We start from the raw sequence: 64,668 nt of genomic DNA on the forward strand, positions 1-64,668 counted from the left end.
AGAATGTTCGTCGCTCGTGCTTCATCGCCAGTTATGTCGGTTACTCCTTGGCCCTCGGATTCTTCATGCTCGAGGACTAAGTGGGCACAATTCACCGCACGGACGTCGTCAGCTACGTCGGTGCTCGGACCTCGCTGCCTATGCCGAGGACTCCTCGGTGCTCGGACCTCATCGCCTACACCGAGGACTCCTTGATGCTCGGACATCGCCACATACGTCGAGGACTCCTCGGTGCTCGGACCTTGCCGCCGACGCCGGGGACTCCTCGCTTCTCGCTGCTCGGTCATCGCCAGCGACACCGGGGACTCCTCGCTCCTCGGTGCTCAGTCATCGCCAGTGACGCCGGGGACTCCTCGCTCCTTAGTGCTCGGTCATCGCCAGTGACGCCGGGGACTCCTCGCTCCACGGTGCTCGGTCATCGCCAGCGACGCCGAGGACTCCTCGCTCCACGGTGCTCGGTCATCGCCAGCGACGCCGAGGACTCCTCGGTGCTCAGACATCGCCGCCTACGCCGGGGACTCCTCGGTGCTCGGACCTTGCCGCCAACGCCAGGGACTCCTCGGTGCTCAGTCATCGCCAGTGACGCCGGGGACTCCTCGCTCCTCAGTGCTCGGTCATCGCCAGTGACGCCGGGGACTCCTCACTCCTCGGTGCTCGGTCATCGCCAGCGACGCCGGGGACTCCTCGCTCCACGGTGCTCGGTCATCACCAGCGACGCCGAGGACTCCTCGGTGCTCGAACATCGCCGCCTACACCGGGGACTCCTCGGTGCTCGGACCTTGCCGCCGACGCCAGGGACTCCTTGCTTCTCGGTGCTCGGTCATCGCCAGCGACGCTGGGGACTCCTCGCTCCTCGGTGCTCAGTCATCACCAGCGACGTCGGGGACTCCTCGCTCCTCGGTGCTCGGTCATCGCCAGCGACGCCGGGGACTCCTCGCTCCTCGGTGCTCGGTCATCGCCAGCGACGCTAGGGACTCCTCGCTCCTCGGTGCTCGGTTATCGCCAGCGACGCCAGGTACTCCTCGCTCCTCGGTGCTCGGTCATCGCTAGCGACGCCGGGGACTCCTCGCTCCTCGGTGCTCGGTCATCGCCAGCGACGTCGGGGACTCCTCGCTCCTCGGTGCTCGGTCATCGCCAGCGACACCGGGGTCTTCTCCCTCCTCGGTGCTCAGACATCGCCGCCTACATTGGGGACTCCTCACTCCTCAGTGCTCGGTCATCGCTAGCGACGCCCGGGACTCCTCGCTCCTCGGTGCTCGGTCATCGCCAGCTACGCCGGGGACTCCTCGCTCCTCGATGCTTGGTTATCGCCAGCGACGCCGGGGACTCCTCACTCCTTAGTGCTTGGACATCGCCGCCTACGCTAGGGACTCCTCGCTCCTCGGTGCTCGGTCATCGCTGCCTACGCCGGGGACTCCTCGCTCCTTGGTGCTCGGTCATCGCCAGCGATGTCGGGGACTCCTCGCTCCTTGGTGCTCAGTCATCGCTAGTGACGCCGGGGACTCCTCGGTGCTCGGTCATCGCCGCCAACACCAGAGACTCCTCGCTCCTCGGTGCTCGGTCATCGCCGCCTACACTAGGGACTCCTCGCTCCTCGGTGCTCGGACATCGCCGCCTACGCCGGGGACTCCTCAGTGCTCAGACATCGCCGCCTACGCCGGGGACTCCTCGGTGCTCGGACCTTGCCGCCTACGCTGGGTACACCTCGCTCCTCGGTGCTCGGTCATTGCCAGCGACGCCGGGGACTCCTCGCTCCTCGATGCTCGGTCATCGCCAGCAACGCTGGGGTCTTCTCACTCCTCGGTGCTCAGACATCGCCGCCTACGCTGGGGACTCCTCGCTCCTCGTGCTTGGTCATCGCAAGCGACGCCGGGGACTCCTCACTCCTCGGTGCTCGGTCATCGCCAGTGACGCCTAGGACTCCTCGGTCCTTGGTGCTTGGTTATCGCCAGCGACGCCGGGGGCTCCTCGCTCCTCGGTGCTCGGACATCGCCGCCTACGCCGGGGACATCGCCGCCTACGCCGGGGACTCCTCGGTGCTCGAACATCGCTGCCTACGCCGGGGACTCCTTGGTGCTCGGACCTTGTCGCCTACGCTAGGTACTCCTCGCTCCTCGATGCTCGGTCATCGCTAGCGACGCCGGGGACTCCTCACTCCTCGGTGCTCGGTCATCGCCAGCGACGCCGGGGTCTTCTCACTCCTCGGTGCTTGGACATCGCCGCCTATGCCGAGGACTCCTCGCTCCTCAGTGCTCGGTCATCGCCAGCGACGCTGGGGACTCCTCGCTCCTCGGTGCTCGGTCATCGCTAGCGACGTCGGGGACTCCTCGCTCCTCGGTGCTCGGTTATCGCCAGCGACACCGGGGACTCATCGCTCCTCGGTGCTCGGTCATCGCCAGCGACACTGGGGACTCCTCGCTCCTCGGTGCTCGGTCATCGCCAGCGACGCTGGGGACTCCTCGCTCCTTGGTGCTCGGTCATCGCCAGCGATGTCGGGGACTCCTCGCTCCTTGGTGCTCAGTCATCGCTAGCGACGCCGGGGACTCCTCGGTGCTCGGTCATCGCCGCCGACACCAGAGAATCCTCGCTCCTCGGTGCTCGGTCATCGCCGCCTACACTAGGGACTCCTCGCTCCTCGGTGCTCGGACATCGCCGCCTACGCCGGGGACTCCTCAGTGCTCAGACATCGCCGCCCACGCCGGGGACTCCTCGGTGCTCGGACCTTGCCGCCTACGCTGGGTACACCTCGCTCCTCAGTGCTCGGTCATTGCCAACGACGCCGAGGACTCCTCGCTCCTCGATGCTCGGTCATCGCCAGCGACGCCGGGGTCTTCTCACTCCTCGGTGCTCACACATCGCCGCCTACGCTGGGGACTCCTCGCTCCTCGTGCTTGGTCATCGCAAGCGACGCCGGGGACTCCTCACTCCTCGGTGCTCGGTCATCGCCAGTGACGCCTAGGACTCCTCGGTCCATGGTGCTCGGTTATCGCCAGCGACGCCGGGGGCTCCTCGCTCCTCGGTGCTCAAACATCGCTGCCTACGCCGGGGACATCGCCGCCTACGCCGGGGACTCCTCGATGCTCGGACATCGCTGCCTACACCGGGGACTCCTTGGTGCTCGGACCTTATCACCTACGCTATGTACTCCTCGCTCCTCGGTGCTCGGTCATCGCCAGCGACGCCGGGGACTCCTCACTCCTCGGTGCTCGGTCATCGCCAGCGACGCCGGGGTCTTCTCACTCCTCGGTGCTCGGACATCGCCGCCTATGCCGGGGACTCCTCGCTCCTTAGTGCTCGGTCATCGCCAGCGACGCTGGGGACTCCTCGCTCCTCGATGCTCGGTCATCGCTAGCGACGTCGGGGACTCCTCGCTCCTCGGTGCTCGGTTATCGCCAGCGACGCCGGGGACTCCTCGCTCCTCGGTGCTCGGTCATCGCCAGCGACGCTGGGGACTCCTCGCTCCTCGGTGCTCGGTCATCGCCAGCAACGCTGGGGACTCCTCGCTCCTCGGTGCTCGGTCATTGCCGCCGACGCCGGAGACTCCTCGGTGCTCGGTCATTGCCGCCTACGCCGGGGACTCCTCGCCCCTCGGTGCTCGGTCATCGCCAGTGATGCCGGGGACTCCTCGCTCCTCGATGCTCGGACATCGCCAGCGACGCCGGGGACTCCTCGCTCCTCGGTGATCCCTTGGTGGTCGGATCTTGCTACGTCTCATCGGTACACTAACAAGCTACTCCATGCTGTTTGGATCAGGGTCCTGATCTTGGGCATCACGTCTAGGGTCTTGATACGTGCATGTCAGATGACATCGGCAAGCTTTCAGACTTCTTTTCCTTTGACCCTGCTACAAGATTCATTCTTCATCTTCCAGCAGGCTCGGGGACTAAGTGGGCACACTCCAACTCAGGAAGGTGCTTAGTGGCTTAGTGCTTTGCATATTGCCGGCATAAATTTCCTGATAGCGTTTTTTTGCATGGATTCATTACTGTCCAAAAGTCACCTTTCCATTTTTTTTGCATGGATTCATTATTGTTGTCCAAAAGTCACCCTTCCATCCATGGACCATGGATGATGTGCATCACAAGGTCGATAGTGCGAAGGCTCACTGCTCAATTAGACTATATGGTGGGGCCACGGGAAGCAAAGCTGTGTACACTATATATATTGGACTTATTCATAAAGTTTGCCTGCATGATGATTGCAAGCACCATTTGCATATGGCAAACACCAGTTCAGTAAAACATTGTGATCAAAAGCAGTGTCAATTCTATCGGTGCAAACTACAAAGTCATCAATCAGAAAATTCAAACCATTTTAGCGTGAAGCACGTGTTTTGGCTAATGGACCGTTAAATAGGTGCATGAAGGTTTTGCGGCTGTTTTTTGCATGATTAGCAACCCAACTAAATGCACTAATTAAGTCAAGAAGGGCAATGCATTTTAAGTTTTATTTGTTTGCAAGGCTGGGAGCATCCTGTTGTGGCTAGATTGGTAAATCACTAGAAATGCATATATATAAACTTATGTTGAAGTTATTTTTTTCCTTTTTTTAAGAAATGGGATTGCCCCGGTTAGATATGTATACAGACTTTTTGTTAAAAAAGACAGGTTATATACAAGTAAAAAGGATGAAAATAAGAGAGAAAGACAAGAATATTGTAGAAATTCTAGCTAGATGAAATAACTCTAATTTGCTCGAAGCATAAACATGGCAAAAGTTAGCAAGGATGCATATGCACAACTGATTTGCAATTTGTGGGGGTATGGCCCCCAAGACATGGGCCGCACCATCAGAGGTGGCCCGGCCCACAAGATCAAGGCGTGCACGGCGCTGCTCGACGTGCACCGCAAGACATTGAATAGTACCAAATAAGCTACCTTACTTGTAACCCTACATCCTCCTGAGTATATAAGGAGAGGTAGGGGTCCCCTAGCAGAGGAGGATCTATCAGATCTCATTTACACACAGCAATACAATCAGACGCAGGACGTAGGTATTACGCCTTCACGGCAGCCAAACCTGGATAAAACCTCGTGTCTGTCTTGCATCACCATCTCGTTCGTAGCTTGCGCACCTGTCTGCCGATAATCTACTACCTTGAGCATACCCCTAGGTAGACTGCCGACCATATTTCGTCGACACAATTGAGATTTTTTTTCAAGCCTAAAAGGGCAAGACTAAGTATGGCTTGAATCCATATGTTGATGACTAGACATATTGATAAATAAGTACCACTGGCGACTGCATGTGCAAGCGGGCGCCACCCTGCCCGCTCACCTTCCTCCCCCACCTTTTTCCTCCTTCGTGCGAGCTCGTCCATGCTCCCGCCCCTGCCTTCCTCGATTGCCGCCCCTGTCCAACGATTCCCTCACCGCAGGAGTTAGGGAAGAAGAGAGGGAGAGTCGAAGAGATGGAGCGATGAAGAACCTATCGCCACCTCCGTCTTCTTCTTCGTCAGCGCAAAGCATTAGTACACAAGGGTTAATTTGTTACTGCAAAAGGAAATACCTACACATTAAGTCACAGATGTGTGCCAAACTGCCAACCATGCGAGGGAAGGAGATTCCCAGCATAGGCCAAGGTTTGCGGGCCTAAGGCTAGTCGGTGGCTCTGCTTTTGTACAATGCATAATTCAATGTAAAATTCTAATAAATTAATATAAATACATTAAAATGCAAATCATAATAACCATGTATATTTTGGCTTTGTCAAAATGGTGAAGTACAACAATTTTGAACAATACTTTCATGGTTTATTGGTAGTAAAGCCATTTTTAGGTAACCACAAATTTTATGGTAATTCAAGGAGTAATTGCAATAATAAGTCATCAAACCATAGTCTTCCTTTAAAAAAAAATAATAAGTTATCAAACAAGAAAGTCATCAACTACAAAGTTGAAGACCTCATCAAGATCTACAAGTTTACTTTTGGTCCATTCTCCATATGAGTTCGTCTGAACAATTCAAAAATTTGAATTTCAAAATATGACAACTTCAAACAGAATTTTGGGATAGAAAATAATTTCAAACGAAAAAGTCATCAACAACAAAGTTGCAGAACTCATCAAGATCTACAACTTTTGTTTTAGTCATTTCCCCATCCTACTTTGTTTTAATAATTCAAAATTTGAATGTCAAAATATGAGAACTTCGAACAGATTTTGGGACAGTAAATAATTTCAAATGAAAAAGTTGTGCACAACAAAATTGTAGAACTCATCGAGATCTACAACTTTTGTTTTCGTCATTTCTCCATCCAACTTTGTTTCAACAAAGTAGATTATACATCCTTCACAAATAGAAATATATCTCACCTAGTCACATAACTATGTGTGAGATGTATCCATTTGTGAACATTGTGCAGTATCATTTTGTAAAAATCCTTTGAATTTTTTATGCAACAATTATACACCAAAACCATGTTGCCACGCAAGTTTATAGATTTTTCTAACCAAGTTTGAATATTATTACATTTATTCTATAGCAATTCAACAAATAATTACAATAATAACTAAATTTGTCAGATTTTTTTTAAATTTATAGAACAACATATTTTTGGTCCGTAAGCACTGCATAAATTTTGAAGTACTTTTAATAACATGGGACTATACATCCTTAACAAATAGATACTCTCACTTAGCCACACAACCACGTGAGAGATCTATCCATTTATGAACAACATGCAGTAAATGATTTGACATGAAAAAGTCATCAACAACAAAGTTGTAGAACCCATCCATCCATACATCTTTTATATTGGCCATTTCTCTATATGACTTTTTTTGAACAATACAAAATTTGAATTTCAATATGAGAAATTCAAACCAAATTTTGGGATAATAAATGATTTCAAATGAAAACATTGTCAACTACAAAGTTGTAGAACTCATCGATATCTATAACTTTTGTATTGGTCATTTCTCTATCCGACTTTGTTTGAATAATTCAAAATTTAAATTTCAAAATAGGAGAAAGGTGAACCAAATTTTGGGATAGTAAACGGTTTCAGATGGAGAAGATGTAAACTAAAAATTTATAGACCTCATTGAGATGTACAAATTTGATTCTGGTCATTTTTTCTTCTGAGTTAGTTTGAACAATTCATAAATTAGAATTTTAAATTATGCGAAATTCAAGCATAATTTTGGTATAGTAATTGATTTCAAATGGGAAAGTCATCAACAACAAACTTTTAGAACTCGTCAAGATCGCAAGTTTAGTTTTGGTCATTTTTTCATTCTAGTCTATTAGAACCTTCATAATGTGCTTTTATCTATTTACTTGATAATGGAAAAAATGTAATGGGTCTAGGATTAGAAAGGGCCAAGAAAGGGAATAAGCCTAGAATTGAGCCCAACAATTAAAAAAATAAATTTTAGTATATGAGAACTTCAGATTAAATTTAAGAGAAAAAAAGTTAAGTGAAAAAGTCACCAAATAAAATGTTGTAGACCTCATCGAGCTCCACAACTTTGGTTTTGGTCATTTCCCCATCCGACGTTGTTTGAACAATTTGAAATTTGAATTTCAATATATGAGAACTTCAAATAGTACTCTAGGATAGTTAAACATTTCAAACGAAAAAGTCATCAACAACAAACTGGTAGAACTCATCGAGATCTACAACTTTTATTTTAGCCATTTCTCCATGAAACTTTGTTGTAATAATTCAAAATTTGAATTTCAAAATATGAGAACACCAAAAAGAATTTTGGGATAATAAATGATTTCAAACGAAAAAGTCGTCAACAACAAAATCGTAGAACTAATCAATATCAACAATTTTTGTTTTGGTCATTTCTCCATCAGACTCTATTTGAACAATTCAAAATTTGAATTTCAAAATATGAGAACTTCAAAAAGAATTTTAGGATAGTAAGTTTTTTCAAATAGAAAAGTCGTCAATAACGAAGTTGTAGAACTCATTAAGATCTACAACTTTTGTTTGGGTCATTTTTACATCCGTCTTTGTTTGAACAATTAAAATTTTGAATTGAGAAATATAAGAACTTTGAACAAAATTTTGGGAGATTAATGATTTCAAATAAAAAAGTCATCAACAACAAAGTTGTAGAACTTATCCGTAACTACATCTTTGGTTTGGATCATTTCTTTACCAAGTTTGTTTGAGTAAAAGTTATAATAGTTCTATATTTTATCACTATCAACCATTGTCATTGATCTATCATCACAAAGCCCATGCTGAGTATACTATGACGATGTTTATGATAGAAACACAACTTGGTCATAAACAGCTACCATCCTATGAACAATCGTCACAAATAGCCTCTGTTTGTGACAAATAGGTGCTCTGTCATCTGACAGTCATCATAGAAGTCCAGATTTCTTGTAGAACCTGCCGCCACCTCCAGAACCCTAGCCACCACCATCTTCTTCTTCGTCGATGCGGGCACGGTTAGGCGCGAGCGAGTGGTGTGCGGGTGAATATGGTGGACGTGATCGGACGGTCGGGCATGGGCAAATGCATTGTGTGTGCTGCATCTCTAGGGCGCACGAGCCCAAAAAGTAGCATTCGCGTTGATAAATATAATTTTACTAGAAAATATTTGCCAAATCAAAAATAAATGCATACCAATTCTTATCTTTTGTGCATCACAAAAAAAGCCCCCCATCTAATGTTGCGAAGAGGCTCATCTGTTGCGGCTAGAGGAATCCATCTGAAGACAATAGCTTTGTTGGGCGTAGGGAAAGGGATGTCGTAGCCATATGTAGGAGAGGGGACATCACCACTAATGTGGGGAAGGAAGCCACCGCTAGTTATAGGGGAAGGGACACCACCACCATGTGTTGGAGACATGAGTCACTGCTAGGTGCAGGGGAGGCGGTGTTGTTGTGGCCGATGCGGGGAAGGCAATCATCATTACCACTTGGTGTTGGGGAAGGGCCGCTGTCAGTGGGCAGTCACTAACAATCATTTCTAACCGCCAATTTAAGTCCAAAACGGGAGAAATAAATAAACTTTTGACACATGTGCCTTTACTATTGACCTAGTTCCACTTGTATTGGAGAAAACATTTTTTGTAGGTCACAAATTCAAATACAAGTGGAAAATAAACAAAACCAAGCAAAAAGGTGCATACAGAAAGTGTAAAGCAGAAATGCGCAAAGGAGAATAAGAAGAGAAGCCCACCTAAACAACTTACCTGGGCAGAATACCACATTGGACAGGGTCTAGGCCCATCCAGAAACTAACCAGGCGAAGGCGGTCGTGAGGCGGGCCCACCAGGGTGCGGGCACACCCTAGGTGCAGCCGCACCCCCACCGCCTCTACTTCGGCCCTACTCTTCTACGGTGGTTGCATGCCGCCATGCTACAGGCGGTTCTCGATGCTTACCAAAAATACCTACAACAAACCAACCAAGAATTAGTATAAATAGGAGGGTAGTGCTCACCTCACAACACACAACATCATTTGGAGCTATCACCTCACCTCTCTCAACTTGTACTCTCTTAGTTTTAGTAGTAGTATTTGGAGCTAGCAAATCTATCAAGGAGGGCTTGGCTCCTTGGAAGAAGAGTGACATCTTGGTATGAATAATACTATGAAGAGTTCTTCCAAAGTCTTGCTCTCATATTATTTATATAGTTGTGCTATAGAACTAGAGTATAGTTGTCCTGTTATAACCATGATATATGAACTAGCATATAGTTTGTGTGTCATGATCTTAACATGTTCAACTTCATGCTTAATCATTCATATGATTTGTATGAGTAGAAGTAGAGCTAGGGTTGGGGTGATGGTTCATCGTTCCTTCGGGTTTGCCCATATTCTTGCTTGTCGATCCGTAGGGTCAGAGTCCTAGGGGGATATGGGTAGTTTCCTTGCATACGGGCATGGTGCTCGGGTACACTGGGAACCTTCAGATATGACTGGTGCCTTCGCGGTTGAGGGGTAGGCGGCAGGTGGTGATAGCCCTATCCATCCTTTGTAATCACCCACATTCGGGTATTGTGTAGGAGTCTTAAAGTTTCTCACGCTTGCTTGGCAGACTAGTGCTCGGAGATCTCCCCATCCATCTTACACTTAGTTCTAACTCTAGTCATGTAACTTGTATGATCATTATCTGTTCTTTGAAAGGCTATATTAGAACATGTCGTCTCCGCTTAGGAACATTCTTTTATTCTTTGTTTTCCTTTTATCCTTGAGTTTGGCCCTAGATGTGTGTCCACTATCCATGAAATACCATTTTTACCCCTATCATGAACTATGGTCCACTATGCAAGTATGTAATCTTAATCATATCCATGCTAGACTCTTTATACCTTGCCCTCCTTTGAGAAAATATAAATAACAATGCCCTGAATACTTCCGAGTGAAATGCTACAACGATAGATCTGTGCGCTTGTGGATATTCTCTGTAATCGTTAAGAACTATCGTAGTTGGTGTTTCTTGGTGGTGTTACTAAGATTAACTCAATCTTAATAATGGTGTTAAGAAATACTAACAAGCATTTCTGGCACCGTTACCAGCGATGGACTTAAAACCTCCTCACTTGGTGATTGCGCTAAGAAACACCAACAAGCATTTCTGACGCCGTTGCCAGGGAGGGCATAGGTTTAAGAATCTAGTAGGACATGATCATGAGCACATACATGTAAGGGTAGCCATAGTTTATGTAGGCTGATTCTGCTTGTTTTCTTCCTGTTGTGGATGAAAACATGATAGTGTATGAGTGGTTTTGATCTGCCGAACAACTACACCGATAATCCAGAGGCACTCCTAAGGAAGAATAGGTCTCGTATCGCTTCTTCTTCTGCTACTCTGCCGACAGTCAAACCAGTCACCCCTGTACCATCTACTACTACCGTCATGGCCAAGTCACTCCACAACTACTCCACCCCCGCTGTTGCCAATGTGCCCATTGGGCCCGCTGTCAACACAGGCACTAGAAACTTTGAGCTCTGAACTGGCCTAATCACGATGGTGCAGGCAAACCAATTATGTGGTTTGCCAAGCAGGGACTCGAACGCACACCTACAACACTTCCTAGAGCTGTGCGACACCATCGTCATTAAAGACATTGCACAAGCTAGCATCAGGTTCTGTCTGTTTCCCTTCTCCCTCGTGGGAAAGGTGAAACAATGGTTCTATAAAGAGAAGGAAGCTGTCAACACATGGGACAAATGTTCCCCGGTGTTCCTCGCAAAGTTTTTCCCCATGGGTAAAACCAATGCCTTGAGGGGAAAATTTTCAAACTTCCAGCAATCTTCACTAGAATCCATCCCCGAGGCATGGGAGAGGCTCTAGGATTACATCCAAGCTTGCCCGCACCACGAAATGGAGGACTGGCTCATGCTCTAGAACTTCTACGAGGGGCTCACGCCCATGTCAAAGGGGCACATAAATGTCATTGCTGGAGGGGTGTTCCTTTCCCTCACTGTCGCTAATGCAACGACACTCATCGAGAAGATGGTGGCAAACCAGAGCTGGGGAGAGGAATGAAAACAACAAAAAGGCATGCATACCGTGAAAGAGACGGATATGCTTGCTGCAAAAATAGATCTGTTACTTTCGAGACTGAATGAGAGGGCCCATGAGAAGGAAGCTATGAAGGCCACCGTTTAGGCCATAGAATCGCAAATGACTTGCGAAGTCTGTGGTGAGGTCCGACATTCGGGGAACAACTGCCCCGAAACCCGTGAAGACGCCGCATACATCAACAACGGTTCCGACAAGGTAACAATAACGGGTGGAATAATCAGTCCCGCCCGCAAGGAGGTAATTCAAACTTCAACTCCAATTATAATTCAAATCAACCTTCCTTGAAAGACTTGGTCTTAGGCCAAGCAAAAATAAATGAAAATATCTCTAAAAATCTTTCATATAATGATAAAATGTTCAAAAATATAAATTCAAAACTTGAAAATTTATCCTCCTCTGTGAAAAATCAATTAAGTTTTAATAAAATGATTGAAACACAAATTGCTCAAATTACCGCCGCTATACCTGTCAACCATTCGGGGAAAATCCCGAGGCAACCAGAGAATTATCCCGAATTTGTTCATGCAGCTGCAGAGGTATAAAGGAGGAGAAGTCTTGTCAATGGACTATAAATGTTGAGCCCTTGCCAAAGGTAAATCGATAGTTATCCTTTAAAAATTCAAAATTTTAAAATTTTTAAAATTCAAATTTTAAAATTTGCTTCAAAATAAACTTTTTAGAAAAATAAAATAAAAATCATTTTATGATAATATAGATTTTTCTGTTATCATTTCTTATTTTTAATATATTTATGAAAATTCAAAATATAATAAAAGTTTTGTGGAAAATCAAATTTGGGAGCAAAATTTCGAAACAGAGGAGAACACCAACGGTCTTGAGTTCAAAATGGTCGTTGGGAGCTACTGACCAAAGGGGGGCAGCAGCAGGCCCACCGCAGGTGTGGGCACACCAGGGGTGTGCTCGCACCCTTCAGGTGGCCGTTGGCCTGCGCCTTCGCCAATGGCTCCTAGCCGTTGCCCTCTGCCTCCTTCAGCTGGTGCTTCGCTCTATAAAAGCTGAGAGCCTGGGGTTGAGCTCTCCTCACCCTCACACTCTCCATTTTCACTTCCTCTCACACTCTCTTGCTCCATCACTTGCCAAAATATTTTTCCACAAAGCTCAAGAGCAAGGAAACTCTAGAAAATTCCTAAGCTCATCACCACCAAGCCAAGCTCACGGTTTGTTCGATTTGTTTTCACTAACGTAACCCCATTTGTCAGTTTTGTTGGTGTCTTTTTTCCGCCATGGGCAAGTTCAGGAGGAAGCTCGCCGGCGCTTTTGAGAAGGCCGTGGGAGTGAGCTCAAGTCGCTCCCACGGAAGCTCAAGTGTGCGCTACACTGAGCCCAAAGAGAGCTCGATGCATGAAGACGAAGAAACGGTGCCAACGGAAGAGGAAGAGCAAGAGCAAGAACAACCGATGGAGGAAGGCGATGATGATCCGCACCTTGATTTGGAGGGAGACTGGGAGATACAAGCGTACAACCTCATCAAGAACCGTGAGTTCATCCACATACCGGCATATGACACCGACCTCCTCCAAAAGATAGGTATGGACACCTGAATTCACCACCATCTAGAAAGCCGTTGGATGGGAGAATGTTGCTCCCATCGACGAGCTTGATTCTCGCCTTTTAACAATTCAATTCTTATGCTCTTTGCAAGAAGTTGAGGGTGGGATTACTTTCCGTCTTTTTGAGAAAGAATACTATCTTACATGGAGAAATCTTAGCTCTCACTTAGGCTTTAGTACAAAATGCTCAATTGACTTGGATCATGCTCTTAGTGGTTTTCATCGTCATGAATTTTGGAGAATGATTTCTAGTCAAAACGTAGTTGTCAAGTTTCAACCTCAAAATATGAATATTCATCATCCTACTTTGATATTCATGCATTGGTGGATTGCCATGACTTTGTTTGCTAAGCAAGACATAAGATTTGTTTATCATGCCGAATTGCAAATTCTCTATGCCATGCTTAAAAAGATTAAAATTGCTCCTATGAAAAAAATGTTTAGACATTGGTTAGAAACATTCAAGGCTTCTACATCTATCTCTTGCACATCCCTTGTGACTCGTATTGCTGTCAATTTTGGTGCATTGGATGGACAAAATGTGACATACATCTCTACTCCATGCATTGATATTGATGAGCACTACTTGATGCAAGGCCACCATTTGAAATATGATGATGTAGGGAACCTTGTATTTTTCTTTCTAGGATATACAAATGAGATCCCGCTCCCTAACCCTAGGATTCTCTTTGTATAAATCCCCGTCACTCACCTTCACTCTTGTCGAACAAGAGGAAGCACACAGGAGTTCTATTTCTCGTAGGGGAACAAGAAGCAGGGCTAGGGATGAAGCTAGCATCTCTCAACAACCACCGACATCGACACCGACATCACTCGTCTGACTCCGAGGGGCTACCACCACCCGTCCGTCCACGACAGTCTACTTCGGACCGCCGGGAGTTGGGCGACATCAACACTCGCCTTGGAGGATTGGAAATCCGCATAGGTGAAATTCAAAATACACTTAACACTCATGTGCAGGATACAAGATAGTGGCACCTACAGTAGCAGCAACAGTTCGCAGACATCAACGCATTGCTGAGACAACAACAGGAAGTGCAGGCGGCCTACTGGCGGTCCATGGGATCCAATTCTAGACCATAGGCCTAGAGCTAGCTTGGGGGAGGACCCCTGCAGAGGTACCTTGTATCTTTTTCGCATTTTTAAGTTTTCACATTTATTTATTATTTATTAGCATTTAAAAAAATCTAAAAAAAGTTAAAAATACCAAAAAAATGAAATATGATAAAAACACAAAAAAAATATTTATTCTACTCTCATATGTGTTTGAAGAATGTTTAGTTTCTCCTAAGTTGAAATGATGAATAGTTGCTCTATGTATAATTCATCTATGCCTAGGTTATAACTTAGTATTCCCTAAAATTTAAGTTTGTTGGCTAAAAATGTCACATCCTAAAAACTTGAAAACTTGTGGGTTTGTAAATGCATACTCCTTTTCTAAGTTGTTGCGAGTTATGATATGATACAAATAGAATTTGCTATGACTTTGTTCTAAGAGAAACTTGACATATGAAGATTTCATTTTCAAAAATGCTAAAATTCAAAGTTCCCCAGTGATTATGAATACCTACCAAGGCCATATGACATAATATTTAAATTCAAACCTTAGTCATATGCTACTTGTTATTGCATTGAGCTTTGTCAAATTGTTGTGTCCCTTGTTGAGATTCTTGTCATGCACCCATGATCAAGACACACGTACACCCACAAATAAATTGTTGACTCTTACACTGAGAGTTATGCAAAAACATACTTTTTCCGTCCACCAAATAATTACTCCATTCGTTTATCATGCAGTCTCTCTCTCAAAAATTTCATATACCAAAAAGAATCGTACGGGCTATGCTAAAAAAAGAAAGAAAAGAAAGAATATATATATATATATATCCATGCCAAAAGGCACGAGAGAAAAAAAAATGCATGTCCAAAGAGCATAAAGAAAATAAAACAAAAAGAAAGAAAGAAATAGCCCATACTTTCAAATAAAGGCATTCATCCAAAAAAGAGAGATTCATGATCCAAAGGAGTACAAAAATATTTAGAATTAGGAAGTTACCAAAAATTCCACGTACTTGCACGTCCTTGATCAAAGTGTATGACTTGCATCTCCCTGAGGTCCGGTTTTTGACTTAGCAAAATATGTGATGCAAGTATGCCCCACTTTCATACCTACAACTCCACTCAAAAGCCTTAGTGGTAGGATATGAAAAAGAAGGCAAAATATCAAATGCCTTGGTGTGGTTTCATACACATTGAGCAATCAAGAGAATCATTTGAGGAACTTACTTTTGTTTTATAAAATTTATAAAACCTCCGGATAGATGGTTAATCAAATAATGAATGATTGGTGATTCTGTTATAACCGTTCTATCTTGCAACCGCCCAAGAACTTGGAAAAGCTATGTCCCATAGGCATCAAGGTAAAGGGTGGATAAAATACCAACTTATTTGAATTGTGGAAGAATACTTTGTTATAGACATGACACTTGTGAATTGCATCAGCATAGTAGCAACTCCTGATCAACAACCAAGTACTAAGCTATTTGCTCGGGACGAGCAAAGGTTAAGCTTGGAGGATTTATTGGCGGTCTCTAACGATCATTTCTAACCACCAATTTAAGTCCAAAACGGGAGAAATAAATAAACTTTTGACACATATGTTTTCACTATTGACCTAGTTCTACTTGTATTGGAGAAATCATGTTTTACAGGTCTCAAATTCAAATACAAGTGGAAAATAAACAAAACCAAGCAAAAAGGCGCATCCAGGCGAAGGCCGTCGCGAGGCGGGCCCACCAGGGTGCGGGCGCACCCTGGGTGTGGCTGCACCCCCACCGCCTCCGCTCGGTCCCACTCTTCTACAGCGGTTGCATGCCGCCATGCTACGGTGGTTCCCGGTGGTTACCAAAAATACCTGCAGCAAGCCGACCAAGAATTAGTATAAATAGGAGGGTAGTGCTCACCTCACAACACACAACATCATAGGAGCAAGCACTCGACAAGCTGTAGCAGGTCTGGAAAGAAACAATGTTGAACTGAAATGAAGCCAAAAAAATTAAGAAGAAAATAAATTTCAGATGAGCACGAATTGCAGGTAGCCTGTTACTGCTCTTCAGAAACAACACCAGGTAGCTTGTTATTGCTCTTCAGAAACAACAAAGAACAACACTTCCAGGGTATTACCAAAAACAATCAAATTAAAACCTAAAGAACTGGGATTCAGAACCAAAATTTTGGGGAAAAGTTTGGGGACAAACCGAAATTGGGAGGGGAATTGCTTTGACCCGGATTGCTTTCAGATCTTTAGAAATAGGCCCTTCCATGTTCAAATATATGCATGCCTAGATAGGAGGGTCATGCCCAGTTCAGTACTACGATACTTCTATCGGCAGCAATGCAAGCAGCTAGCAGCAATCGATCTGGTGCAGCTCGATCTAGACTTCAAGTTCAGAGAAAATCAGTACATGACATAGTATATATGTGCAATCAAATGCAGGCGACATCGTTCACACAGGGAGCAGCGGACGGGGATGGAAGCCTAGGAAGGGGACCTGCTGTTACACAGGGAGCAGCGGACGGGGATGGAAACCAGGGAAGGGGACCTGCTGTTCGAGCTCGTGGGATACGGGAGAGGGAAGGGAATAGAACGAGTACCTGCTCAGGGACGCTCCTGTTTGAGCTCGTAGGCTGCGGGTGAGGGGACGACGGCTGCGACAACTGGCCGTGGGTGGGGACGATGGCTGCAGCGGCTCCGGCGAGTATGGCAACACCGCCCAGCGCACAGCGGGGATGGCAGCGAGGACGGCGGCCGTGACGGCGAGGACGGCGGCCCCTGTAAGCTCGCGCGCGGTGGTGGCGTGAAGAGGCCGCGAGACGAGATACGCACGACTGCTAGTGAGATGCGGCTGCTGGGGTGGGTTTGGTTGGAGATAGGGCTTTGGTTGATACACTGACCGGTGTGTTTTTAGCAACCAATCGTTTGACTCTATGATGTGCTGTACTAGTAAAAATAGACCGATGATCTGTTACAAATTTATAGCGACCGATTGTTGGACGTTAATATTACGTTTTAGCGACCATTGTCCGATGCTACAGATTGGCTATGGTATAGTGAAATACCTGCACCAAACCGACCAAGAATTAGTATAAATAGGAGGGTAGTGCTCACCTCACAACACACAACATCATTTGGAGCTATCACCTCACCTCTCTCTACTTGTACTCTCTTAGTTTTAGTAGTAGTATTTGGAGCTAGCAAATCTATCAAGGAGGGCTTGGCTCCTTGAAAGAAGAGTGACATCTTGGTATGAATAATACTATAAAGAGTTCTTCTAAAGTCTTGCTCTCATATTATTTATATAGTTGTGCTATAGAACGAGAGTATAGTTGTCCTGTTATAATCATGATATATGAACTAGCATATAGTTTGTGTGTCATGATCTTAACATGTTCAACTTCATGCTTAATCATTCATATGATTTGTATGAGTAGAAGTAGAGCTAGGGTTGGGGAGACGGTTCGTCGTTCCTTCGGGTTTGCCCATATTCTTGCATGTCAATCCTTAGGGTCGGAGTCCCGGAGGGATATGGGTAGTTTCTTTGTACACGGGTGTGGTGCTCGGGTACACGGGAACCTTCGGATATGACGGTGCCCCACGGTTGAGGGGTAGGCGGCAGGTGGTGACAGCCCTGTCCGTCCTTTGTAATCCCCCACGTTCGGGTACTATATAGGAGTCTTAAAGTCTCTCACGCTTGCTGGCAGATCAGTGCTCGGAGATCTCCCGGTCCATCTTACACTTAGTTCTAACTCTAGTCATGTAACTTGTATGATCCATATCTGTTCTTTGCACGGCTATATTAGAACATGCTTGCTCCGCTTAGAAACATTCTTTTATTCTTTCTTTTCCTTTTATCCTTGAGGTTGGCCCAGATGTGTGTCCACTATCCATGAAATACCATTTTTACCCCTATCATGAACTATGGTCCACTATGCAAGTATGTAATCTTAATCATATCCATGCTAGATTTTTTATACCATGCTCTCCTTTGGGAAAATATAAATAACGATACCCTGAATACTTACAGGTGAAATGCTACAACGATAGATCCGTGCGCTTGCGGATATTCTCTATAATCGTTAAGAACTATCATAGTTGGTGTTTTTTGGCGGCGTTACTAAGATTAACTCAATCTTAGTAATGGTGTTAAGAAATACTAACAAGCATTTCTGGCGCCGTTGCCAGTGATGGACTTAAAACCTCCTCACTTGGTGATTGCGCTAAGAAATGCCAACATCGTCATGTGCGGATTTGCTGCCACCAGGCGTAGGGAAGGCAATGTGATGTCACCGATGTGGGGAAGGAAGCCGTCTCCACCGGTGGGGGGGAGGGGGACCATAGCGAATCTGCCTTGCTCTAGTAACGAAGCCGCCGCCACCACCACTATGTGATCTGGGTGGAAGGAGAGTGCAAAAGGGAGAAATGAGAGATAGCTAGGGTCATGGGTATTTATTTATGCAAGGTTTCATTATAGGGCACACACTTACGGTTTTGGTGTGTCTTTTCACAAGGGCGATAGTGTGAAGTCTTGCTGCTCTCTTGGTCTATATTATGGGTATTTATTTATGTGAGGTGTCGTTATATGGCACACACTTGAGGTTTTGGTGTGTCTTTTTACAATTGTTGGTGGTACACACTCATTCCTGCTCAAAAGTCGCCCTTCCATTTTATTGCTGTCCAAAATTCACCCTTCCATCCATGGACCATGGATGACATCCGTATATCACAAGGTCGATAGTCTGAAGCCACGCTACGCCATTGGAATCTATGGTGCAGTCACAGGAAGCGAAGATGTGGACCATTATAGACTATGGGTGTGTTTGGTTGTCTGGGCTGCTATTGGCAACATAGGCTTGTTTGGTTGCTTGCTCTGCTCCACCAGGCTTGGACACCTGAGATTGTTCATCCTTTCTTGGTCCCTAGCTATCATTGGGCCATAGCAGATCCCTCTCCTGTAGGCTGACTTGCGCCTAAATCTAACAAAAAGCTAGGCACTGATGACTACAACCAGGGCTGCTCCTCTTATAATAAGCCGACGATGACTAAGTGTCAGATCCATAACACTAAACAAGACATGGGGGTAATAATTAGTATGGCAGCTGGTGCATAAGTATGAATAAACCATAATCAGGAATATAAACAAGGACCGGCTGCGAAATTCAAGATGCGCCTCCCAGATCCACAAACATCATCGACCATTCCCATGGACTCAGCAATAAAATCAAGCACATATCGCAGAGGACAAGAACAAACAACAAATGCTAGTAATGGAAGTGCATTGCTCAACAGATCCAGTCATAATCACCACTAGAAAAGGCAAGAATACAGCTGGATCTGAAAAAAGAACGATTTGCCGTATGAGGAGGAGCAAATGGAAAGAGTTCTGGGCCACGTCCTCTGTTCTGAACCACAGCGTCTCACCTATGAGCACTTGGGGAGGGGCGACGAGCTTCTCTGACGGGCTCCCTTCTGGGAACCCCAGCGGCAGCTGAGACGACACAAGGAGAAAGCGAGCAGACAAGAGCGAGGGAGCAGCAGTGAGTGAGCGAGTTGTGAATGGGTAGGTAATCCTAACGGGTGGACGTTGTGGGGGGTATGACCTCGGATACCCACGGCAGACCACATGCGCTACGCCCTCAGGGGGCGGCCCAGCCCACAAGACAAAGCCTTGCGGGGCACGACTCTGGTCGACGTCTTCTGCAAGGCATCTGGAAGATATCCTGAAGATACTACGAGATCTGTTAGGATATGTATGATCTCAAGATTCCTGTAATCAGTTATTACTTTCTGGTTATCTCTCATATCTAATCGACTTATAACCCTGCTCCCCGGACTATATAAGGCGGGCAGGGACCCCCTCCAAACTCACGCAATATCATACGATAGCTAATACTAATCAACAGACCACAGGAGTAGGGTATTACGTCATACTGATGGCCTGAACCTGTCTAACTCGTGTGTCTCTGTTGCCTTCTTGTTCTTGATCTCACGCTCCCCTGCCGATCAATGTACCTTCATGGGATACCCCTCGGAGGACCGCCGACGATATTTTGTCGATAGTTGGCGCGCCAGGTAGGGGTGTGCGTGCTGTTTCCTTGTCGAACAAGATGGTTTTTTCCATAGGCTCTTCGTCCCTTCCGTAGCCCGGCCAGATCTTCATGGTCGGATCCATCTCGTGGGTCATCAACGTTGACTGGAGTCAGGAGAGCTCCTCGAGTCGGTGCAGATCGGTTCTACGCCGATCACCCTCGCACCCGCAACTATAGATCCAATCTTAGAACTACTTCTGAGGTCGCCTTCATCAATGACCCGCCGCCCGCTTCCTCGCTACCAGAGGAGGCAGGTCAACAATGACGATATGATCGAATCCATCGATTGGGTCAGGTCTGAAGCTCGTCGATTGCCTCTCCGTCGCCGAATTAGCCCTAGGACACTTTGGTTCAGCGTCGACCACCCTCCGATCCAAATCTATTCGGAGGCTACTCGGAAAATTCCAGGAGTTGCGGCTCTGCCCTTTGGGCTCACCAACGTCGTCGCTACTTACCAAGATGCCCTGAGGGGAAAAATTCACCGACCAGGTGGGAGACGCCCATCCTGCTCGCTGACCAGCTCGCCGTCCAGCCTCCGCCAATCATCAACATGCTACACATAGGCCGGTGCCCCAGGGCGTCCCTCTAGACCATCCCAGAGGAAAATCCGCGCTCCGAGTCTCAGGGCTCTACGGAGACCCTCGCTGAAACCTTCACCGAGCAACTCCTCCCACCCTTTTGGGGTGGCACGATCTTCAACGTCGGCGTCGACAGCCCTCCTTGGAATGGCAAAACCGAGGAGGAACGTGTCGCTCATGAGAACCAAAACATCAACCGCGCACAGCTCCGAGAAAACGAGGTAGCTGTTGCGAGGACTGAGGCTGCTCGAAATAATCGGCTCGACTCACAAGGAAGGCCACTCCCACTCCACCGCGACCTCGATGAAGAGTTTCTCTGCATTGACGGCCATGACGTCTTCAAGACTCCAAGCGCCAATCTAGCAGTAGCCGCCAACAAGCTCGCCCGCCTCCCGTAGATGCCCGAGCTCGCCAAGGTCACCGCCATGCTTAAAGCGGCACACTATTAGGTTAACGAGATTCACGAGGATCAGAGACCTTCATGCTCCACGAGCATGATTCGCCGATCAGCTGTGCCAAGATCCAATCGCCACCCTAGTCAAAATCATTTCGCCGACCAGTCACTGCCTCTCCAAGGGGGAGCTTGGGGACACCGCATCAAACACCATCGCCAACACGACCAGGAGGTCGAATAGGACGCTCAAGTGCACCTCAGTAACCTCTGGGATGCACGACGGCATATCGAGCAACGTCGCTTCGGTCGCCATGAAGATGAAGTACGCCGCCACCAGGAGTACGAGCAGGAGTACGGAAACCTAGACTCAGCTCTCAAGTAAATCAACGCTGGCAATGCTACAGCCGACGCTGACCACAACCCCGAAGGGCCCCTAGCGTTTACAAGGGCGCTCCGAACACTTTAATGGCCCCATGGTTTCAAAATCACTAGGGTCGAGCCCTACGAGGGAAGGATGAATCCAACACAGTGGCTATAGGCTTACGCCACCGCTGTCCACGTCGCCGGAGGAGACACCAGTGTCATGGCGAACTATCTCCTCGTCATGCTCACGCCACCTGCCATGAGCTGGTTTACTAGCCTTGTCCCGGAATCCATCAGATCCTAGGAAGAGCTAAAAAAGTCTTCACTGACAACTATATGGCTACGTGTACTCGGCCGAGCACCAAGCATGATCTCAACCGCATCAACCAGAAACCGTCCGAGCTCCTCCGCAGCTACATTCGACGCTTTTTTGAGATGAGGAATTCTATTCCCTAACATCACAGGAAGCTGAGGTCATCACCGCCTTCACCCAAGGACTCCACCATCGCGAGCTTCGCTCCAAGTTCAACCGCAAGCCTCCTACAGGCATTGGCGAGATGATCACTACTGCCAACCAGTACGCCGACACCGAGGAAGCCGAGGTGCGCTTCAACGAGGATGCGGGCACCCATCGCCCACCTCGCCGCTATGACGACCGCCCCGACGACCGACTGCCACAATGACCGCCGCTTCGACAACCGTAGTTACCATTGTGACAGTGGTCGTGATTGAATAGAAGGACCAAAGCCTAGCCAAAATCACCGCCGCCGGCTAGACCACATCATCGCCGCCGTCAGTCAACCTCACGCCAAGCACAACTACGACGAATAGTACCAAAAAATCCTCGATGGCTCGTGCCCTCTTCACAAGAATGCCAAACACAAGATGAAGAATTGCCTTGGCTTGGCTAAGGAGTTTCAGGACAAAAAGCTAGAAGACGATGCCAATGACGGAGCCAGAGATCGCCAACCACCCGGGGGCAACAACAATGCCTTCCAGGACCACAACAAGGTGGTCGCCACCATCTTCGGGGGCCTCGCCTCCACCGAGAGCAGAAGAGAACGGAAGCTCACCACATGGTGGTGCTCTCCGTCACTACAGACGATGCCACTGCCAACCCCAGTTATCGCCCATGGTCCGAGGTACCCATCACCTTCAGTAGGGCCAACCAGTGGGCGGACATCCCCTACACAGGGTGTTTCCCCCTCGTCCTTGATGCAACCATTCAGAAGGTGCTCATTGATGGTGGGAGCGCTCTAAATCTCCTCTTCGTCGGAGCCCTAAAGGAGCTAGGCCTTAGGTTATCAGATCTCATACCCTCTGACTCCTCCTTTTGGGGTGTGGTACCTGGCAGGGCCTCCAAATCGCTTGGAGAGATCACCCTACCAGTACAGTTCGGCACAGCAAGCAATTACCGCGTCGAACACATCAACTTCTATGTCGCCGACTTCAACACCACCTACCACGCCATACTTGGTCGGCCAGCTTCGGCCAAGTTCATGGCCATACCGCATTATGCATATCTGGTGCTGAAGATGCCTTCACCTACAAGAGTTCTGGCCCTGTGGGCCAACCTCTCCATCGCCTATGCCTATGAGATAGAGAGTCTCGCTCTCACCGAAGCCACCAACCTCTCCATCCAGATGGCCAGCGTGGTCACCGAAGCCAAGACGTTGCCCATCGAAGACATGGAGATCCCAGAGCTAGAGCCCTGCCCGTGCCTCCGCCAAGTCCAAGGAAATAAAAGAGGTCGACCTCGGCCTCGACGACCCCTCCAAGACCATGAAGATTGGGGCTCACCTCGGCCCCAAATAGGAAAGCGCGCTTGTCTCCTTCCTATGTGCCAACGTCGACATGTTTGCTTGAAAACATGCAGACATGCCGGGGTACCACGGGAGAAGATCGAGCACTCCTTAAATGTCTCGCCGACCGCCAAACCGATCAAGCAGAAACTCCGCCGATTCGTGCCAAACAAGAAGGAGGCTATTAGGGTAGAAATAAAATGGCTCTTAGCTACCAGATTTATAAAAGAAGTGTATCATCAAGTGGGCTATCGAGCTCGGCACTTACTCAATTGAATTTAAAAGCAAACCTACGATCAAGTCTCAGGCGCTTGCTGACTTCATCGCTGAGTGGACCAAGATCCAAGAGCCCATCACCGCCACCTGCCCCGAGCACTGGATGATGTACTTCAATGGTGCCCTTAACATCAACGGTGCTAGTGCGGGCATCTTGTTCATTACGCCGACCAAGGATAAGCTCTGATATGTTCTCCGGATAAACTTTCCGGCCTCCAACAACGCCGCTGAATATGAAGCATGTCTCCACGGACTCCGTATAGCCGTTGAGCTTGGCGTCAAACGCCTCATGGTATACGGGGAATCCATGCTGGTCATCAACCAGCTTAACAAAGATTAGCCTTGCTGTAGCGAGAAGATGGATGCATATTGCGCCGAAATCAGGAAAGTTGAAGGAAAATTTTATGGCATTGAGTACCACCGCGTGGTATGCAACCAAAATTAGCTCGCCGACCATTTATCCAAGTTGGGCTCTTCTCATGCCATGATCCCACCAGGGGTCTTTGTTCAAGATCTCCTGGCGCCGTCCATTAAGGAAGATAAGGAAATTAAGGAAGTTCCCCCCGCCGAGCAGTTGGTACTATCGGTACCTTCACCGACCGCCGATTGGAGGGAACAATTCATCAAGTACCTCACCAGCGCCGAAGTACCCGCCAACAAGACTGAAATTGAACGCCTAATTCATCATAGCAAGCATTACATGCTGGTAGACGGCAATTTGATGAGGAAAAGTGCCAAGGAAGGGATACTACAGAAATGCATCACCCAAGAAGACGGAGTGAAGCTACTTCTCGAAATTCACTCTAGTTCCTGCGGCAACCACGCGGCCTCAAGAACACTGGTCGACAAGGCCTTTCGAGCTAGTTTCTACTGGCCCACAGCCATCTCCGATGCAGAAGACCTCGTACAATGTTGTGAAGGATGCCAATTTTTTGCCAAACAAATACACGTGCCGACACAAGAGCTACAAACCATCCCAGCATCCTGGCCCTTCGCATGCTAGGGATTGGATATGATTGGGCCTTTCAAGCCAGCACCAGGTGGTTTCTGGTACGTATACATTGCCATTGATAAGTTCTCCAAGTGGATTGAGTATAAACCGCTCATCTCGGCTACTGCAAAAAAAGCAGTCGAGCTCTTCGAAGATATCATCCACACATTCGGTCTCCCGAACAGCATCATCACTGGCCTCAGAACTACATTTACTAGCCATCACTTTTGGGACTTCTGTGAAGACCCTTGCATCTCCATCAAATACGTCTCTGTTGCTCACCCTAGAGCCAATGTCCAGGTCGAATGGGCGAATGGCATGATCCTTGATGCCTTCAAAAAGAGACTATATTAGAAAGAAGAAAGGCACCTAGGCAGATGGCTCAATGAGCTACTAGTTGTAGTCTAGGGACTGCATACTCAAGCTAGTCGTAGCACCGGTGTGTCTCCATACTTCTTGGTTTACGGCTCAGAAGCCATACTACTAGCGGACATTGCCTTTCGAGCACCGAGGGTGGAAAACTATGATGAAGAGCAGGCCACAGCTGTTCGGACAGAAGACATCGACAGGGCCGAGGAAGAACACCTAATCACCTGTATCCGCACAGCCAAATATCTAGAAGGCTTGCGGAGGTACTACAACCACAATGTCAAAGTTCATTCATTTGCTATCGGCGACCTCGTTCTCCGTAGAAAACAAAAAACCGAAGGGATGCACAAGCTCTCCTCCCCTTGGGAAGGGCCTTATGTCGTCAAAGAGGTCACCCTGACTAGGGTCTTATCGCCTGTGTGACTTAGAAGGAATCGATGTTTCCAACTCGTGGCACATCGAGCACCTCATACGTTTCTATCCTTGAAACACCCTAGATATGTACTATCCACTTTATGATGAACAAAGTTTTGATCTCCATAAATTGTCTCCACTTTTTCTCCATTATGGTTTAATCTCCACTTGTGGTTGCTGAGCTCCATGCTCCTCCATTGCGAACTCCAATACGAAATCGCCATAACTGCGTCGACCACGTTTCTCCAAATCTCCAACGTTATCGCCGATGGGTTTTTTATCCAATATCGCCAAACGATTTCTCCTATTCGTCGACATATTTTCGCCTAAAATCACCAAATAAGTTTTCTCCAAGTCGCCGAACACTTTGCTCCAAATCTCCAAGATATTTCGCTGATTAGCAAGCAGCATACTTTCTTTTCTGTTCTCTTCGGAGAAGACCCAGTCTCCAATCCCTCCCTACACGTGCTACGGGCTCCATGCTCTGCATTATGGGTGGTCGGCTGTGGTTCCTTGGTCACGTCTATTCATCCTACACATCCACGGGCTCCACGCTCGACATTATGGACTACGGGCTAGCCAAGGCCGAGAGCCCAGAATAGAACTAATTGCTCGGACACCGCTTATACTATCTATATCTCCAAGTTATTTCGATAACCACCAAGGAGCACATGTTCCGCTCTTTTCTTTATGGAAAAGACCCAGTCTCTGATCTCTCCCTACATGTGCCATGGGCTCCGTGCTCTGCGTTATGGGTGGTCGGCTACGGTTCCTTGGTCACGTCTGTTCCTCCTACACGTGCACGGGCTCTGTGCTCGACGTCATGGACTATGGGCTAGCTAAGGCCATGGGGGCCAGTAGCGAACTAACTGCTTGGACTCTACTTATACTCCATATAAATACCTTATGGTCGCTACTACGAAGATTTTTTGCCAAAATACAATCTAACTGCATACACATGCACTTTATAACATTTATCATGTATATAAGTGTTTTTTGCGCTTTTGCGCGTTCTAACTACACTGTCTAGAAATTACAGATGATATCCACCAAGCAGATCATTGTGCTCCGCCGTTGCTGTCCGTCTCACCGAATAGGTCTATATCGCCGGCCAACTTCTTCATCGAGTCTTCTACCTGATCCTCTAGCTGCTGGGTCTCCACATCGCTCAGCCCTTCGGTGAACCCACCGCCTATCGCCTAAAGGTCGATAGCCAGATAATGGGACTGAACCACTGCAAGGACATGAGTAGCGACGGACAGTACGGCATCGCGGTTGAAGCTCTTGAAGTTCTCCCATGCTATCTTGCACCTCTAGATGATGGTGTCTGAACGTTGTCGCCTACCATCGAGGTGAATACCCGGTTCCATGTCGAGGCAGTCAAGCACCGGCTTAATTGCGGTGACTACAGCGTCGAAGTTATCCCTTTGGGTCCTGGCCTCCTGCATCAGCACATCAAACTGTGTCTTGGCTTTATGACGGTAGCCTACAAGCATTACAATGTTCCATCATATAAGGAAACAACTTCAACAGTAATTCCGACCAGGAGGTATTCACCTTTTAGCTCATCGGCTAGTTTGTCTACTCGCTCAGACTCCTTTGCCTTCTCCTGTCGAAGTTGTTCGATAGCTTGGCGCAGTTGGCCGAGCTCTGCATCTTGCTCTACAAGTGCAATAGTTACCACTAAAAATATGGTTGTTCAACAATACCAAGTGCATTCGCTGATATACTCTACCTGCTTTCTGCTCGGATACACTTCTGAGCTCCTCGGATTTCTGTTCCAACTACTCAGAGGCACTTCTCAGTTGTCCGAAGACAGCAGCCAGCTGCTCGGACTAGCTCTATAGCTGCTTGGACGTCATCGCTAGCCACTCGGACAGGACCCCCCTCTGGTATTCTAGGTCCCACACGTTGAACTTTGCTAGATCTTGTTCACGCCGGGCCCTCTAGATGTTTCTCTCTAAGAGGTTCACCGCCTCTTTGAGTTTTTCATTCTCCTCGGCAAGGGGCTCCATCCTCTTTATCAGCTGACGGCGCTGCTCGGCAGTCCGCGTTATCTCCTGTAAATGCACAATGACAATGTCAAAATCCAATTCCCAACATCAAAAAGGAGCATTCTAGACGTAGTACTAACCTTGATCTACTTCATCACCCCAGCAAGGGCGGTTTCTAGTCTCCTGAACTCCCTGGTGGTGTCCTCCTCTTTGATAATTACTATGTCATTGCCGTGCTTTTGGAGGATTCAGACAGCTTGGGGTCGAGGCTCCTCACGCTCGATATCCTCCACCTCGTCCTCCTCTGCTGCAGCCGGAGGCACCACCTAGGGACTCGGTGACTAGATAGCGGGTCCAACCATTCCCTGCGATGCCTCGGGGAGCATCGTCTTCTCCTTCGGCACCTCAAGATTCTCCGCCCTAGATTCCAGCGTGATGCTGGTAACTACAACTTCTACTCTAGAGGACCCAGTGGCGCCTGCCATTGCAAGGGTGCTCTCGCCGACTCATTCACCATCGATGACAACTGTTCACCACCGTCAAGTCCGCCAACGGGGGCAATTAGCTCCCCCGCGTGCTGATGAGTACCCGAGGACTCTAGGATGGGGTCCACTGGCATTCCCTCCATCCCGGAGCTAGCCTTTGGCTGCTCGTCAGTCTGGATGGGCGGGATTGGATCCGTCATATGGTTTGCTCTGCATCAAGTCAGCTCGTCAGTCACCATAAAAGTTAAGAAACTCCAGCAAAGTAACTCCAAGACAAGGATACTTACGGTTCGGTCTGTCGGTTCAATTTCTTGAACCAGCGGTGCCTGCCCAAGCCCCTAGGCATAGGAGTGGGGTCGACTCCCGTGCTCTGCGGGGGATGTCTCGGCTCCTCCACAGTCGACCTCTTTTCTATCTGTGGCTCTAGGGCCCTCTCCACCTGCTGCTCCGGGTTTGCCTTCGCCTATTGCTCGGGGACTCCCGTCGCTTGCCTCGTAGGGACTCCTGTCGTCTACTATGTGGGAACTTCCCTCGTCCACTACTCAGGGACTTCCCTCGTCTGTGGCTCAGGGACTTCTTCGCATGCCCTTGATTGATTCCCCATGAGAGTGCTGCACGGAGGCTCCTTCATTCTCGGTGGAGGATCCGTCGGAACTTCATCGTCATCCGACTAGTCGAACACAACGATCCTCTGTGTTTGACTGGTCTGATCATCGCCAAGCGAGATGCCGCCCGGTTTGATGGAAGCAGAACCCGCTGTCTTCCTCCTCTTTTGGGCCGGCTCGTCTGCTGTTGCCCTCTTCCCCTGGGTTTTCTTCGACACCAAGGGAGAACTCTCCGTCCGACCAACATCCGTGCCTCCAAAGTCCGACAAGACGCCGATGGCACTTCCTTCAGGTTGGGTTGCTGGTAGTGCATCCATAGCGGGTGGCCAATTGCCCTTCGGTACACTTGAAAAGTACACTGCCCTATCCTATGAATGGATCTTCGCATAGGTAAATCAGTCTGCTGCTCGGCAATGAAGAAGGATAAAATGCATCAGGAATACACAACTGAGATATTTACATGAGGAGGTAGATTTTTGCAGTTAAAGGGCCTCGTATACCCTGACATGTTGAAAGAGGAAAATAGGGCGAATAGTTCTGCAGCCCGCTCTTCACAAACGTTCCTTGACAGTATCTCTGGCCTATCCTGGGTAACGTCGGTTTCCCCCTTGAACTCGAAGGCTGGATGCGCTCTCTCCTTATAGGGCTGCATGTGGTGTACTATAAAGCTAGCCGCTACCAATCCACCGTTGGTTCTCACGCCCTTTATCAAGGCAAGAAGTTCCTTCACTTGCTCCATGTCAGCACTATTCGGCGTTTCCGACCAGCTCCTCTGGTTCTCCGAGATGTGGTTGGCGTCGCAGCGGATGGTTGGGTGGCTCTGTTTCATGTAGAACCACCTGGCGTTCCACCCCTTCAATGATGTGTTCAGCAGCACAGTAAGGTACTCGCCCGCCATCCCATCGCATAGTTGAAGGTACACCCCATCGACCACTTTGGAACCATCGCCGCCTCTCTTTTTTAGCTAGAATAGGTAACGGAAGAGATTGAAATGGGGGAGGATTTTGAGATATGCCTCATAGAAATGGATGAAGATTGAGATGTGCAGAATGGTATTGGGATGGAGGTTGCACAGACTGACCACCCAAAGCTCCAACAGATCCCTCAGGAATGGGTGAACAGGAAATCCCAACCCGTGCCAGAAATAATCCTCGAATACCACCAGTTCATCGGTATGAGGTGTTGGGAAGGACTCACCGAGGGCCGGCCACCATCCGGCGGTAGCACGGTCAGGAAGAACGCCAGCCTCCACCAATCTGTTAAGTTCCGCCTCTCCCATTCGTGATGGCACCCACTCATCGTCCCGTTGGGCGCCGGCGCTCACCTTCTTGGGGTTTGTTTTCTTCGATTTGGTAGCTCCTTTCTTCGGCGCCATCTCTACGATGTGATTGGGGTTTGGCGGCGGAAGTAAATGTGGAAGCGAATCTAGAAACTCGAGGATTGAGGATGAAGACGGACTGGCAAAGTGGCAAAGGTACAAATATGGGATGCGGCGACGCAGTTATAAAGCACTTTCCCCACCCTATCGCATTTGAGGTATTTTGGGAAACCGTGCCCGTAGTTTGTGCCCTTTCGAATTCTCCGATGCGGATTAATGGGCCACAGCCTGGTCTTTCATGTAACTGCAACCCATGTTGCTCATTTATCGCCACCGTTGGTTGTTACTCGCCGAATAATCGCCGACTTCTCCATCATTTATTGAGGCTCAGTAACCGTTACTGTATAGTCATTTCTCCAGTTCTTTCTCCATGGTTGGATTCCTCCGATACCTCCGCTTGTAGCTTGGGGACTGGTTGCCTGGTCGACTGGTCTTTCACTATTTCTTTGTTTCTGACCCTAGCACCACGTGACTCCATCACCTACTGTCAGGCTCAGGGACTAAGTGGGCACACTTCATCTTGCAGTGAATGTGCTTTTTGGGTCTACGCCCGGGGACTGGCTGTCTGCTCGTCTGGTCCTCTATTCTTCTACTTTGGACCCTGGCACCAAATGACTACGTCATCTACTGTTAGGCTCGGAGACTAAGTGGGCACACTTCACCTCACGGTGAATGTGCTTGCTTTTTTCTGGAAGACTCCGTGCCTCTCGAAGCTAAACAAGACTAATTCTTTCTCTCGTGGTCGGACTCTAAGCGGGCACACTTGGTCCACTGTGAAGAAATTTTTGATTCTGATCTTGAGCTCCATACACCCTTATGGCAAGCTGTGTTTGGGTTATGCTACTCGGCTATGGTTCGTGTTGCTTGGTAACAGCACACGCTGCTCGGCAACTGCTCACAACTGCTTGGCAACTCATCCCTGTGGTCGAACCATGAGTTCGACTGCTCGGCTTTGTTCGCACCTGCTCAGACAAGCTCAAGACGGTGTTGCACAACAGGTACAAGGTGCTCGGGGACTAGTTGTGGGGGGTATGACCCTGAATACCCACGGCAGACCACATGGGCTACGCCCTCAGGGGCGGCCCAGCCCACAAGACAAAGCCTTGCGGGGCACCACTCTAGTCGGTGCCTTCTGCAAGGCATCTGGAAGATATCCTGAAGATACTACGAGATCCGTTAGGATATGTATGATCTCAAGATTCCTGTAATCAGTTATTACTTTTCGGTTATCTCTCAAATCTAACCGACTTGTAACCCTCCTCCCCGGACTATATAAGGCGGGCAGGGACCCCCCTCCAAACTCACGCAATATCATACGATAACTAATACAAACCAACAGACCACAGGAGTAGGGTATTACGTCATACTGACGGCTTGAACCTGTCTAACTCGTGTGTCTCTGTTGCCTTCTTGTTCTTGATCTCACGCTCCCCTGCCGATCAATCTACCTTCGTCGGATACCCCACGGAAGACTGCCGATAATATTCTGTCGACAGACGTGGAAGCGGATTTTTATTTGGTGCATTGTGCAAGGCAATGAGGCCCACCCTGCGCGGCTAGGCCAAGCCTAGCTCCGCGTAAACGACCGCCGCCCCACGTTTCCAAGAAGCCTGGCTAACACCCCCTCATGGGCTTTTTGGAGGCTGGCTAGCAGGGCCTTACAGAAAACCAAATAGGCCAAGGTTGTATTGTGCAAGCTTGGCCAGGGGAGGTCAGGGAATCAAACACACCCTATATATATATATATATATATATATATATATATATATATAGGGAGAGGCTATTCAATAGCCGGCTACAAAATAAGTTATTCTGTAGCCACCTCCATTTACTATAATTTTATATACTAATTTACCGTAATGTCAATACATATTTACGATAGTTGGGTTACTATAACACATAGGGATATTTACCATAACATTATATTAAACCACTTAGTAAGGAGTTACTATAATCTCGTAAATTAACATAGTAATTATCGTAACTCAAAGTGGCTACAGAATAAGTTATTCTGTAGCCAGCTACAGGATAGTAGTTCTATATATATATATATATATATATATATATATATATATATATATATATATATATATATATATATATATATATATATATTGGAATCATTCATAAAGTTTGCCTGCATGATGATTAAAAGAACCATATGCATTTGACAAACACCTTCAGTAAAAATTGTGATCAAAAGCAGTGCCAATCCAATCAGTGCAAACTACAAAGTCATGAATCAGAAAATTCAAACCATTTTAGTGAAGCACATGTTTTGGCCAATGGACCATGTCCACACACACATAATGTGTTTGGTGTTAATATAAACTCTTAGTCATTAAATATGTGCATGAAGGATTTACAGGCGGTTCTTTGCATGATTAGCAACACAACTAAATGCATTAAGTCAAGTAGGGCAATGGAGTTTTATTTGTCTGCAAGGCTGGGAGCATACTGTGGTGGCCAGATTGGTAAATCACTATAAATGGATACATAAATTTACGTGGAAGATATTTTTTTCTTTTTTTAAGAAACAGGATTGCCCCGGTTATGTATGCATACAGACATTTGTTAAAAAAGACTGGTTATATACAAGTAAAAAGGATGAAAATAAGAGAGAAAGACAAGAATATTGTAGAAATTCCTGCTAGATGAAATAACTCTATTTTGCTCGAAGCATAAACATGGCAAAAGTTAGGATGCATATGCACAGCTGATTTGCAATTGAGATTTTTTTTCAAGCCTAAAAGGGCTAGACTAAGTATTGCTTGAATCCATATATTGATGACTACACAATCGATAAATATAATTTTACTAGAAAATAATGGCCAAATCAATGATAAATGCATACATATTCTTATCGTTTGTGCATCATGAAGAAGCCCCCATCTGATGTCGAGAGGAGGCTCATCTGTTGCGCCTGGAGGAGCTCATCTGAAGGGAACATCATTGTTGGGTGTAGGGTAAGGGATGTCACCGCCATGTGTAGTAGAGGGGACATCGCCACCAGGTACGGGGAAGGCGATGTCGCTATCGCCGATGTGGGGAAGGAAGCCGCCGCCGCCACCGCTGGTTATAGGGGAAGGGACGCCACCGCCATATGTAGGAGAGGGGAAGGGACGCCACCGCTTGGTGCAGGGAAGGCAGTGTTGTTTTTGCCGATGTGGGGAAGGTAGTCTTCACCGCCGCTTGGTGTAGAGGAAGGGACGCCGCCGCCGGGTGTAGGAGAGGGGACGCTGCCGGCAGGTGCAGGGAAGGCGATGCCAATGTCGGTGATGTGGGGAAGGAAACCGCGCCGGCGCCCCTAGTTATAGGGGAAGGAATAAGCCATATGCAAGAATGTATTGTCTATATCTCTATATAATGTCCTGGCTCATATCATAGTTTCTCCGAGGTGTCTTGGGATCTTATCCTAGACGTTTAGTGCTTCTAGACTTTTAGTGCTAGTGCTCGTTGACAAGCAGGCTCATTGAAATAGTAAATCAAACATTAGCTTATTAGTAACAATGCAGAACTGTGAAGTCATGGTATGGCATTCAGTTATGTGTTACACAGCAGGACACCCTCGTACAGCAGCAGCATGCTCAAGACTGATTAGTTGGTTGTTCCACTAATTTCTTCCTGTATTCTTAGTTACAACCTCATTCCAGGAACAAGAATTTTAGCCTGATACTTCCACCAACTTATTATGCCACATGCACTCTGCTTCATGGAAATACTGGATGTCATACATTATTGAGATGTCCAGTAGAAAATGCATTGATCTTGTATCTAGAGTTGCAATTTTTGTGGATCCAAGAATTATTTAAAGGAACTAAAATCAATACGGTGAAGATAAAGGGACACTGATACTCTAACAAGAGAACACATTAAAGATTGATACGCTCACTTCTAATACTTTCCAGCCAACACTTTGGCCAAGTCAAGTTATTAGCACTTCGCTTATTAATCTTTAATTCTATTGTTAGAGTATTAGTGTCCCTTTTTCTTGACTGTCTGGATTTTGATACCTTTGAATCGACTTTTGGATCATCAAAAGTTTCAACTCCACATATAAGATCAGTGAAAAGAACCTTCAAGAGAGCATGGTGGACCTCAGGCGGCACTACCACTACATCTCCCAATTGTCTTGGCAGCTAACTCAGCAGCTTCCTATGTCGGAGATGTGATTTTTTCATTAGTACTTAGAATTGATTCACCATTTGAATATGATGTAGAAAATCATCAGGTGAATTTATCAGTGGAATGCCATCCCATGGTGTTGTATGTCATTTTGTTTTGCATGAAACAGGCATGGGTCAATGAGAAATCTTGACTCGCCCAAGTCAGCCATGTTTTTCTGCCCTAATTCAAACTGGAATAACTTTGATTTTATAACAATTGAGGATGTAGTTATAGTTAAAGTATAACACCAGCCTGCATATCAAGCCACAATGCTATCGAAGTCTAGAAACATTTGATTCTCATTAACTTGCTAAATTGGAGTGAAGAACAAAAGCAAACTGAATTATTATCCCAAGACTTGGAATTGCAAGTGCTCTTGTCACACCAATAACACTTGCCCTACTTTGTAATTAAATATTTCAAAATATAGCACTTAGCCTTATGTATATAAATAAACAGAACATTTATACTTTGAATATTGCACATGTTGAGTTCTGTGGAAATATCTGTTCGGTTACTAACTTATTTAGATGGACAAAAAATGCATCCACCAATCCCTCTGGTGTAATAAACATGAGTTGTCACACCACGCCCTTTGGTGCAGCAGGAAGTCAGGAACCCACCATGTCACCGTGCCTCGCCAGCGTGGCAGATTTGATGCACCAATGCATGCGGAGCAGCAACGTTACCTTACCACGCCACGTGGACTAGCTGCCAGATGGGTTAGATCTGAAAATATTTTAGTGTAGAATGTTTTAAAATATTATTTGCAACGGGTTAAAAAGTAAATTTTTCTTTATGCCATTACGGACCATCTCAAGTTGTTGAAGGGTGATTTGATTGGGCTTTCGAAAGGTTGAAGTGTGAGACTCCTTATGAACTGACGGGCTGTGTGGCTTGTATCCTTGGTTTGAGTGGATAAAACATCTACCCCCCCCCCCCCCCCCCCCATTCATAAAGTTGAAAATGATTATTATTTGAATACCACGCTCCTGATAATGAGCATGTTCTATATCTACTAGCTTCATAGAAGTGCACGATTAAAGGACTCGTGGAAGATCAAGCTCCACCCATGCTTACTTGTCCCCGCTATGCTTAGATCCTAATGGTGGAGAACACTTACTTGTGGCATAAATGCATTGATGCAAAACCAACCCATTACCTTGCTAAGGTCAGTTGCATATAATTCTTTGTATTATTAAATGGATAAGTTCTATAGAGTACAATCTCGTACTCAGGGTACTGTCTTTGAGTTGTTTTCCAGGTGAGGATGCCCCTACCTCTATGCCCTTGATCCTTCAACAGCTTGGGAGTTATATATTATCAGCATATCAATCATAGACCCCGAGCGTGGTGTGACTTGTGGGTAGTTTATGTATTATGTTGCTAAACTACTGTTGTAGGCTATTGTGGCTTGATGTTGAACCATTAATTTGTGAATTGATGTACCCCTCTAGACTTGTGTTGTAAAGACTTGGCTACATTGTATGTTAAGTAAACTTGTGTGAGCTATATGTGTGATTATGTGACATGATCCTGGATGAAGGCTTACTACAATAGTTACCACAGGTGGTGTTACCAGGGGATGATCGGTTAAGTGCGAGCCAAGGCTGGCAGCTTTACTTGGTCAAGCAAATTGAAGATGTCTAGCACCACCTAGTACAAACATTGAGCCCTTGTTGCTCAAGAACACGATTTAATCCTCACTGGAGGAAGGGGGCGCTGCCCGAACCAATATAGATCCTAAGTCTCAGAGCGCTAAGCCATCCAAACTCCATGGATGATGATAAATTTACAAGTTGGTGACACGAAACACCATCTGTCAACTTGTTGGACCGCATACCTCAGAGGAGGTTCACGTGTTCATATATCTGACAACATGTTTTGTGGTACAATAATAAGCATGCTAGCTGACAATATTATCGATGTTTACATGTGGCTGCGTACAATCATAGATGTGGGAAGCACTAGAGGCCAAGTTAGGGGTTTCTAATGCTGGTAGAAAGTTGAATGTCATGGAGCAACTCTATCACTACAAGACGGTCGATGGTCGTCCTGTAGTAGAGCAACCTCATAAAAATACAAATACTTGCAAAAGAACTTGAGAACTTTGGATGTGTGCTGCCATATAAGTTTGTGGCAGGAGGCATTATTGCCCAGTTGCCACCTTCTTGGATGGACTTTGCTACTTCTCTAAAACATAAGAGTTAGGAGTTTGGCGCTGTTGACCTGATTGGCTATTTGGGTGCTGAGGAGGAGAGGAAAAGACTCTCATGGCAAGGAGGTCGATGGGATTTCTAGCACTCATGCGGTGCAAAAGAAAAAAAATCCTCAAACTTCTCACAACCACCAGAAAAATAAGCAAGAGCTCAGACAAAATGCAACAAGCACATTTAAGAAGAAAGAGAACAAGGAAAAGGGGAACTGCTACATTTGGGACAAGCATGGTCATTGAACGAGTGAGTGTGAGGACTGAAAATTGAAATAGAACAAAAAGTCTGCATTCGTGGTGTTAGTGAGACTTAATGAGGAACATCTAAGTGCGTGACACCATGTAACGTTTCAGTTTCTCAAAAGAATCGCTGCCAAATAGTATGAGACGTTTTGGATTCTCAAGGAGAAACGGTTGGAACCCATTCTCATTTTTGTACTAGCAAAAAGAAACAACCAGATCCTGGTTTCCCCTAATTCTAGTTCTAGTTTCAAATAATATAGCCAGGTAGCCAAATCATCTGCGGGCGGCTCCTCTCCCGTTCCTTCGTTCAAGGAGGTGCTCCTTTCTGGTGGCGCTTCTTCGTCAGCCTTGCCGCAGCCGGTGGTGGCTGAAGTTCGCCGGCCTCCGAGAATCGTTCTCCGGTCGCGGGCCCCTCAGGCGTCCGCCGGAGAGGGCCCTGACGGGGCCGGGTGGCATCGGTACGAGGGTCGTCGTGCTCGCAAGCGGCGGCTGCGGGGGCTGCGCGAACCTCGTCGCTCGGTGCCGGCGGACCTCAGGGGGAGGTGTTTCAATTGTTTCTCCCCGTCTCACCGTGCGGCCTCCTGCTTGAAGGGGCCCCGCTGCTTCAGGTGCCGGGCGATTGGCCACCGTGCGTCCATCTGTGGTGGCCGTGGCCAGGCTCTGCACGCGGCGGCTCCTCGGGCTCTCCTCGTGTGGCGTCCTAAGTCCACGCTGGGAGACTCAAAATCTGTGAAGATGGTGTCCTCAATAGCTGCGCCTGACGATGGGGGCTCCGGGGCGGCGGGGGCGGCGGCTGTTCCTGGCACGCGGACGAGACGTCATCGCCGAGTCAGGAAGCGGCGGCGTTCGAAGGCTGCTGGCTCGGGCGGTCCGTCTGGCCAGGAAGATGAAGAGAATAACGTGTCTGCTGCTTGCGATCATGCTCCGACCGTCTCCGGTGATGCTCCTGCCCGGCCTCGTCGTGTCATTGATCGTTCAGCTAAGATGTCCAGGGCTGAAGATGAACTTCGCAATGCGCTCTCGGTCTCGATTGTTGGAGACACCGCGACTCTTTCGGTTGACGTTCTGGTTGATGAGTTAGCTCGCCGCCATGAACTCCCGATCGAGTCGCTGGAGTTTCACAGTCTGAGCCGTGAAGATGGTCTGCTGATCCTCCCCGATGAAGCTTCTGCTGTCCGAGTCTACAATGAAGGAAGGCCTCTTCACTTGCCTCTGTTCACCCTGTTCTTCCGGCGCTGGTCTCCGTTCAAGGGTGCGTCTGCAGTGGTGTTGCCCTCGCTTGTTGACATTGAGCTGAGGGGTATACCTGCACATGCATGGGAACTGGAGACGGCGGAACATCTTCTGGACGAGTGGGGCTGGGTGCGCGAGCTCCATCCTGCTACGATTGATCGCAAGGACTATTCGGTTTTCCGCTTGAAGGCTTGGTGTTCTCAGCCGGAACTCATCCCGACGACTTTGGACTTGGACATTGTTGAGCCCCCGATACAAGTTGAAGAATTTCCGCCAGTGAAGCGTGCGTTAAGGTATGAAATCAAGATTGCAGTTTCTGCGTCGACTTCGTTTGGGATGGAAGACGATCCGCCTTCGCCTCCGCTGCACGACGACTCCGACCAAGGGAGGCGTCGACGCCGGCGGCAAGCCCCTGCCTCGCTGGAGTCCGTCGCCCTTGGGTCTGGTGCCTCCGGTGGTGCCCCGCGGGTCCCTGTGCATCGGCGATTGGGCGCTGGCCCGGTGGTTGTAGACCAAGGGGCGGAAGTCGAGGATCCGATTGATGGCGCTAACTCTGCTGCGCCCGAGGCGACGCAGGCGGCGGCTTCATAGCCCGTGGAGCCCGAGGCGACGCGGGCGCCTTCAAGTCTCTCGCCTGCCTCGTCCCTGCTGGTGGCCATTGATGATCTGGCGGCACTGGTCATTTTGCCCGGATTGGCGAACGAAGATTTGATCCCTCAGACGCCGGGATTTCCGTTCTGGTTGTCGGAGGCTAGTCCTGCCTCGTCGGTTCGGCTGGATGAAAATCTCAGCAACGACACATGGTGGGCTAAGGATGGCAATACGGGCCTGACGTCTCAGGTCATCAGTGGAGCGGGGCTCCTTGCTTCTCCATCTCTGGATGAAGCTCCAACCCAGGCTCCGGTGCTGGCGGCAATGAGCTCTTCGCCGGATCTTACCGCTGCTGACTCAGCGCCTACAGATGCCCAGGGCGTCTTGGCGGGCAGGGGGGTCACTTCTCCTGTGAAGACCTATTCCAGAAGGCGGCGACGTATGGCTGGGGGGGACGGCATGGCCGCGGCTCCGCTTCCAGAACCTCTCCTGGCAAGCGTGGAAGCCTTGGCCAGGCCGGCGGGCGTTGATGTGCTGGCCGTGACTCCGCACCGGACCTCTGCCCTTGGTCCTGGGTGTGTTGAGGTCATGGCTGAAACTCCGCCTGCTGCCACACGCAGGTCTCCCAGCGGCAAGGCCATCCTTGAGTCTCCATCGAGGCGCAGATCAAGGTTCATGAAGAAAATCTCTAAACGGATTGAAAAAATCCTTCCTACTCCGCGCGCCCCGAAGCCAAGAGCCCGGTCTCACACGTCTGCTGCCCCACCATGAAGAAGTAGAAGAATTGCGGGTGTTGGGCCAGAGTCACCATCCGGAGCTGTTCCCACCAGGTACAGGAAAAGAGTTATGACAGTCCTGAACGTCGTCAATGAAAATGATGGTATTCATCAAGATGTTCTGGATGCTTATGGCAAGTTGTTCGGTCAACCTCTCCCAGAATCTCATGTTCAGGCCTTAGCGGCTCTTTTTGGTTGGGCAACCCCGGATGTGGGGGAAGTAGAGAGCGTTCCTGATAGTGGGCAGGCTGTGTTGCCAGTTGTTATCTGATTTTGTTCTCTCTCGTCTGGTCGATTTCCCTTCTTCATAACATAATGAATCCTTCAAACATCCTCTGCTGGAATGTTCGCGGCCTCAATTCGAGGGCTCGCCAAGATGCAGTGCGTACGCTAGTGAATTCCTGTCGTGTTGACTTTGTTTGCTTACAAGAGACAAAAATGCTGGTAATTTCTCAAGGCGTCATTCTTTCAATGTTGGGCTCGGTTTTTTCTCATTGGGTCGTTTTGCCGGCTGTTGGTGCAAGTGGAGGAATCCTTCTGGCATGGAGGCAGGATCTAGGCCCGGCCATTGCCAGTCGAGTTGATGAACACAGTATTTCTGTGCAGTTCTCCCCTGCTGGCCTGCAACCTTGGTGGCTTACTTGTGTATATGGGCCTCAAGGTGATGAGAGGAAAATACTCTTTTTACAAGAATTAAGAAATGTGAGATCTGCTTGTCAAGGACCCTGGTCTGTTCTTGGGGATTTTAATCTCATCACAAATGCTGAAGACAAAAACAATGGGATTCTTAATAGAGCAATGATGGGCAGATTTCACTGTCTAATCAATGAATTGGAGTTAAAAGAGCTGCCCTTGCAAGGTCGAAAATTTACATGGTCAAATCAGCAAGAATCCCCTACGCTTGTCAAGCTAGATAGAGTGTTTTGTTCCTCAGAGTGGGAAAACCTATTTCCAAACTGTCTTCTGCAGAGCGGCGCCTCCGATGGCTCTGATCATTGCCCCCTCCTTCTGGGTTTGCATGATGTTCAACCTCGCAAGGCAAGATTTCATTTCGAATCCTTCTGGTGCAAACTTGAGGGGTTTCAGGATGCAGTGGAGACTGCTTGGACTTCAGTGGACGCCTCCTGCTGCCCATTCGACACCCTGGCAAGAAAATTCAGAGCTACTGTCAGAAGATTACAAAGTTGGAGCCAGAAAAAAGTGGGGCATGTCAACACTCAATTGGGGCTGGCCAAAGAGATTTTGCACCAGCTTGAAATTGCTCAAGACCATCGAGCCCTCTCTGGCCTGGAGCTCTGGTTGCGTAACAAACTCAAGCTGCACTCTCTGGCACTCTCGTCACTGCAACGCACCATTGCGCGCTGCCGATCTCGCATCTCATGGCTCTGTGAGGGCGATGCCAACACAGCCATGTTTCACTCCCATGCTAGGCATCGGATGAGGAAAAATTTCATATACAAGCTCACAACTGATGACGGTTTGGTTCTCACAAAACATGAGGAGAAGGAGCAGAATATCTTCAATTTCTATAGTACTCTCTTGGGTGAAAATCTGGATCGGGGTGTTACAGTAAACTTGGAAGCACTAAATGCACCAAATCTTGACCTATCCGAGCTAGATGATTCTTTCTCTGAGGAGGAAGTTTGGAAAACTATCAGTTCCTTGCCTCCTGACAAGGCCCCAGGCCCCGACGGTTTCACCGGAAAGTTTTACAAAGTCTGCTGGCCTATAATTAAGCAAGATATTATGGCAGCAGCTTCAGCTGTTTGGAGCAGGAATTTCAACAATTTTGAGCTTCTCAACTCTGCCTTCATCACTCTCTTACCAAAAAAAGATGATGTCACGAGCATCAGGGACTACAGACCAATAAGCTTGGTGCATTCCTTTGCCAAACTCATAACAAAGTTGCTCGCTAATAGGCTTGCTGGTCGTTTGGATCGCTTGATCACACCAAACCAAAGTGCTTTTATCAAGGGTAGATTCATCTTGGATAACTTCATGTTGGTTCAGCACACTACAAAGTATCTACATCAGCAAAAACAGGCTCGCATTCTCCTAAAGTTGGACATCACTAAAGCTTTCGATTCAGTTTCCTGGCCTTTTATTTTGGAAGTGTTGCAGCATGTGGGCTTTGGGTCTGTTTGGTGTGACATCATCAGTGGGCTGTTAGCCTCTTCATCCACTCAGATCCTGTTGAATGGCTCTCCTGGGGAGAGAATTAAACATCGCCGGGGCTTAAGACAAGGAGACCCGCTCTCCCCAATGCTCTTTATATTGGCCATGGATGTTCTCTGTCTTTTGTTTCAGAAAGCAGCTGAAGAAGAACTTCTCCAACCCCTGGCTAGAAGGAATATACAACACCGGATCTCCTTATATGCTGATGACGTGGTCATTTTCCTTCGACCCTCGGTGAGTGACATCAGAATCACCCTAGATTTGCTGCAGCTTTTTGGGGAGGCTTCTGGACTCCGAACCAATATACAGAAAAGTAATGTCCTTCCCATTCAGTGTTCGGAAGAGGACCGTGCAGTCCTGCTTGCGCATCTCCCCTGCCAGATTTCTGAATTTCCTTGCAAATATCTGGGAGTGCCTCTCTCTCCACACAAGCTGACAAGAGCCCAAGTCCACCCTATCATTGATAAAATTGCTGACAGATTGCCAGGATGGAAAGCTGACCTGCTCACTAAAGCTGGTAGGAAAATTTTGGTACAATTTGTTCTCACCTCTATGTTGACATATCTGGCAATGGCCCTGGATCTTCCTTCCTGGGCTTTGAAAGCAGTTGATAAGATCAGAAGGGGTTTCTTGTGGAAAGGAAGAAAAGATGTGAGGGGTGGTCACTGTTTGGTTGCCTGGCCCAAGGTAACCCGTCCTCTGGAATTGGGGGGGCTTGGTATTTCACAATTACAACAGCTAGGGTGGGCACTCAGAATGAGGTGGCTCTGGTTGCTCAAAACTGAGCCTGACAAACCATGGAATTTTTTTCCCATTCAAGTGCATCACTCTGTCAGAACCTTTTTCTCAGCAGCCATATCTTCTGAGGTCGGCAATGGTAAGAATACACTTTTTTGGACTGATAAATGGCTACATGGACAGAGTCTTGAAATGCTTGCTCCACTCTTGTTCAACTCTGTCTCTAGCCGTGCAAAGAAAAGAACAGTGTATGACGCTCTTACTGATGGTAGATGGGTTGCAGACATAAGAGGTGCCTTCACTGTGGGTGTTTTGACTGAATTTCTCGATCTTTGGGACTTGCTGGCTGAGGTGGTGCTACAGCCGGAAGTGGATGATTCTCACATTTGGAGGTTCTCTTCCACAGGAAAGTACTCAGCTAAGTCGGCTTATGAAGCAATGTTCATAGGGGCCACTCATTTCAAACCCTGGGAAAGAATCTGGAGGAGCTGGGCGCCTGGAAAGTGCTGGTTCTTTATGTGGCTGGTTGCCCATAACAAATGCTGGACGGCCGATAGACTTGCTAGGAAGGGATTGCCGCATCCAGAGCAATGTCCATTATGTGATCAAGAGGAGGAGACGATTAATCACCTGCTCGTTTCCTGTGTGTTCTCGCGCCAGGTTTGGTTCATTGTCTTCCAGCAATTTGGACTGCAGTGTCTTGCCCCACAACCTGGGGACCTGCTATTTCATGAGTGGTGGGAACAGGTGAACACTAGGGTGACTGATCTTGTAAAGCAAGGCCTGAACTCCTTGGTTTTCCTGGTGGCTTGGGCCATCTGGAATCACAGGAACCGCTGTGTGTTTGATGGACAACAACCTGAGCTGTATGGGTTGCTCCGTTCTATCAGGGTTGATCTATACATGTGGGATATGGCTGGGGCTCGAGGCATTTCTCAACTCCTCGCCCTGCAGCCTCCTAGTTGATCTTTTTTTTCCTGGTCATGGGTAGTTCCTGGATGTAATAGGTGATCTAGCGTGTGTGTATTTGTTGGAGTTTTTTTGTCTGGTTTTCTCTCCTTTCAAAAAAAAACCAGTGTACTACCTGGGTGCTTTACCCTTTTTTCTTCTTAATATATTGATACGCAGCTCTCCTGCGTGTTCGAGAAAAAAAGTTAGGGGTTTCTAATGCTGGTGGAAAGTTGAATGTCATGGAGCAACTCTATCACTACAAGACGGTCGATGGTCGTCCTGTAGTAGAGCAACCTCATAAAAATACAAATACTTGCAAAAGAACTTGAGAACTTTGGATGTGTGCTGCCATATAAGTTTGTGGCAGGAGGCATTATTGCCCAGTCGCCACCTTCTTGGATGGACTTTGCTACTTCTCTAAAACATAAGAGTTAGGAGTTTGGCGCTGTTGACCTGATTGGCTATTTGGGTGCTGAGGAGGAGAGGAAAAGACTCTCATGGCAAGGAGGTCGATGGGATTTCTAGCACTCATGCGGTGCAAAAGAAAAAAATCCTCAAACTTCTCACAACCACCAGAAAAATAAGCAAGAGCTCAGACAAAATGCAACAAGCACATTTAAGAAGAAAAAGAACAAGGAAAAGGGGAGCTGCTACATTTGGGACAAGCATGGTCATTGAACGAGTGAGTGTGAGGACTGAAAATTGAAATAGAACAAAAAGTCTGCATTCGTGGTGTTAGTGAGACTTAATGAGGAACATCTAAGTGCGTGACACCATGAAACGTTTCAGTTTCTCAAAAGAATCGCTGCCAAATAGTATGAGACGTTTTGGATTCTCAAGGAGAAACGGTTGGAACCCATTCTCATTTTTGTACTAGCAAAAAGAAACAACCAGATCCTGGTTTCCCCTAATTCTAGTTCTAGTTTCAAATAATATAGCCAGGTAGCCAAATGATTCTGCAAAGTGATTCTTAATCACCAGAGAAACATTTCCATAGAGAATCTGAATTCGAAATGTTTCTGTGAGAATCTGGAGAGATCACCTTATAACTTTGAGATACTCCAATAACAAAAGGAAATGCCACTAAGCACAAAATATGTTACCTATACAGACTAACTTTCTCCACCACTGGACTGACAGTCCTGTATCACCATCAATGCCATCCTTGATCATGGCAACCTAAGACTGGATTCTGCTAATGATCTCTTTAAGTGACTATATTGTGTGGTATTAATTTTCCCTCATTCCAAAAGGAGAGAAGTGAAAATAGTACAACCCAAATCATCTACTATTTCATTATTTTCAAATAAAATGACACCCATGCATCAGATAAAATTCGACTGAATTTGAATCTCAAAAGGTGTATCACAACAACAACAACAACAACAAAGCCTTTAAGTCCCAAACAAGTTGGGGAAAAGGTGTATCACAAATTAGCCAAATATTAAAGCCATGAAATCATCAGCTCCTTTATACGGTCATCAAATCCAAATGAAACCAAAGATTATAAGAAGTAAAAGATAGAATTCTCGTTTCTTATCTTACTTACCATGTGGTTGTAAAAGCGTAGAGCTGCTCTTGCTACAATCTGGATTGCATCTTGTGCTCTGTGCGCCAAAAATAACTGGACAGTAAGCCATTTGTAAACTACACCAACCAGAAATTCAGTATGCTTGCTTTGTCACCTTTGCTTGAAGGAATGGTCACGCACAAGATAACAGCAGCCTTGGGCAGTAATAACATGATCGGATGAAAGGCGAGCCATTAACAGAGAAGCAACAAGAGGGAATCCCTGCTCCCTGCACAAAAGTTTATGTTGTTGCCAATAGCAATTTCTCTGCACCAATTACAAAAACATATCAACCAAGGAAGAACTTGTTAACCCTTTGGCACCACGTAGATATATCTTCTAAAAATCTTAAATAATAGAACACAACAACGAAACAGTGTAACAATATACAGACCTGAGCAGTGAGGATATGAAGCAATAACCATAAGGAGATGCTACTGTCTGGGCAAATGGGCATAAAATATTCCCCATTACAAAGGGTGCAGGAGCATGGGCACATTTGTAGTAATATCAACTTGCAAAGTGGGGCATGTGTTATTGCTACAACTAGAGCACTTGCAATTCCTAAATCTTGGAAAACAATTCAACTTGCGTTCCTTGTTAACCCAAATTTATTTAGTTAGTTAACCTCATAAAAACTTTGATACGGGCTGCAGCATGATATGCAGGTTTTATTTTAACTTACATAATTAACTATAGTAAAATTAAAGTTATTAAGTTATGAATTATGCCAAAAAAATATGTATAAGTTGAGCGACTCAAAATTTGTCAGTAACCCATGGCCAATTCATGCGAATCAAAATGACATCCAACACTGCTGGAATCACACTCCACTGATGAATTCACCTGCTGCTAGTGTTTCCATGTCATATTCTAATGGTGAATCGTGTCTAAATACTAATGAAGAAATCACATCTGTCTATTCCAATTTAAACCACTTCAACATGGGGAGCTGCTAAGGTAGCAGCCTAGACACTTGGGAAATGTAGTGGTTTAGTCCTGCCTCCGGTCCACCTTTCCCTCTTCAAAGTTCTTTTCACTGTATCTAGAGTTGCAATTTTTGTGGATCCAAGAATTGATTTAAAGGAACTAAATCTATACGGTGAAGAAAAAGGGACACTGATACTCTAACAAGAGAACTAACTAAAGATTGATATGATCACTTCTAATACCTTCTAGCCAACACTTTGGCCTAGTCATGTTATTAGCAGTTAGCTTATTACTCCTTAATTCTATTGTTAGAGTATTAGTGTCCCTTTTTCTTGACTGTCTGGATTTTGATACCTATGAATCAACTATTGGATCACCAAAAGTTTCAACTCCATATATAAGATCAGTGAAAAGAACCTTTAAGCGAGCATGTGGACAGGCAGCACTACCACTACATCTCCCAACTGACTCGGCAGCTAACTAGCACCTTCCTATGTCAGAGATGTGATTTTTTTCATTAATAGTTAGAATTGATTCACCACTTGAATATGATGTAGAAAATCATCAGATGAATTTATCAGTGGAATGTCACCCCATTTTGATTTGCATGAAATGGGGATGGGTCAATGAGAAATCTTGACTCAGCCCAAGTCAGCCATATTTTTTGCCCTAATTCAAACTTGAATAACTCTGATTTTATAACATTTCATGTAGTTAAAGTATAACACCAGCCTGCATATCAAGCCACAACGCTACCAATAAGCGTAAGTCCCACTAACCGTCTGTGGCTTCAACTGCTTGAGCAGGTCAAGTTCATCACGTGATCTATCCTCTTGGAAAGTTTCAAGGCATATGATGAGTTCCTTCACTGTGGCTACTTGTAATCTTGTGTTACCAATTCTTAGTCTTACACCGCCTCTTAATCTTGAACAGGTCAAGTTCCTCATAGGTGAGTGATTTAATGGCTTACCACTTACACCACGCTTCTTGAAACACCTCTTTGAAGCCCTCCATATGCATCAAGAAATTCTCCATATGCACAAAAACCAACTCTAGAAGGACTATGAGATGCCAAGGGAAGACTGGAGGTCATCCAATGGCTTGCATGAGTAGCTAGTGATGGAGGTGTCCCTTTTTGATATTCTCAGAACTACTTCCTCAACTGCTCAAGATTCTCGATGCATGGCTTGGCACAGCTGTTGACCTGATTGGCTATTTGGGTGTTGAGGAGGAGAGGAAAAGACTCTCATGGCAAGGAGGTCGATGGGATTTCTAGCACTCATGTGGTGCAAAAGAAAAAATCCTCAAACTTCTCACAACCACCAGAAAAATAAGCAAGAGCTCAGACAAAATGCAACAAGCACATTTAAGAAGAAAACGAACAAGGAAAAGGGGAACTGCTACATTTGGGACAAGCATGGTCATTGAACGAGTGAGTGTGAGGACTGAAAATTGAAATAGAACAAAAAGTCTGCATTCGTGGTGTTAGTGAGACTTAATGAGGAACATCTAAGTGCGTGGCACCATGAAACGTTTCAGTTTCTCAAAAGAATCGCTGCCAAATAGTATGAGACGTTTCGGATTCTCAAGGAGAAACGGTTGGAACCCATTCTCATTTTTGTACTAGCAAAAAGAAACAACCAGATCCTGGTTTCCCCTAATTCTAGTTCTAGTTTCAAATAATATAGCCAGGTAGCCAAATGATTCTGCAAAGTGATTCTTAATCACCAGAGAAACATTTCCATAGAGAATCTGAATTCGAAATGTTTCTGTGAGAATCTGGAGAGATCACCTTATAACTTTGAGATACTCCAATAACAAAAGGAAATGCCACTAGCACAAAATATGTTACCTATACAGACTAACTTTCTCCACCACTGGACTGACAGTCCTGTATCACCATCAATGCCATCCTTGATCATGGCAACCTAAGACTGGATTCTGCTAATGATCTCTTTAAGTGACTATATTGTGTGGTATTAATTTTCCCTCATTCCAAAAGGAGAGAAGTGAAAATAGTACAACCCAAATCATCTACTATTTCATTATTTTCAAATAAAATGACACCCATGCATCAGATAAAATTCGACTGAATTTGAATCTCAAAAGGTGTATCACAACAACAACAACAACAAAGCCTTTAAGTCCCAAATAAGTTGGGGAAAAGGTGTATCACAAATTAGCCAAATATTAAAGCCATGAAATCATCAGCTCCTTTATACGGTCATCAAATCCAAATGAAACCAAAGATTATAAGAAGTAAAAGATAGAATTCTCGTTTCTTATCTTACTTACCATGTGGTTGTAAAAGCGTAGAGCTGCTCTTGCTACAATCTGGATTGCATCTTGTGCTCTGTGCGCCAAAAATAACTGGACAGTAAGCCATTTGTAAACTACACCAACCAGAAATTCAGTATGCTTGCTTTGTCACCTTTGCTTGAAGGAATGGTCACGCACAAGATAACAGCAGCCTTGGGCAGTAATAACATGATCGGATGAAAGGCGAGCCATTAACAGAGAAGCAACAAGAGGGAATCCCTGCTCCCTGCACAAAAGTTTATGTTGTTGCCAATAGCAATTTCTCTGCACCAATTACAAAAACATATCAACCAAGGAAGAACTTGTTAACCCTTTGGCACCACGTAGATATATCTTCTAAAAATCTTAAATAATAGAACACAACAACGAAACAGTGTAACAATATACAGACCTGAGCAGTGAGGATATGAAGCAATAACCATAAGGAGATGCTACTGTCTGGGCAAATGGGCATAAAATATTCCCCATTACAAAGGGTGCAGGAGCATGGGCACATTTGTAGTAATATCAACTTGCAAAGTGGGGCATGTGTTATTGCTACAACTAGAGCACTTGCAATTCCTAAATCTTGGAAAACAATTCAACTTGCGTTCCTTGTTAACCCAAATTTATTTAGTTAGTTAACCTCATAAAAACTTTGATACGGCTGCAGCATGATATGCAGGTTTTATTTTAACTTACATAATTAACTATAGTAAAATTAAAGTTATTAAGTTATGAATTATGCCAAAAAAATATGTATAAGTTGAGCGACTCAAAATTTGTCAGTAACCCATGGCCAATTCATGCGAATCAAAATGACATCCAACACTGCTGGAATCACACTCCACTGATGAATTCACCTGCTGCTAGTGTTTCCATGTCATATTCTAATGGTGAATCGTGTCTAAATACTAATGAAGAAATCACATCTGTCTATTCCAATTTAAACCACTTCAACATGGGGAGCTGCTAAGGTAGCAGCCTAGACACTTGGGAAATGTAGTGGTTTAGTCCTGCCTCCGGTCCACCTTTCCCTCTTCAAAGTTCTTTTCACTGTATCTAGAGTTGCAATTTTTGTGGATCCAAGAATTGATTTAAAGGAACTAAATCTATACGGTGAAGAAAAAGGGACACTGATACTCTAACAAGAGAACTAACTAAAGATTGATATGCTCACTTCTAATACCTTCTAGCCAACACTTTGGCCTAGTCATGTTATTAGCAGTTAGCTTATTACTCCTTAATTCTATTGTTAGAGTATTAGTGTCCCTTTTTCTTGACTGTCTGGATTTTGATACCTTTGAATCAACTATTGGATCACCAAAAGTTTCAACTCCATATATAAGATCAGTGAAAAGAACCTTTAAGCGAGCATGTGGACAGGCAGCACTACCACTACATCTCCCAGCTGACTCGGCAGCTAACTAGCAGCTTCCTATGTCAGAGATGTGATTTTTTTCATTAATAGTTAGAATTGATTCACCACTTGAATATGATGTAGAAAATCATCAGATGAATTTATCAGTGGAATGTCACCCCATTTTGATTTGCATGAAATGGGGATGGGTCAATGAGAAATCTTGACTCACCCAAGTCAGCCATATTTTTTGCCCTAATTCAAACTTGAATAACTCTGATTTTATAACATTTCATGTAGTTAAAGTATAACACCAGCCTGCATATCAAGCCACAACGCTACCAATAAGCGTAAGTCCCACTAACCGTCTGTGGCTTCAACTGCTTGAGCAGGTCAAGTTCATCACGTGATCTATCCTCTTGGAAAGTTTCAAGGCATATGATGAGTTCCTTCACTGTGGCTACTTGTAATCTTGTGTTACCAATTCTTAGTCTTACACCGCCTCTTAATCTTGAACAGGTCAAGTTCCTCATAGGTGAGTGATTTAATGGCTTACCACTTACACCACGCTTCTTGAAACACCTCTTTGAAGCCCTCCATATGCATCAAGAAATTCTCCATATGCACAAAAACCAACTCTAGAAGGACTATGAGATGCCAAGGGAAGACGGAGGTCATCCAATGGCTTGCATGAGTAGCTAGTGATGGAGGTGTCCCTTTTTGATATTCTCAGAACTACTTCCTCAACTGCTCAAGATTCTCGATGCATGGCTTGGCACAAGGATGGTGGACCCAACAGTTAGGGCAAGCATGTTGCTACATACATAGAGATTTGTTCCCTTGGCACATGGGCTTCTCATTGGCTGGGAGAAAGAGACGTTGGACATGTAAACCATGTTGTGCAGCAGTGATCATGTTCATGACAAGGACGCGGCAAAGGGGTAGATGTATCTGGATGGTACCATTATAGTGAGGTTGTTCTTGAATGGTATGCTCTGCATAAATGGTTCCTCAATGATGGTACTGTCCAAATGCATCGGCCTCTTCCTGGTGACCATGACACTGTTATGTAGAATGGCTTCCAGATCGAGCAGTCTCCTTCTTCCACCCAACAAAGCCTGAGTTCTATGGAACAGAATATCCATACGCTGCATTTGTCACACCATGATGGTCGGGGCCACCTCCTGCTTGCAGATCTATGCACCGGGGATCTCTCTAGCATATCAAGGACGAGGTTCCGAAAGTCACTTAGCCATGCCTCTACAACCGACTCCACACGGGTGAGCCCTGCCATGGCCTCCCTCTCCACTCAGCCTCCACACCATCATATATAGGCCTTCAAGAGTTGCCCCATGTTTTCACAAAGGTTGTCGTGCCTTTCTACAACATCCTTTGCTACGAAATTCCCTCGTCTAATCCTGAAGAAAACCGGCAATAGCACGCTGGATTCCAAGAAGACCTAGATCTCCTTGATGGCTAAAGGATTTGCCAGCAACAATGGCGCGACCACGACCACCCCTGTTAGGCCCATGTACTTGGTGGTCCATGCAGCCATGAGCGCCACTGCATCCTTGTACCAGTGGTGGTCCAACATGATGTACAGCACACTTAGCATCTCCAGCTCGGTGCAAAATCACGCCACCATCAGCCACATACCCTCACCATGCCTGACTTAGGGCCTGTTTGGATCCACTAGTGCTAATGGTTAGCAACTAAAATTAGTAGTAGTGGATTCAAACAGAAATGCTACTAGACCAACTAACTATTAGCTAGAGGGTTACTGACTATTTCCACAAGCAGATAGGTGTCAACTACTATCAGTAACTTATTAGTATTTGGATCCAAATGGACCTGCTAATAATTAGTTAGCTAATTATATATCGCACTAGTGCGTCCCCAACAGCGCTGCTCCTTCAGCGCCGCCACATTCCTGCTCTCCTGGTCTACTCCAAAGGATGCGGCCCTGGAGCTGTACCAGATGCTTGCTTCAACGCCGCCATTGCCTCTACTCGCTTAAGAGTTTATCTCTAGATAAGCACCTAGGATTCTAAGCAAGATTGGGTTCTGGTAATACAGTGACATGAAGGATGCTATTGAGCACTCAAACAATGGAAAGATGGCGATGAAAACTAAGAAGCGTTGATGAAGTGCTTGAATGTCCAGCACTAGAGAACCAGGATTTCCAACTCGGAAAGGTGCTTAGTGGCTTAGTGCTTTGCATGGCAGCTTAATTGCTGGCATAAATTTCCTTATAGCCCTTATTTTTTGCATGGATTCGTTACCATCCAAAAGTCAACCTTCCATTTTTTTGCATGGATTCATTATTGTTGTCCAAAAGTCACCCTTCCATCCATGGACCATGGATGATTTCCATCACAAGGTCGATAGTGTGAAGCCTCGCTGCTCCATTAGACTGTATGGTGGGGACACGAGAAGCGAAGCTGTGCACACTATATATATTGGACTCATTCATCAAGTTTGCCTGCATGATGATTGCAGGCACCATATGCATTTGGGAAACACCAGTTCAGTAAAATATTGCGATCAAAAGCAGTGTCAATTCTATCGGTGCAAACTATAATGTCATCAATCAGAAAATTCAAACCATTTTAGTGAAGATCATGTTTTGGCAAATGGACCGTCCACACACTTAATGTGTTAGGTGTTAATATAAATCCTTAGTCATTAAATAGGTGCATGAAGGATTTACAGATTGTTCTTTGCATGATTAGCAACCCAACTAAATGCACTAATTAAGTCAAGAAGGGCAATGCATTTGAAGTATTATTTGTCTGCAAGGCTGGGAGCATCCTGTGGTGACCAGATTGGTAAATCACTAGAAATGCATATATATAAACTTATGTTGAAGATATTTTTTCCTTTTTTTAAGAAACAGGATTGCCCCGGTTAGATATGTATACAGACTTTTTGTTAAAAAAAGACAGGTTATATACAAGTAAAAAGGATAAAAATAAGAGAGAAAGACAAGAATATTGTAGAAATTCCAGCTAGATGAAATAACTCTAATTTGCTCGAAGCATAAACATGGCAAAAGTTAGGATGCATATGCACAACTGATATGCAATTGAGATTTTTCAAGCCTAAAAGGGCTAGACTAAGTATGGCTTGAATCCATATATTGATGACTAGACATATTGATAAATGAGTACCACTAGCGTCCGCATGTGCAAGCGAGCGCTACTCCGCCCGCTCACCTTCCTCCCCCACCTTTTTCCTACTCCAATGTGAGCTCATCGATCCTCCCCCCGCCTCTACCTACCTTGACCACTGCCCTCGGCCAGCGATTCCATCGCCGCCGGCCGTGCCGCCTACCTCCTGGCCCTGCCCCTTGACCTCGCCCTCCTCCTCGTCCTCGCCCCTGCTTGCTACCCACCGCTTGCGGCAACATCCTTCTCCCCCCTCCGGATGCCTCCAGTGGCCATGGGCGCTCGTGCTCTGACCTGGCCCGACCGCCTCCTATACCGCTAGAACCCTAATGTCACCCTCCCACCGTCCCACTGCCTGGCCAGCCTGCCTCTCCCTAAGCCCCTTCTAAACCCGCCGAAGTCAGAGAGAGAGAGAGAGAGAGAGAGCGATGAAGAACCTGCCACCGCTGTTGCCGGAACTCTAGCCGTCGTCTTCTTCTTCGTCGGCGCAAAGCATCAGTACACAAGGGTTAATTTGTTACTGCAAAAAGGAAATACCTACACATCACAGATGTGTGCCAAATTGCCAACTACGTCCGGGGATGCTCACCTTGGCAGTAACGATGTCCTCGATGCAGTCCCCCTACCCACGCTGCCTCCGGTGGTGTTGTCGTCGGCCACCTCGTGCGCCGCCTCCACCATGCATCCTCGGGACGCATCCGAGCCATATTAGGGTCAGGGCTCACCTTGGATTGAAGAGAGATTGGGGCAGCAAAGGGTAGGTGAACCCCGACCTTTGCACACCTCCTTCTCCTGGCCAGATCCACACGTTCCTACGCCAGATCCAGCTGTCCCTTTGTCATCCGCAGCATGAACGCTGGTCCCATGCGCGTGCCTCGGTTGCCAGCAAGGCTGACCATCTTGCAGCACCATGGCCACCGCCGAGGGATGGCCATCGTAGACGCATGCTCCGGCGTGAGGTCCTGGACGGCGCCAAACTCTTTGTGCCTGGCGTGGGGGCCTATGCACTGCCGCCGTCGCTTTTCGAACAGGAAGGATAAGGGGAGGAAAATAGTGCTAGGGTTTGAAGGGGACGCCGGCTGGGTGGGTGTTTTAACCTCTGCTTGTGCGATCTCGGCCATTGATATGGATCGGATGGCTCTGATCGTCCAAAGCCAAAACAGACCGAGTTTGCCATGCGGGGGAAGGAGATTCCCAGCATAGGCCCAGGTTTGTGGGCCTAAAGCCCAGTGGGTGGCTCTGCTTTTGTGCAATGCATAATTCAATGTAAAATTCTAATAAATTAATATAAATACACTAAAATGCAAATTATAATAACCATGTATATTTCGGCTTTGTCAAAATGGTGAAGTACAGCCATTTCGAACAATACTTTCATGGTTTATTAGTAGTAAAGCCATATTTTCGTAACCACAAATTTTACGGTAATTCAACTCAACGAATAATTGCAATAATAAGTCATCAAACCATAGTCTTCCTTTCAAAAAAAATAATAAGTTGTCAAACGAAAAAGTCATCAACTACAAAGTTGAAGACCTCATCAAGATCTACAAGTTTAGTTTTGGTTTCTCCGTATGAGTTTGTTTGAACAATTCGAAAATTTGAATTTCAAAATATGACAACTTTAAACAGAATTTTGGGATAGAAAGTAATTTCAAATGAAAAAGTCATCAACAACAAAGTTGCAGAACTCATCTGGATCCACAAGTTTTGTTTTAGTCATTTCTTCATCCTACTTTGTTTTAACAATTTAAAATTTAAATTTCTAAACATGAGAACTTCAAATACAATTTTGGGATAGTAAATGATTTCAAATGAAAAAGTTGTCCACAAACTCATTGAGATCTACAACTTTTGTTTTGGTCATGTCTCCATCCAACTTTGTTTTAACAAAGTGAGACTATACATCCTTCACAAATAGAAACATCTCTCAGTCACATAACTATGTGTGAGATGTATCCATTTGTGAACAATGTGCACTATCGTTTTGTCAAAATCCTTTAAAATTTGTATGCAACAATTATAGACCAAAACATGTCGTGACGCAAGTTCGTAGATTTTTCTAACCAAGTTTGGATATTATTACATTTATTCAATAGCAATTCAACAAATAATTACAATAATAACTAAATTTCATCAGAAAATTTTTCAAATTTACACAATAACATATTTTTGGCTATAAGCACCGCATAAAATTTCGAAGCACTTTTAATAAAGTGGGACTATACATCCTTCACAAATAGATACATCTCTCACTTTGCCACATAACCATGTGTGAACAATCGTGCAGTAAATGATTTCACATGAAAAGTCATCAACGACAAAATTGTAGAACTCATCAAATATATATAACTTTTGTATTGGTCATTTCTTCGTCTAAGTTTGTTTGAGTAAATCAAAATTTGAATTTCAAATGAGAAATTCAAACCGAATTTTGGGATAATAAATGATAAATGATTTCAAATGGAACTATTATTAACTACAAAGTTGTAGACCTCAACGATATCTGTAACTTTTGTATTGGTCATTTCTCCATCTGACTTTGTTTGAACAATTCAAAATTTGAATTTCAAAATATGAGAATGTCGAACCAAATTTTGGGATAGTAAACGGTTTCAACTAGAAAAGTCATAAAAATAAAAATTTTAGACCTCCCGAGATGTACAAATTTGATTTTGGACATTTTTTTCATCCAAGTTTGTTTGAACAATTCGAAATTTGAATTTCAAATTACGAGAACCTCAAGCACAATTTTGGTATAGTAATTGATTTCAAATGGAAAAGTCATCAACTACAAACTTTTAGAACTCATCGAAATCTACAAGTTTTGTTTTGGTCATTTTTTCATTCGAGTCCGTTGGAAATTTCATAATGTGCCTTATCTATTTATTTGATAATGAAAAAAACTACAATGGGTCTAGGATTTCAATGGGCCAAGAAATGGAATAGGCCCAGAATTCGGCCCAACAATTAAAAAAATTAATTTCAATATACAAGAACTTCAGATTAAATTTAGGAGCAAAAATAATTTAAAATGAACAGTCATCAAATAAAGTGTTGTAGACCTCATCGAACTCCACAACTTAGATTTTGGTCATTTCCCCATCCGACATTTTTGAATAATTTGAAATTTGAATTTCAAATGTGAGAACCTCGAATAGTATTTTGGGATAGTAAACGATTTTAAACAAAAAAGTCGTCGACAACAAAGTTGTAGAACTCATCGAGATCTACAACTTTTGTTTTAGCCATTTCTCCCTCAAACTTTGTTTGAATAACTCAAAATTCGAATTTCAAAATATGAGAACTCCAAACAGAATTTTGGGATAATAAATGATTTCAAATGAAAAAGTCACGAACAACAAAATTGTAGAAATAATCAATATCTACAACTTTTGTTTTGGTCAATTCTCCATCTGAGTTTGTTTGAACTAATACGAAATTTGAATTTCAAAATATGATAACTTTAAAAAGAATTTTAGGATAGTAAGTTTTCTCAAATGGAAAAGTCATCAATAACAAAGTTGTAGAACTCACTGAGATCTACAACTTTTGTTTTGGTCCTTTTTACATCCCACTTTGTTTGAATAATTCAAATTTTGAATTTTAAAATATGAGAACATCGAACAGAATTTTGGGAGAGTGAATGATTTCAAATGAAAAGGTCATTAAAAACAAAGTCGCAGAACTCATCGGCAACTACATCTCTGGTTTTGATCATTTCTTTATCCAAGTTTGTTTGATTAAAAATTATAATAGTTCTATATTTTATCATGATCAACTATTGTCATCGATCTATCGTCACAAAGCCCATGCAGAGTATACTATCATGATGTTTATGACAAAAACACAGCTTGGTCATAAACAACCGCCTGTGAATAGTCATCACAAACAGCCTTTGTTTGTGACAGATAGGTGCTCTGTCATCTGGCAGTTGTCATAGAAGCCCAGATTTCCAGTAGTGGAACCTGCAGCCGCCGCTGGAACCTTAGCCACCGCCGTCTTCTTCATCGGCGCGGGCGCGGGCACGGGTGCAGTCGGGCGCGAGCGAGTCAGGTGCGGGCGAATACAGTGGGTGTGATCGGACGGTCGGGCGCGGGCGAATGCGGTGTGCGTGCGCAACTCTAGGGCATGCGCGCCCAAAAAGTAGCATTCGCATTGATAAATATAGTTTTAATAGAAAATATTTGCCAAATCAATAATAAATGCATAACGATTCTTATCTTTTGTGCATCACAGAAAAGCGCCCATCTAATGTCGAGAGGAGGCTCATCTGTTGCACCTGGAGGAGTCCATCCGAAGGGAATACCGTTGTTGGGTGTAGGGGAAGCGATGTCGTCGCCATATGTGGGAGAGGGGACATCACCACTATGGAAGGGGAAGGAGATGTCACTATCACCGATGTGGGAAGGAGAGGGGAGTCACTGCTTGGTACAGGGAGGCGATGTTTGTTGTCGCCGATATGGGGAAGGTAGTCGTCATTGCCGCTTAGTGTTGGGGAAGGGACACCGGAGCCGCCATGTGCGAATTTGCTGCCGCCAGGTGTAGGGAAGGCGGTGCCGATGTCACTGATGTGGGAAGGAAGCCGTCACCACCGGTGGGGGGGGGGGGAGGGGGCACCACAGCGAATCCGCCTTGCCCTAGGAAGGAAGCCGCCGCCGCTGCCGCTACTATGTGACCCGGGTGGGAGGAGAGTGCAAAAGGGAGAAATGAGAGATAGCTAGGGTTAGGGGTATTTATTTATCCGAGGTGTCATTATAGGGCACACACGATTTTGGTGGTTCTTGTTACAATTGTGGGCGGCACGCACTTATGGTTTTGGTATATCTTTTTATAATTGTGGGTGTTATAGGGCACACACTTACAGTTTTGATGGATCTTTTTATAATTGTGGGTGGGCACACACTTATCGTTTTGGTATGTCTTTTTATAATTATGGGTGACGGACCAGCACGGGAAATCTGACGCTCAGGATTTTTCATTCGGATAGTCTCTTACGATTGTAGGGTAATTGATTTGTTGGCTCAACCGTTGAATTACTCTTCAACATGATATTTGTTGAATAGCATATATATTGTAATATTATAACCAACCAAATTTTGGTAGTACACAAATCAATTGTAAAAACCAAATTGAGATTGTGTCACCCAAATCACTCTTGGTGCTGCCAAATTGCCTCATCGCCTGTCCCGTTATATGGCAGTTTGCTGTGATATATATATTTTTTTGAATAGTGCTGCGATAATTTTTCATCATATGAACGTCATGGATTGCATATAACGATAAAAATTAACGGTTCTAATGAAATATTATTGTCACTCAAGATCATTTTTTTCTTGCCTATTTTCTTCTCCAAGCCTATGTCCTTCATAACCTTGGGTGAGCTCTTTGTTTACAAAGACTGCCATGCAGCTTCTATATTTAGCTCAGGCCATCCTCCTTTCACCTTGCATTTGCTAGCCTTATCTGATCAGTCCTGGACCAGGCAGTGGGGTGAGTATTGAACTGGGGAGTCAGAGATTGCACGTCAGTCTCCTTCGGTTCAAACTTCAAACTGAGCTCATACCAATTAATACTTCACTATATGGTGGACAAAAGAATATGAAAAAAAAAACATTGACCCGCAGGCACAAATATGCTGTTTCTGCATTCTAAGCTGGCGTCCTAATGATCCATCCTAGGCACTCCTTCCAAAGAGGCGAGTCAGAAAATATTGCTTTGATGAAATTTTGCACATGTACATGATTAGGAAAACCGATCAGTTAAACTAAGAAAATAGACTTGGAATTTAGTATATTGTTCAACATTGAAAAGACCATAAAGTTTTTCATGCAACTAGGTATCCACTTTCCCAAGTGATGGACTTCAATGACATATCAAGCAACTCTGAACAGTAATTATTTTCAGTGTTATCTGACTTGAATAAAAAAACATAAGTAGCCCAGTTAAAGATGAAAAGAAGTCCATAATCAGAACCAACAAAATACCTGCTAGCTTGAGGAACTTTTTCAAAGATGGTAGAATTCCATCCAATTGAATCCAAGTGTCATGGTCTAAGAACTTTGTGCTGCCATCATCATTCTCAACCAGGGAAAGAAATAGTGAAGAAAGATTTTCGAGAGCCAAATGGATAAGGCCTTGCAGCTGTAAGAATATATATTAGTGAACATAAGATTTTATCACCTCAAACCATTATGGCACAACATGTATCACATGCAACGTCTCTTCTGCTGCCATGTCATCTAAAGCATATCCCTTGTAATTCTAGAGAAGACAGACCCAAGGACATGACACATACTTTTCCTGTAAGTTGATCTTGGCAGCATCGATTCCCACATGATGCGTATCTTTTCCAAAATTAACACGACCTGAATTGAACCCATAGATCACTAGAGTAAATAATGATGTTTAATCAATAACTCAAATGAAAAATTGAAAAAACTTTCAACAATTGAAATTGATTGCTGCTGAGATTTGGCACAGCATGAAGACAATTTTATTTCATTGGAGAGCCAGGGAAGATTGAAGCAAAATGTTCTTCGGATGATTTGCAAGAGTGCTGGTAGACATCCCTAAAGATTGGATAGATGTAGCATCAGGGCACAAGACTTCTCAAGCTTATAGCATTTCCAAATCAAACAAAAGAAAGACGCCACTCATTGTGTGTAGCAAAGCGTATTTTACTCATTTTATAATTATGAATACACAATCCCCTTGTTAACTTCATCATTAAAAGTGCAAATTTGGATTTATAAACCATGGTTGTTTTGTCTTGTTTCGCCACTAGTGGGAAATGTTTGATTGGAGCTACAAGTAATTAGCTCGATGAACAAGCGAACTAAATTTTGAAGTAAATATGTATGAAGTCTAGCCCCCCATCATTTTTCAAGGTTCAAAAAGCTCATCCTCTATAACAATGGAACAGACCTGTTGAATACTAAATTTTGCTGACTCATAATGCTGAGGTTGGTGTGTGTTCTGAAAACCATCAGCGCCATCTATAGCCTGAAAAACAATGAAACAAACTCGAAAATTTAAATAGAGCTCAAAACTAGAAGTAATTATGTGTGTGGAAAAGAACTTCATAATTAGAAAGATCTAATGACCTCACTTATAGTATCAACAGCGAGTTGTATTTGTCTTCCCAATACAACATCTGCCATCTGGGAGAAGATTGGGGCTAAATCCACAAAACAACCTGTTTCTGTAGATCGCCAGGAAAATCTGCACGGTACTAGACAAAAGCATCCAGAAAGGTTAGCAGAACGCATTTCTTTTTGAAAACACATAAAATGTCTTAAGAAAAATATCTCATAACAAGTTCTATTTAATTTGGTTGCCCAAAGAGGAAAAATAAATTTACAGCAGCATGAAACTCGTTTTGTTTTGTTGGAAGTAAACACGATCAATCCAGGACGTAGAGGCATAGATTATTTTCTTCGTGCGCAGACTAGTTTTTATGAAAAAGTAAGACATCCCTTATAAAGGAGTAAGACATCCCTAGCAGCAAAGCAGAACTCCTTAGCTACTCTTGCTGGTGACAAAGATGCATCCTGCTCTGGTTATTCAACAAGAAAACTGATGTGCATCAAATCCCCATCCAATAGGAATTTACAGCTCATGAACACTAAATAGTGGAACGGTGCATTCGAATGCAATCATGAATGCATGACACAATGTGTCGGGTTCATAAACCCGGGGTCCCTCGGGACCGGCTTCCACGCCCGGGCTCGGCCCAGGAAAACAACATATAGTTCATGGGCCGGCCCAAAAGTCTAAAAACACAACGGGCCGAAAGGGCAGTCTGGTCGCCGACCGGAAGGTCTACCCAAAAGAACAAGCGCCCGCTCGTCAACTTCTTCGGCCCACCTCTCCGACCGGAGCACTCGCTTCTGGCACCAGCCGCCTCCGAGAGGTCTCTCCAATCGAAAGGCCTGGCCCAAAACACTGCTTCCTACTCCGACCCCCGCGACTCCGACCCCACGACCGGGGCTCGTGGGAACCTTGCTCACCGCTCTTCTCCGACCGGCGCACTCAGAACCGACTAGAGCCATCCGACCGGGGGCACCCCGTTCGGTAGGCACCAGAAGACATGCGGAGAAAGGCAAGGCAAGGCTCACAAATCAAAACCACTGTACCAGAGACCATACCCTGCACGAAATAGTACTCTGCAGCCACTCTGACACAAACAGTATTGTAGGCGCCGACATCTCCCCCTACAGTGTTGTAGGGGCCGCTGAAACTCCCATACGGTAAGCCCCCCGCATGTCTCTGGACATCGATCGCAGTATGGGCACCAGGATTTGCCGTACCGAGTGAATATAGCACGGCTCCTCACATGCCACTGGGCATCAAATAGTATTTGCAGGTACCGGCGTCCATCCTTCCTAAAGAAGATAGCACGACCTCCCGTGCGCATCTAACATTCTACAGCGACATCAGCAGTGTTGGGGCGCCTACCATTATCCAATCTTCATCAGCGTGGGTAACAAGACTTAGAAACATCCATACTCTCTTCCTCTCACCTATAAAGCCATCCCCTTCATCTATAAAAGGGGATGCGCTCCCTCCTACAAAGCGGGGGACTTCTTCAAGTTCAGACTCACTAGATCGATAGCTCACAACCCCACAAGCACACGCTTGGACTTCTAGCTCATAGCGGAGTTTCGGTCGCCCTTGGCCCTTCCGGTCGGACCCGACCAGGCCTCTTGAACACTCCTCCTTTCTCTCTCTTGTTTGTAACCCCACTACAGACTTCGAGCACCTGGGCTCGGGAATAAAAGTCACCGACCAACCCCGACTGGACATAGGGCACGTTGCCCGAACCAGTATAAATCCCGTGTCATTGAGTGCTAGGCCACCTCCGATCACAACGTACAGCAAAACTACAAATATTTACTAGTTGGTCACTTTCTGCTCTCCCGCCTTTTCCTACGGTTACGACCGGCCAAGCCTCGCGGGCCATGCCCCGGGCTCACAAAGTTGCAGCCTACAGAACAAATGGGCAGGTACGAGAAAGAAAGAAATTTAAAAAAAATTATGCCAAGGGAAAACTAAGGAACAAAAGGGAACAAGCTTCCCCGAACGGAGCAACTCCATCATAAAAACAAAAACCGATTACAGTCATTAAAACACACACGAACGTTTTACACAGGGGTTCCCCCCATGAACTTAAACTTCTTACATTTACTAACTACTTATATTCGTCAAGGTATTAAACCGGCCCGGCGGCATCTGCTGACGGCGCGACCGACAAAGGCGCAGGCTGCTCGCTCCCCAGCAGCACGACGTTCGGCTCGATTGGGGCCGAGGCGACGTTCCCCCCCCCCCCCCGAACCAGGCTCTATGCTATCTGCAGGCTCGGAGGCATCCTCTCCACGCATGCTTTGGGCCATGTCTTAACGGCAAACATCCATCACCCACTTGGCGGAGACTTGCTCTGACACCGACCGCGCGTGCGGCAGTAAGCTCTCCCCGATTGATTGGATGTCCTCCATGCTCAGGCCTTCAGCATACCCGCTGCAGATAGTGGCGAAGTCCAGGTTCAGGTGGTACGTCGCCACCGAGGTTAGCACCCCCGACGCTCCATAAAACAGCCCGCTCCTGACAAGGTCCTTGACTGCGTACGGGACCTTCGCCAGCTGAACCGCGGGCGCGCTGGTACTTGGCGCCGACCCAAAGATTTCTGAGACGACGAGCTGGGCAGCATTTCGGATCTGGCCGAGCTCCCCTTCGAGTGCACGTCTCTCTTCACGGGACTTAGCCAGCTCCTTGACATTCCGGCTGAAGTTCGCCTTGGTCATCTCCAGGTCTCGCTCCAGCGCCTTCACCTTTTCACCCAGCTCTGCAAGAAGGGCGACAAGCTCAGAAATAGGCTGGGGAAAAAATCAACACCACGAGAAAACAAAAAGGTACGCACCGATGCGACAGGCCTCAAGGGTGGAGAAATCCTCTGCCTGCCGAGCCACCTGCTCGCGTAGCCGGGCACTCGCGTCCTCCATCCCCATCACCTGGTCCCGGAGCGCAAGCACCTCTCGATCCGCTTCCGACCGGGCCCTCTGCTCCACCTCCAGGGCCTTCTGTGTCGACTCCAGGGCGGCCCGCTCTGGCTCAAGGGCTGCCAAGGCCTCTTGAAGCGTCGCCTCGGTGTTCACCAGGGACGTCCGCAGCCCTGCCTCAGTCTCCGCCTGGCGGGTTTTCATCGCCTCGAGCGCTACCTCGGCAGCAGTCGCCCACTCCACCGCACGCTACCCTTCCGCCCGCGCTGCGGCCGCCTCGGCCGCCCAAACCTGGGACTCACGGCAAGCGGACTCCACCTGGCGCTCAAGCTTGGCCATCCGGGCGTGTTCCGCCCGGAGGAAGTAAGACTTGCGGGACGACACCTTCCTTATTTCCTACGAGAAAAAGGCATGTTGAAAACAACTGACGAAAGATTCAAGGGGCAAGGATAAGTACTAGAAACTCACCTCCGCGGCGAGCTGTAGGTCAACTTCAACCAGCTGCCGAGCAAACTGAGCATGCTTCCGGGCACTATCAAGCTTCGCGGACAGCTTGGGGAGTTCGGACACTGCGGCATGCCCATGCCCCTCGAAAATGTCCCAGAGCTAGCGCTCCCGAGAATCCCGGAGGATGAACCTCGCCTTCGACCGGTCCTCGGGGAAGGGCCACTCCAGGTCACCCTCCGATGAACCGCCGGAGGGCCCAGCCTCCGACCGGACCACCGCCAGCTCCCGCGGTGACACTGCCAGTTCTCGCGGCGACACCGCCGGTTCGGCCACGGTAGCCGCCTCGTCGTCAGACGGGATCTCCACCACCATGTTCGCATAGGGCGCCGCCGGGCGTCCCAACTCCGTCCCGGCCACACTTCCCTCCGGCGCCTTTGGCTCCGACGGCAAGGATAGGTCGTGCAGCCCTCCACCCGGCGACGAAGGGAGCTCGCCCCCCCCCCCCCTCGTCTCCTCCACTGCGATAGGCGGAGGAGGGGCTGCGAGGGTTACCTCCGACGTAGCCTCCGCCACTGGCACCGGGATCACCGCTAACGACGTCGCCGCCGCTGTCACGTCATTCGCAGCCGCCCCGGTGTTCCGATCTTGTTTAGCACCGCATTTTAGGCCTAAGTAAAAATTTACGAAACGAGTTTCTCGGATTTTTAATTTAAAACGTACTCGACATGACGAGTGAATCATGTGTGACTTAGTTTCGTGGACTCAAATCAATGGCCAAGTCAAAGTACGCAGTGCGTAGAAATATTTAGAAATGTCCGATAACGATTCTAGCAAGTAAATAGCGAATGGCGTGTTTAATGGTTTAAACACGAAAATAGTTTTATAAACAAAATGAAATATAGTCTATATTTAGTACTTAATAAATCGGGAGCTCAAGTTTAATTAAGGGAAAACGCAACTCTTGTTTTGGTAAGTAAAAGTTACTCAATAGTATATATATATGACAGCTAAAAAAATTAAAGTTAGAATTTAAAAACTATCCAATTCATTCGCGTCACGCCATGTTGCCCTGCCAGCCACGCTGCGTTGTCCTGTCCTGCCCTCATGTCCGTGCTCTGGCGTGCCTATGACGTTTCCATTTCCTGCCTGTACGTGCACCGGCACCGTCCACGCTGCGTCAAGCTGCTGACTGTCGTGGTTGAGTTTGCAATAGCAAGCGAACTGATCGACGGGACATCCCTTGCCGCTGCTGCCTTTCTTTTAATCAATGCCTTTGTCTGCCATGTCTCAGTCTATCATTGCTGGTCATTGCGCCACTGTTTCCCTTTGCCACTACTATCTCCTGTCGTCCTTCTTTGCTTTCCTTTTTCTTCTTCCAGGCCAGCAGCTGGAGCCGTCCTTACCAACCGAGCATCTTGTTTTTCTTCCCTCCTCGGTTCCTACCTCGCGCCCGCCATCGCTGCGCCCTCCTCGCCGCGCCAGAAGCCCTGGGCGCCGTCGTTGGCCTGTCCCGTGCTGCTGCTGCCGCTGAGTCCCGTCCCCACGGCTCCTGCCGTGCTGGCACCAAGCCGCTCACCTTCCATTCCATCTCCCAGCATCCACGTTGTGCCGTCATCCGTGCAGCCCGCCTGCTGCCCATGGCCGGTGCTGCGCCCCTAGCCGCAACCGCCCACGCCTTCCCCACGAACGAGCCCTGGCCTACGCTGGTCTGCTCCCCGCAGCACCCGCCGGTAGCCACGCCGCGCTGGGCCAAGCCGTAAGCGCTGCTCCTCCTCATTTCCTCCCCACACGTGCCCCTCGGTTCCACGGCTGTCCGTAGCTACGCACCATTTCCGGCCACCTGCACCCCTTGCCTGCTCGCCCTTCTCGTCCGCGCCGATGCCGAGAAGTCTGCCAGCGTCGTAGCCGCCGTCGCTGCGCTG

At 46.5% G+C, this 64,668-nt stretch overlaps 1 long non-coding RNA gene across 1 annotated transcript; it reads right to left on the minus strand.

Moving 5' to 3' along the window:
• Positions 1-32,576: 32,576 nt before the first annotated feature.
• LOC136531483 (uncharacterized) lies at positions 32,577-45,179 on the minus strand. The gene is made up of 3 exons (XR_010778038.1): positions 44,662-45,179; positions 44,526-44,583; positions 32,577-33,197 (listed from the first exon to the last, which is right to left on the minus strand). It is a non-coding gene; the product is annotated as an uncharacterized lncRNA (long non-coding RNA).
• Between the last annotated feature and the right edge of the window lie 19,489 nt (positions 45,180-64,668).

The sequence above is a fragment of the Miscanthus floridulus genome, unplaced genomic scaffold (genome assembly GCF_019320115.1).
Source record: "Miscanthus floridulus cultivar M001 unplaced genomic scaffold, ASM1932011v1 fs_363_1, whole genome shotgun sequence".
In the NCBI taxonomy this organism is placed as follows: domain Eukaryota; kingdom Viridiplantae; phylum Streptophyta; class Magnoliopsida; order Poales; family Poaceae; genus Miscanthus; species Miscanthus floridulus.